We start from the raw sequence: 60948 nt of genomic DNA, 5'->3' as shown, positions 1-60948 counted from the left end.
TGATGGTAAAAAACATGAAGTTAATTTTTGAATGTCTTTAAGCAGTTTGAATAAATCTGTCAGGCAGAGGTAAATAAGGAGAACAAGGAGAATTAAATATATAATTGAATGCAATAGCGTAAATGGAAAGACTAGGAGATGCTTTTTATCCCAGAAAATATAATGAAACATCCAACTCCATTGTATACACCTTCAGATGCTGTCACTGTCATTTTTGCTTAGTTGTTTTTCTTCTTTACTTGAAAAACTTCCATTCAAGATGAAGATGGAAGAAGGGAGTTAGAGGGGTCCTATATCTAGAAATGACTGTTGTGTACAAACAAAAGGCATTAATAAAACTAACTTATAAAGGTGGTGGTACAGGGAGGCATTAGGGTGAGGAGACAGGCTTTCTCCAGTCCTTTGCCTCTCAGAGGCCACAGTGAATAGCTAACTGAACCTGGATTCAGGAAGACCTGAGTTCAAGTCCAGTCTCAGACGCCTACTATATAGCAGCACTGATTCAAGGGTATTCAAACCTCTGACACCATGTCAGAGAGCAAAAACTGGGAAGGGCTAAAACTTGGAATCTGCTGACAGAAAAGGCAAGAAAAAAAAAAACTATAATGGTAAGTGACCCTGAGCAAGTCATTAAGTCTGTTTGCCTCAGTTTCCTGATCTATAAAATGAGGGTAATAATAGCACCTACCTCCCAGGGTTGTTATGAGGATTAAATGAGATAATAATTGCAAAGCCCAGACTTAGCACAGCATAAGCACTATATAAATTTAGTTATTATCACAATTACAAATTGAATTTTCTTGGTATTGCCTAGAATGGAAATTCTTCAGCTGAGTGTCTCTGTCTTTTCTATACAGCATATGCTTTAATGAAAACTTCCAGAATTAGTCTAAAAATTCACCTAGAAATTCCTGCAATACAATATGCCTGAAGAGCACTTTAAAGAGATTCTGGGAACACCAAAGAGTCCAGAGCCCGTAAGGATGGAGAAGAGGAACAACAATGAGTACGTGGTCACTGCGATTCCCCTGGTCAGTGAGGTTCAGCTGACAGCAGCCACTGGGGGAGCTGAGCTCTCCTGTTACCGCTGTGTCATCCCCTTTGCAGTGGTCGTTCTGATCGCTGGAGTGGTGGTTACAGCCATAGCCTACAGTTTCAATTCTCATGGATCCATCATCTCCATTTTGGGGCTTATCCTACTGTCGTCTGGACTTCTTTTATTAGCTTCCAGCGCCTTGTGCTGGAAGGTAAGGCGGAGGAGCAAGAAATCGAAACGACGGGAGAGTCAGACAGTTCTGGTGGTAAATCAGAGGAGCCTGTTTGCTTAAAAAAAAAATGATAAAAACATAAATCTGAGGCCTAAAAACCTGGCCAGCATATATATATATATATATATATATATATATATATATACACTCATCTATATTTCATGCAACTGGAATTTTCTAAATGCCAATTTAGAAAATGCAATTGGCAAACTTGGGAAGGGTTTGCTAGAAGTCAGGGAGAAGATTGAGAGTGGAAGGAGCTCTTGTGACCTGCATCTTCTTTGATGACATACTTGATGGCAAAGACTGTTTCTAAGACTAAGTCAGCTTCTTCTCCACATTACGCTTGTAGGGAATTATGTGTGAGATGAAGACTATTAGTTAACGCTCGGTTAATATTTTCATTGCTGTGGTTTAGTCATTTTCAGTTGTGTCCAACTCCTGGTGACCCCATTTGGGAGTTTTTTGGCAAAGCTACTGGAGTGGTTTGCCATTTCCTTCTCCAGCTCATTTTGCAGATGAGGAAACTGAGGCAAACAGGGTTAAGTGACTTGCCCAGGGTCACACAGGGAGTAAGCACCAGATCTGAACTCAGGTCTCCCTGACTCTAGGCCTGGCTCTCTGTTCCATTTAGCTGCCCTGGCTAATACTGGAAGTCATCAAACAAAACAAAATGATGGGACAGACTTGCTGTATCTGAGAGTTGCCCACAAAAAAAAATCACTAATGTAACATTGTAGCATTTAAGCACAGTGAAGACTTCAAAGGTGTAGATCACTTTTGATTTTATTTCCTTGAAATTCTTTGATTCCCCATCCCTACTCCATAAGCTAATTCTCTGGCATCTATTTTTATTATTCTGTTCCAGTGACCTCATTGGTGGTACTTTTTTCTTGAAGATCAAACTCTTAACTTGTTAACTTTTACTGTTGGCTAGATATAAACATGTTTGTAATGATTTGTGTCAAAAGTAAACAAAGGATAAGCAGAGCTGGGAGGCAATGTTGTTGGGTTAAATTAATATTGAGATGATCCAATGTAGCACTTTCAATGATTTTTATATAAATTTTTTTAATGTAATGTTCATTTAAAATAATAAATACTCAGTGCTGCTAGAACTTCCTACAGGATTTTTTTTTTCATTGTGGACATTTTATTGGAGGCTCTTAATCACCCAGAATCCATTGACTCATTTGATATAAATGGTTTACTGCTGTCAGAGGGGAGTAGGGAACGTTGTTAATTCCTCTGAAGAAATGTTCCTTTCAGCAATGAAGTCTATTCTGAAACCTTCCCTTTGGTGGGAACTGAGAAGAGAAAGCAGAATGGCTTTTACTTTGGATGAAAGCATTTCTCTGTAATTATAACTTAGGAGCTTTGGGCTTGGATTTTAAAAGTTTTCCACTTTGGTTTGTATAAGATGCTTCACTTACCCTGGTTAGTTCTGATGAGCTTTAATGCAGTAACTAATGAGACCAAAGCTACTTGTTCCATCTTTGTATGGGTCATTGATCATCCTATCCCCCAGTCACAGCTTGCACCCTGAACTGCGGCTTGTTATTTTATGGAGGTATATTGTTGTTCATAGGGGAAACTAAGCCAGAGATTACATATGGCTATGTGCAAACCCTGTCCTGTCACTGAAATAACTCTGGACACGACTCACTGACAGTGAGACAGTCTTCAAGGCTTGGCTTGTTCTTCAAGATACCACGTTCAGGCAGAGGGGAGAGAGCATTGGAAGGGCTCCACTGCCTCCAAGGGCTTAAACTACTTTGGGTAGTTGCTAAGAACATGAGGAGGCTCTGTGACCTATGTACCCCCCATTCTTCGAAGGACTTGGATAGATGAAACAGTGTTGTAAACTCTTAGCAATCACTAGCCCCTTCTAGCTAAGGCATAAAATGGAAGGATTTGTTAATCATTTTATCACCTTTGCAGGAGATAAGAGAAAGTAGGATGGATTATACACAATCATCATCCTTTTAAGCTAGTTTGTTAGAAAGAAGTGAGGTGATTTCAGTTCATTCTGCAATTATAGGAACCCACTTTAATCCACTTCTTTGTGGAATACAGGTTCTAGCTGGGAACCAAACCTAGAGAACTACCCAGATAGTTCTGCCCTCCAAAATGGAAAAGTGAATGCATGAATTTTTTCCCCCAAACCACAAGAGGTCCCTGTACTGCAGCTTACATGCCATATGTTTCCAGGGAATTACTTAGACTCTGGGAAGAATTGGGAGTTAGGAAGATCCCCCCTGGAACTGAAGGACGGAAGAAACTTTGTCCAGTGAATTTACCCAGGATGCCACATTTTCCTCTCTTTTTTTACAGAGGAGATACCTCATATTCCTCACTTCATAGTGAATGTCTTTTGTTGGTGAGTCACTACAGTCACGTCTGACTCTCTATGAGCCCTTTTGGAGTTTTCTTGGCAAAGATTTTGGAATGGTTTTCCATTTCTTTCTCCAGCTCATTTTCCTGATAAGGCAAACAGGGGAAAGTGACTTGATCAGGGTCACTCATCCAGTATGTATCTAAGGCCAGATTTGAACTCAGGTTCTCCTGACTCCAGAATGAGAGCTCTATCCACTTCACCACCTAGTTGCCCCAGTGAATATCTTATGGTTCCTCCAGAATGAGGAAGCACCTCCTTCATAGAACTACCAACTCCAGGGAGTAGCATACTTTTTCAGGCACCTGCAGACTACTAATCCCTGGTTTCCTGGCCCCCAAGGAAGAGAACCAAGGTTATGTTGTTCAACTCAGAAGATAAACATTTGTTTTAAACTATAATCCCTTAGAGAGTAATGGCAATATAAACTCCTCTGCACAACCAAGCATATGGCTATAAATAAATAAGAGCTTACAAAATGAACTATGAATGAAAAGGATATTGGAGTTACCTAGATCTTATAGAATTCTTTGTTGCCACAATTACTTTCACATATATTTTCATTTGGTCCTTATAAGACAGGTTGTTCCAGTAATAATGAAACACCCTGGAGAGAGAAAAGATAGATAGGTGGAGAGATATATAAGTAGGTAGTAGATAGATGGGGGATGGGAAAGGAGGGAGGGAGGGAAAGAGAGGGAAAGAGAGGGAAAAGGAGAGAGAGAGAGAGAGAGAGAGAGAGAGAGAGAGAGAGAGAAAGGGAGAGCATTTATTGAAAGCTTATTAGGGCAAAGTAGTGGGGATACAAATACATGCAAAGTCCTTGCCCTGCCCTGCTTTAGGTCCCATGTTCATGCTTCCATAAGCTTGGAGGGTGGGGACCAGTATTCCAGGCAAAACATGGAAGCTGGGGCAGGAAGGGATTGCTAAGAAGGCACTATACTAATGCCCCATTTTATAAATAATGCAATAGATAATGAATGAGACCAAGTGACTTGTACAAAGTCGTATTGTTCATCCTTCATGTTTGGAAGAGAACCAGTGACATCATGGGCGATGTCTTGATTTTCATGTGAATTAGATTTAAGTGAAGCAGAGCTGTTCAATCATGCAGTTAATATGAAACTAGAACCTACATGTAAAGATATGTACATATGTGAGCAATACATCAAGGACCTATGATTTCACTAGTGTGAAGAGTCTTCTCATGATGCAGATTACAGCCCATTTAATAACTTAGAGCCAAAGGCTTAGGGAAATTAATTAAGTTGTCCAGGTCCAAAAAGCTCCTAAGTAACAGAGGCAGGATTTTATCCCAAGTTCAGGACCTCAAGTTCAGGAGCACTCTATCGGTATGCTATGAAGATCCTCCACACATACAAATAAATCCTCATGTACATGTTAGATAAAAATCTAAACTGTAGCTAATGCTGATAATTTTTAAAAAGCTATATTCACTGGTCAATGTCAAATGTTTGTTTAGGAATTCAACAGTTAAGGATTTGACTAACTGGTCTCAACCGCAACCATTTTAGTTAATCTTGACATCAATCAAAATGGCCAAGCTCAAAAATAAAAGGGGAGAGGGGAATACTTTTATCTAAGGAATAGTAGCACATAGCATTTTAAAATTTTAAAAGAGATTTAAAATTCATTATCTCACTTGTCTTTAAACCACTCAAGGTAATCAGAGTAGTTGCTATTAACTGAATATAGTATAAAAGTATTCTTTTGCAAAGTATAAAACGATATCAGGGTGTTAAGAAGGAAAGGGGTCCAGAATACAGGAGGGTCAAACAGTGACAACTGAGAAACCATGTTAGCAAACAGGTAACAAAAAATCGAAGAATAAGGCAGAAGCTGAAAGCAAAACAGAGTGGGTAGTTCATACCTACCATCTGCCTGGACAACAGAAGGCCAGGCCTAGTCAAAATGGCCAAGCAAGAATGGAGCTTGATGTTGATCCAACTTTATTTGGGGGCAGAGACTCTTCCAGAACTAGTCTCAATCTGCAATTGGGCCTGAACTCACAGGTAGGGGCAGATAGGTATACCTGGTTGGAGTAAGAGGGGCAGAAAGTCGGCCAATTGCTGTTGGGGGTTTAAAGGAAAACATGACTTTGGTGTTAGTTATTTGATACCCAAGAAGACTTTTCACATGCATTTTACAATCTCATTTCTTTTTTTTCTTAGAAGGAGGAAATCTTTTCTGCCAAAAATAAATAACTCCCATCCCCCCAGGGCTCAAACTGCGTTTGAAACTTGAGAGCTAGAAAATTGAATGTTCCAGGTCCTAAATGAGCTCAAACAGCTTCCCTTCCCCCAGGCCAGGAACCCTTCTGAGATGATTAATAATATTATGATTCACTTCACAGTGAATTGTAATGCACAACTGAGTTGGGTTTGAATGGCTGCCACCTTTGGCATGCAGGTATCTTTGGCAGCATTTACATTGGCAAGTAGAAAGTGATATCTTCAATCAGATTTATTGGAGGTGTTCACATTGTAGCAACACTTTGCCTCAAGTGAATTTGCATCTGAATATAAAAATGTCTTGTCTCTACATCTCTGAAAGTAAGGTTTTAAAGAAATGGTCAAAATTATTTACATATTATAAATTCTGGATTATAAAAATGGATTCACCATTGACACCCATTCTTAGCCAACATATGGACCTACAAGTGAAATATTCAATGTGGTTGGGAATATGGTCAAATCACTCTCATGCTATTCAAATATCTGACCAAAACTAGTTTAGCTAATATGCTGAATGGAGTATTTTACTTTTCCTACTACCCTCCTGTTTTGGTCTCCATTTTTGTTGTTACTGTTGTTCTAGACTTGTCATTTTAGTGGTATAGGAAATTTCCAGTGAAGATATACACTGTACCAAAACAGACCAGCAGGTGTTTCATAACTTATAGACTTAGAGAGTTGCTCTAGGGGCACCTGATTTGCCTTGAGTTCCACAGCCAGTATGTAGTAGAGACTATATTTGAACCCAGGTCTTCCTGACTCTGAGGTCCACTACTCTATGCTTCCCTAGTCCTTAGTATTTACTCTGAAGGATTTCAGGTGATTATATTAGTGTACTCCCTCCCCTCACACAGGTGGAAATCTTCTGAATAAATAGCAGACAGCACTTTGCAAGATCTGTGATCCAAAAAACCCATTATCACCTGCTAGTGAGGAGGTTCTCTGATGATAACTATGCAGTCCATCACTGGACTCATCCTCAAAGCTTTTCCAGCTTTGAAGAATTTGCTGGACATTGGGTTTTGGGGAGCATAGACTTGGAAAATCTATGAGGTCATTTCTCCCTCTATGATGAAGCATTGCAATCAAACTTCAGTGGAATCCCCTGCCACTAAGATCTGCCAATCTCAGTAGCTACTAGACTGGTTATGTCTGTAGTTGGTTCTGACTGAACCTTTCATCTTAAAGAAAATCTCAGAAATAAGCATGTGCTTTCTTTCTTCTTTGTTTCTTTCCCAACTTTTCTTCCCTCATTTCTTTCTTTACTCCCCTCCCCTTTCCTTTCCTCCTTTCTTTTTTCCTTCCCTCCCTCCTTTCCTTCTTCTGTCTTCCTTCTTTCCCTTTCTTTCCTTTCTGCCTCTTTTCTTTTTGTCCCTTCTTTCTTTCTTTCCCTTTCTCCCTCCCTCCTTTCTTTCCCTTTTTCCTTTCCTTCCCTTCTTTCCTCTTTTCTCTCCCTTCATTCCTTTCCTTCCCTCCTCCCTTCACTTACTCCTTTCCTTCCTTCATTCTTTCCCTTCCTTCATTCCTTCCCTCCCTCCTTCTTCCATTCCTCTCTTCCTTTCTGTTTGCACGTGTTTTTTCTCACACATCATATACATTTCCACATGTATACCTACCTCATCTGCCATTCCTTACAAAGATTCAAGAAAGAAAACAATCTTAGAGGACACTGGTCACTGGATAAAGGCAAATATAAGGAATTATCCTGAGATTAGATGAATCATATGTATTTCTGGACTTATTATATATGAAACAGCAAACCCATTCAGAACTGGGCAGTCCAATGTCAGGCTACTGTAGTGTACTTTAGTGTATTCAAGTTCCAGCCAGATCCCTTGGATCTGACATGGTCTGATTTACTTAAGGATTTGTATTTTGGCAACTGTTTGGAAGATAAACTGGAGAGGAGAAAGACTTAAGGTAGGAAGACATATTAAGAAGAGTATCACAATAAACCAGGAGATCCTTCTCTACCTCTCCTTTTCTAATGCTTCCTCACACCCCATCACCAGCCTGCAGGTGAATTTGGCAAATTCAACTTCCCTATCAGAGATTCCACAGGTTGTCACCAATCAAAGGGTAAGTAATTACAAAGAGATGTATTAAGATAGTCACTCAAAGACAGTGAGTGATTCAGTGAGAGCACTTATGACAGAGTAATACAAGCTGTGGTCTTAACGGTCACTGATCCTCAGAGCTCAACAGAGAGATCCTAAGTGGAACTTCACAAAAACTCAAGGAAGGGAAAAAAATGACATGTAGTAGCAAGGAGCTATGAGATACCCTGTGGCCACATCAGTTCTCTACACATGTGCTTCACTGCCACTGTACTTAGAGTTTAAACCCATTCTCCTTAAAGACCTCATATATGCAGAAGAGAGAGTGTGCCCCTAGTTTGGGCATCAGCCATTCTTATTATACCATGTTAGTAAATAATTTTGTGAAAGCTAATTAAGTCTAATCAATGGGAAACACATTATTATACGATTTTGTAAATACCTCTTGTAAAAGCTAATTAAGTCCAGCTGATAATTAATGGGAAACACATTATTATATGACTTTAGTAAATACTTTTTGTGAAAAATAATTAAATCTAGTTGCTAGTCAATGGGAAATAGAATGGTTCAACCACCTCTGGGGACCCAGCCTATCAGTGTATATGGGAGTTGGAGGAGTATCCCCAGAGAAGGCGCTGTACCAGGCACGGGGGATATAGCCTGTACAAAGAAAGAGACAAGAGATAGAGCATCTTGTGTAACAAATAGCAACAAATAGTGTTTGACTATATTCTAGAGGGCAGGGATGGGATTAATAAGCCCAGGAGTTTGCTTGTAAATATTTAACAAGTTTTCCAGAACACACTTTTAAGTTTAAACTGCATTAACAACCGTTTTCTTCATTTACTCTTTCTCAAGTTTACACTATTGACAAAACAACAAATTAAACCCCGATATGTAGTGCTTACTAAATTCCAATGTAAAATGCTCATGCTGAAGATTTAACAACGGACTTTCGAAAGCCAGTTCAAGCTGACATACCCCAGCGGTCTCCGACGTCGCTCCCACCCCACTCGGCGGGCCTAGGTCCTGGCCCCGCTGCTGCTGCCCTTACTGCCGCGCCCTGTGGCCCGGGCCCTGCGCTCTGCCGCCCTCCCGACTTTGCTCCCCGCCTTGGGAGGCCTCCTGGGAAGAGGAATCCCCAGGATGCCGGCGCCGCGCCTCCTGCACCCGCTCCAGAACGTGCCTGGTCTATGCTCGTGCACGTGCGGGAGGGGTCTCCACACCTGGGACACAAGGCCTTTGCTGAATTCCTGACCGATGAAGTTAAAGAGAAAAATCCAGAAACACAAATCCCTCCCTAAGATGTCCGGGGGTTGGGAACTAAGTGTGCAAGGGACAGAGGCCAAGTTAGTCAGGAGATTAGCGGGGGAGAGGATCACGGTCACGTTTAATATTAACAACAGTATCCCACCGACATATGATGATAAGCCATCAGAAGGACAGAAAGTCCAGGAACAGCAAGAGCCTGAGCTTACATCAACCCCAAATTTCGTGGCGGAGTCTGTGTTGGACAGCCACTATCCAGAGGACGAGGTTGGACCGGAGGATGAGGATGAGAAGGACATCTTCGCCATCCACGAAGTCAGCTTTCAGCCCACTGGCGAATCCGACTGGAAGGATACAGACTACACGCTCAACACGGATTCCCTGGACTAGGCCCGTACCACCTGTTGACAGACTTCCTGGCTGACCGGAGGGTGGACAACACCTTTGCAGACGAACTGATCGAGTTGAGCGTGGCCTTAGAGCACAAGAAGTACATCAACTTTCTGGAAGATCTGAAAAGGTTTGTCAAATGTCACTAGGGAGACCTGAGGCTGCAGTCCTGCTGGACACCTAGAGCCCTTCCTGCCAAAAGAACATCCCCTAGAAGCAGTCATGGAGAAAGTGCCACAAAATACTTCCAGGCATAAATTATGTTCCCTAACCCTTTTATTTCCTTTGTCTGCTAGCATTTTTGTACACTGCTACAGAGTGATGAGAAATAAATCCCTCAGACCCCTCCCAAAAAATAAATAAATAAAAAACTGCCATACCCCTGGCTAGAGCCGGGATGTGAGGATGTCAAATGTCAGACAACAGAGTCTGGTTTTGATCCTAGAGTTAACAGGGAGTCTACGAACTGAACAGAGAATTGACCTAGTCAGACCCCCCCCCCCCCCCCCCCCCCCCCCCCCCCCCCCGCTTAAGGATTTATGAAAGATTCTTTAGAAAGGAGAAATAAGGCTTATGGCAGGAAGACTTATCAGAAGACTCTCACAGTAGTCCAGGAGTCCTCTAGGGACTCATATTCTCCTTTCTTCTATGATGAAAAGCACTCCTGGGATGGAAGGCCCTTTTTTGGTAGAGAGCCATCTCTTCATGTGCAAATTCTGCCCAAATGGGACCCAAAACAAAACTTCTACGTGTCTCCTCATAATATTCCTCTATCCTTCAACAACAGAAACATTCTTTAGTGGCATCTTTTCTTTGCCCATTCAGGAGCATGACTTGCCTTTGAATCCCCTTATCCCAGTATCCCCAGCTTCATTAAACCTATCCCCCCTCAGCCTCCACTCTTTAGAGACCAAAGAAATAACTCTCCCATCTCTATTTACCTTTGGCTTTGGTCAAGATATATCACCAGTTTCCCTCACTGTATGATCTTACCACATCTTTTAGCACAATTCTCTACTGTGTCATCCCTTCCATAAAAGATACTGATCAATTTTTTTTATTTTAGAATTAATTATAAATAATTTATTTTTAAGGTATCACAGAATTTGGTCCATGGAATATTAATTCAACTCCTCTTATTTCCCTTCATTTGGTCCTTTAAGTTTTTGTTACATATGTAGCCTTTAAGTCTCCCTTAGTGATCATGTTTTACTATTCATCTTACTGCTCATTAAACATCTTTGCTTCTGCCCTGTCCCCTACCTCTCCCCACTAATCAATAGTCTATAAACAAGAGAATTTGTTTCATTACTTAGTCTTTTCTTCAAAATTGTGTTTATTCACATTTCTTGTATTCTAATATTTTAGAATATTTGTAAATCAAATATTCTATTTGACACTAGGTTTTTGTGTGGTGATGGTAGTGGTAGTGGTGTTGGTTATTTCTGAATAACTTTTTGAAGGCCTAACTTTTTTCAAGGATGAGTTAGCTTAATTTAGCAGGACATGTTATTTTGGATTGCAATTTGGGTTCTGTCACTTCCTTGAATGCTCTTTTCCATTAATTTTGTTTAATTTTCTCATAACCGTGGAGTAATTGAGTAATTCAAATTGCTGTTCCTTCCTTGTTGAAGGTCTTTCTCTTAGCTGCTAACAAATTTTGTGGTTTACTTGGAGTAAGGATTCTTAATCTAGAGTTTATAACTTTAGATAGATTAGATAGATAGATAGATAGATAGATAGATAGATAGATAGATAGATAGATAGATAGATGGATGGATGGATGGATGGATGGATGGATGATGGATTTCAATATTATTAGTTTCCTTCGTATTTATTCAATATTATTTGTTTCCTTCATAATCCTATGTATTTTATTTTATGCATTTAAAAAAATCATTCTTAAAAAGTCATAGGTTTTACCAGATTGCCAAAGGATTCTATGACTGAAAAAAAGATTAAGGACCCCTTATTTAGTGCTTAGAATACAAAAGGAGAAATAATATGTAATTAGTCTAGAAATACAGACTAGAGTTAGGTTGTAAAGGGCTTTAGATGCCAAGCAGAAAAGTCTGCATTTTTTTCTAGGCAGTAGGGAAACACTGAAATTTCATGAACAGAACAGGGCCATGGCCATATCTCTAGGCCATATCTTTAGGAACATCATTTTGGCAACCATGTAGCTGTAGGAAGACCAATTGGAAGGCTATAGCAATAGCCTAGGTGACAAGTGATAAAGACCCAGGCTAGGATGTTTGTGGTGTAAGTAGAGAGAAAAGGATGGATGAGAAAGATGTTTAGGAGATAGACTGATAAGACTTAACAATTGATCAGATACAAGTGTTGAGTGAGAGTGAAGAGTTGAGAATAGCTCTGAAGTGGCAAACCCAGGTGACTGGAAGAATAGTGGTCACCTTAACAAAAATAGGAAAGTCAAGACGGTGGTTGAGTTTAGGAAGAAAATTATCAGTTTTGTTTTATACTGAGTTTGAGATGTTTGCAGGATATCCAAGTAGAGAAGTCCAATATGAGATGAGGGCTTTATATATTAGATTTAAGAGTCATCTATATAGAGAGACAGAATGGAATAGTGGATTGATAGCTTGCCTCAGAGCCAGAAAGACACAAGTTCTAGGCCTGCCTCTGATGTATACTGGCTGTGTGACCCTGGGTAACTCTCTAAGGCTGTAAGTTACAAAGAGCATGCTAACCTGCATTGGTATAGGGAGTTTCTTAACCATGAAGTTATGCCTGTTACCCAATAGGTGTAGACTCTATCCTTTCATAGAAATTATGGTTGAATTCAGGAAAACTGATTAGATCAGCAATAGGGTGTAAGTGTAGAGAAAGAATGGGACAGAACTCAGGAAAGAGCCAGGAGATATTCCCACAAATATGTGATGGGATATGAGTGATTACCCAGTAAAGGGGGCTGGGAAAGAATTACCAGAGAGATAAAAGCAGATCCAAAAGGAAATAATGTCACAAAAATCTCCAAGGGAGGAGACAGTATTCCATAGGAAGAGAGGATCCAAAGTGTTGAGTGTTGCACAGAGTTCAAGAAGATTGGGACTTGAAAAAGGTTATTAGATCTAGCAATAATGAAATTATTATTCATCTTGGGGAAAGTAGCTTCAGTCGAATGGTAGAAGAAGAAACTAGATTACAAGGGATAGAGGAGTGACTGTGAAGTGATGAAGTAGAGGCAAAGAGACGGTAGACAGTTTACTCTAGGAGTATAACTGTGAAGGGGAGAAGAGGTCCATGACTGAAAGTTTTGAGATTATAGAGTCAGTGAAAAGATTTCTTTGGTTTGTTGATGGTATATTAAGGATTAGGCATATCCAAACAAGTCTGTAGACATTAGGGACGAAGCCGGTGCATAAGGACTAATTGGAGATCAAAGAAAGAGAGTAATGGAAGGAGTAAACTCCTGGAGAACATAGGAAGGGGTGAGATCAACAACCCAGATGGAAGGGTTAGTGATAACAAAATATGACTAGAACAGACATGATTGTACCTATCTTTCCACAATCACTACTGCCATTTTTTATCTTTGTCAATTTGCCATATGTGAAGAGAAACTTTAAGATTATTATAATTTGCATTTCTTTTATGACTAATGATCCAGACATTCCTATAGTTACTAACAATTTGCAATTCTTTTAAGAACTATTTGTTTATATTCTTGACTCTTTAAGAAATGTTTTTTGTATGTCTTTAGTCTTATATATGTCTATTAGCATAATCGGTTTAGAGTAGTACCAGTCAGCTTAGGTCCATCACTCTCCAGACACGTGGTATGCTTCATACAGTCTAGGACTATACTTACAAGTTGCAATACTGAGTAGCAGTGAATTCACAGAACTCCCTTGTGTTTGAGACTGGAGGTGAAGGGGGGGGATGTTGGGAGCGGGTAGGAATTGGGGGAGGATACAACAGTGTTTTTCGTTATATTAACCCTTAAGAGGTCACCCAGTTACTGATTCATAATAGATCCAATGTTATTACTCAGAAATTTTGAACCCCTTCCATTGGGAACCCTTTGCTGATTCCAAAGAAAATAGTATTACATCTTTCTTCCATCTCAGCCTGCTATTGTTAAAAAAGCACACACAGATAATTTTCCATTTTAAGTAAAAATGCAGAATGAATTTCTTCTTGTTTTTTTTTTTTGTTTGGGGGCGGGGATGGTATGCTCTGAGTATTTAATGTGGGCTTGGAAAATGGCAGTCAGCCAGTCATAAATCAGCTGTAATCCTATTGTTATTTGGACACAGAGGAGAGAGAGAGAGAGAGAAACAGAGGGAGAGAGAGAGAGAGAGACAGACAGAGAGAGAGAGAGAGAGACAGAGAGAGAGAGACAGAGAGAGAGAGAGAGAGAGACAGAGACAGAGACAGAGACAGAGAGAGAGACAGAGAAACACAGAGAGAGACAGAAAGAGAGAAGTGGAGAAAAGGAAAAGAAGGAAAGAAGGAAGGGAAAGAAATTTTCAAAAAGCCTACAAATTAGAGAAAGGCTGATAACTATTCATAATACCCTCAGTCCTCAGCTCAAGTTGCCTTCCTGAATAAGATGGCTTGCATGAGCAGAAGGGCATGTGGAGTCAAAGTTTTCTGCTCCTACCACTGCTGTTACCAGACGCTACAATAAAATTGCTTGCATCAGGGGAAAACGGACAGCACATTTTAGCACTTTCACAGCTCTAACTTAATCATGGCAGGAAGCTTTTTTGCTACTGAGAGGCTAAGCTGCATCACCAAAACATCTGACACCAGTATCTAGTGTCCATCACTTTGCTTAAGGTCATTAAAGAATATGAAGTGTCATCTTACAACATGAAACGGGGCCATGAGTGACAATTAGCAAGAAGTCCACAGCATGACAAATAATTGAACAGGTGGATTAAAGAAATGTCTTTTCTGTTTCAAATGAGAGGGATGATTGACAGACACAAAGGCTGATGAGCTGGGCTTTTTTTCTGAGACCAGAGCATTCTGGGTACCCACAAAATCGCTGGATTGGTTTTTATTTGAGTCAGGGAGGCACCTGGAGTGTGTTGAATGCCACTGACTTTAGCCAAGGGGAAGCACTTCAGAGTCAGTTCCTGACGAGGGATTTAAAGGAAAAGCTTTTGTTTACAGGCCTAGAGAGGCAAATTTCAGCTGGATATGAAAGGAAAACCTTCTAAGCAATTTGAATTAGCTAAAAGTGACATGGGTTGCCCTGGGAGATTGTCCCTCACTAGGAGGGCAAAAGATTATAAATATGGAATAGGAGTTGATTTCAAAAACCATCTAATCCAACCACCTCATTTCACCAAGGAGGAAACCAAGGCAAAGAAAGAAAGGTGAACTGATTTGCCAAAGGTCAAACAGGTAGTAAATAAGGAACATGTTGTCATGAGGCTACACGATAGTATAATAAGATAGCATAGTGACCTAGAAACAGGATAGACCTGAGTTCAAATATAGTCTCAGGCACTTATTAGCTGGATGACCCTAGACAAGACACTTAACCTCACTCTGCTCATCTGTAAAGTGGGGATAATAATAGCACCTACTTCTCAAGATTGTTGTGAGTATTAAATGACATAATACTTGCAATGCGCTTTGCAAACCTTAAAGTGCTATATAAAGGCTTTTCTTGTTGCCCAGTCATTTCAGACCCTTCATGACCCCATTTGGAGGCTTTTTGGCAAAGATACTGGAGTGCTTTGCCATTTTCTGCTCCAGCTCATGTTATAGATGAGAAAACTGAGGCAAACAGGTTTAGGTGACTTGCCCAGGGTCACACACTTAGTGAGTATGTAAGGATAGAATTGAGCTCAGCTCTTTCTTACTCCAGGCCTAGCATTCCCTTCACTGCATCACCTACTGGCCCATATAAATTATTACCATTACTATTGTGTGGGTATAGCTTGTATGAATGCACAGGATTTGAAATAGGACCTTTAACTATAAACTCGATGATTTTTCCATTGTACCAGGACTCTAAGCAAAGACTAGATGACCAATCACAGGCAGTGTAGTAGAATGGGTTCTCCTTTGGGTGCAGATAGAACTGAATGATCTCCAATGGTGTGATTCTCTGAGCGAGAATGACCATTTAACGTTAATTTGCATAGAGAAAGGAGGACAGTAGATCAGGATGCACCAAGCATATCTATTCTGACAGATCTCAAAGTGTTGGGCTTAGCTCCTCAAAGCCAAACCAAACATTGGCCCTTCCAATTTTATCCAAAACCAGTTGGGTAAGGGGAAATAAAAAGGATCCCAATTCATAGGATCTTAGATTTAAACTGGATGGGACTTCAGAAACCATCAAGTTCAGCTCTGTCATTTTACAAATGAGGAAACTGAGGCCCAGAGAAGTCATGTGACTTGTCCAGGTTCACACAGCTAGTAAGAATCGGAGGCAAGATATGAACTCTAGCATCACCCAGTATAATAATAACATAGCATAGTAATAACAAGGGAACTGCCAATTTGGGGAAAGCATCTCCAAAGCTTTCTGACTTCCCTTAATAAGTAATAATGGACCATACTCACTTCAAGTAAAAAGAGAAAGAGGTAAACTAGGCACTCTTAAGAAAGCCAACCATTCTATTTCAGTTTATAGCCTGGGTATTTCAAGCCCCCAGTGAAAATAACCCTCCCTTGGACTTCAAAGCACTATCGGAATATTTTTAAAAGGTTACAATTGGAGTCTGACCATTGTGGGCCCAACATTGCCAAAGATTCAGAGGTGCATCTCTGGGGAGCACTTAGAATTGTCCTAGTCCCTTTCTTAAAAAGTGAAAAAATAAAGGAACAAGACAGAGAGGCAAAGTGAATGAGAGTTCAAACCTAAGTCTTGGTTATCTGGAAATGGGGGAGGGGATGCATATTTGGGCCAATCCCAACCTTTTAATTTGACAAGAAATGGGTGTTCTATAAAGCTTTAGGAGTATGGCTTATGTTTGGTCTGCCTAATACAGTGTGAGTTGTGTAGGACAGTGAATAAGTGGGCTGTGATTTTAAATCCCACCCCTGCCCCTAGTACCTGTGTCATCTTGAGGAAGTCACTTAAATTAACTGGGTCTCATTTTCCTCATCTATAAATGAAAGGGTTCAGCTAGATATCTTCTGAGCTCTAAGGTGATGTTCCTCCAAGGACTAAATCAGAGATTCTTAACCTATGAATTTGTTTTTTAAATTTTGGTAATTATTTCGGTAAAATTGCTTTTTTGTTAATCATATGTATTTAAAATTGTTGTTCTGAAGAAAGGTCTGTAGGCTTCATCAGTCTGCCAAAGGGGTCCATGACAGACCAAAAAGAAAGGTAACTTCTTTAAATCTATGACCCTATGAAATAGAGATTTGACAGTATCAATATTTGACAAACATTCATTATAATGTGTAAGGCACTGTTCTTTGCTCAGAACAGGAAACCAGTCCCTGTTCTTAGAGAAAATAGATATTCACAGATAAGTAATACAAGATTATTTGAGGAGGGTGGGAGAACTAACAACAGGGGAATATGGAAGGCATTTCGGAGGAGGGGGCATTTGAGACAAGCTTTGAAAGAAGAGAAAAGATTTTGAAGAGGTGGTAGTTAACAAGTATATACCAAGGCATGGGGAACAGATTATATGAACGCGTAGAAAGAGGAGATGTATAAAAGAGGGATGGGGGTGATATTGCAGATAGAGTACTGAACTTTGAGTCAGGAAGACCAGGGTTCAAAGTTTGCTTCAAATATGGACTATGTGATCCTGGGCAAATCTCTTGACACCTTTTTGCCTCAGTGTTCCTCATCTATAAAATGAGTTGGTTGGACTTAATAGCCTCTAAGATCCCTTTCAGCTCTAAAATGTATAATCCTATGAAATGCTGATTTCAGGAAAAGCCAATAGTTCACGTTTGTTAGAGCATAGAACAAATAAATGAGAAATAATATGGAAGAAGGATAAAAAGGTAAACTGGAGTCAGATTTGGGTAGAGGTGGTTCTAAGTGCTAGGTTATCTAGATTATGTATTAATCCTGGAGGTAATAAGAAATGGTCAATTAATAGAATTCATGGAAAGGTTTTACCTCAGTTCATCAAAATACTTCAGGTAATATCAGCTTGAATCATAGCAATATGCTTGCATGGCCATAAACTATGCATTATGATTCTCAGGCTATACCATGGGCTCACCAGCCATTAGTTTCTTAAGCCTTTGTAAAATAACTACTCTATGGAGCATGCGTTTTGACTTCTGACTCCACATGGATGACACATGCTTCACACAGTACTGTTGGTTACCCATTTGGTAGACTTTAAGGAGAACTGTAGAAGGGGGGAAAACAGTTCCATCTCTACCTCTCTGTATTTTTTCTGTCTCTGTCTCTATCTGTGTCTCTATGTCTCTCTTTTCCCCTCTCCTCTCTTCTTTTCTGTCCTCCTTTCCTCTCCTGTTCTCTCTGTCTCTCCATCTCTCTGTGTCTTTGTCTCTGTGTGTGTCTCTCTCTCGCCTTTTCTTCCTCTTCTCTTCTCTTCTTTTTCCTCTCCTCTTCTATTTGTCTGTCTCTCTCTCATCTTTAAGACTCTGCCATGTTTCTATTGGACTTCCAGTGAGTGAAAGGAAGAAGGGTATCTCTACCCATTTCTTTCCCTGCCCAACAACAGTGGTAGAACGATTGTGATGTTATGTACTTGCCTAACACAACTGAAACAAGACCTAAAGATCTTTGTTGCCTCTTCTTTTGCATTTCTTTCCTAAATGCAGATAACTGAGCAGCATTTCTCAGAGAGAATATTTCCAAGCTTGGCAATACCCCATGAGTTTGAGACTTAAGATCATAAGATCATAGATTTAGAGCTAGAAAGCAAGGCCATTGAATCCAACCTCCTCATTTTATAGATGAGGAAACTGAGGCTGGGAGATTTTAAATGGTTTTTCCAGGGTTACATAGCTATGAAGTATATGAAACAAAATTTGAACACAAAAACTCTGACTGTTGTACCAGCTAGTTGTACTTAGATTTCTAAGTTAAGGCTGGTTGCTCTAAAGGAGTGTCTTCCTGCAAATGTACCTCTTAGGGAAGATAAAAGACCCTCAAGAGACACCACCAGGAGGATGTTGCAACTGAAAGGTCTAGGAAGACATAAGTCATGAACTGACTGACGAAGAAAGAATCAATCAGAGGTAAAAGTGACATTTGTTCATCTGTCCTATTAAATAATCTTTACCTCTTAGGAAAAATGTGCTAATGCATGCTTACAATTCTTTAGTATTTCAAGCATCTTTTCTAGTATGTGGTGTGATACAACTGTACCTATGATTTCACTGGGAAAAGCATCTCCTCCTCCCTTCAAGTGGAGATTGGCAGCTTTTCTAGTTTATAGTCTTGTTATAGAGATGTCAGGTATACTAAGCAGCTAGGCAGCTAGTCTAGGGTCAGGACTAGTACCATCAGAGGCAGGACTGAAGTCAAGGTTTCCAAGTAAACTCTCTAATTCTATACTCTGCTGCTTTTCTGTGTGGTAGAGAAAATAAATAGCTGTCCTATACCTGATATCTACTTCACACATTGTGTTTTCTTAGAAGGGAGTTCCTTAACACCTTTTAGGGGAGACCCTAGAGAGAAGCAATGCCTATACATTATTTACAAAATTTCTCTCCAAGCCTGGGATAGGGACAATGAGATAGAGATAGCAAGGAAAACTTGATCTCTTCCCTTTGGGGTCTGGCTTCCCCAGAAGGGAATTTAAAGTTAGAGTACCTTATGGGTGACTTTTCTCCCGCTCACCCCCACTGCAATGATTTTTGCAAAAACATTTTTTTGGTAGGATATGGTGACTAGAAAGAGACTGGGGGCAGAAAGACACTCAAGAACCTCAGGTGTAGACAGAGTAGTCTTGGCTTAAGGGAGTGAGTTGGTAGAGATCAAATAATGATATGAGTGACCATTTAGGGAGCTGGAAAGGTTGATAAGATTTGGGGAAGTGATGAGGATGACATTGAAATAGGGATGAGAACCTCCTAAAGCCATTATTATTCAGGATGAGCAACTAAAGACAACTTTGACCTTTGGATTTCTCCAGAGAGATTACTCACCTATCCACAGTACAATCTTTAGGACACCAAGGAAGCAAAAGGATCTTAATCCACCAGCTTCCCACCCTTCTGTCTCCTCTCCATGGCCCATTTTGAGCTACTGAAATCTCAGTATCCAACACTTTCTCCTCTGTGTATAGTAGCGAGCATTGGTGCCAGACAGTTAAATGAGGCCAAAGGAAGGAAAATGCAGGTTAATAATGAAAGAAACTGGGAGACAATTTGTTTTACAAAAAGGACTTTTATTTGATTTACCCAAACAAAAAAAGTAAAAAATAAAATTCATCATGGGATTATTTTCAGCAGTCAGCTTCTCCACTGCAAAGGACAATTTGATTATTGAAAATTCAATTCTACTCAATTGCTCAGGAATACCTACATTGGAAAGGGAAGGACAAAGCCTAAATGGAGTTTACGGAGGATTCTATTGAATCCTGTGTGGCACAGTTGAAAAAACAACACTGGATTCAAAGTGAGAGGACAGGAGTTCAAAACATCCCTCTTTCACTTATTACCCTCATAACCTTGGACAAGTTACTTAGCATCTTTGGGCCTCAGTCCTCATCTCTAAAATGAGGGATTGGATAGATGATCTCTAGGGTCACTTCTTCAGAGGTAAGATGTTTGGAATTCTCCAAATCTAACTATGCTAATGTGGACAAATAGCCTCTCCTTGTATCCATCACAGTAAACAAATCTGAATAGAGAGATCTATGGCCTCTGGAGAGAAGTAAGAAATTTTTCTAAGAGAAGGTGGCTGTGAAATATTTTGACTATTGCTAGATCAGAGGTCAAGTTGAGCTCAGAAGGAAATCATGCCTCTCCAATGGAAGCCTGTCTAGCAGTTTCGTGCTGTTTTAAGCCCATGCAGGTTAAGGATAGGGACTTCTTTACTGTGTCCTGAGAAGCTGCCCGATCCTCCTATATTTTATGTGTATTTATCCTGTGACTAGGCAAAACCTCTGCCTTTGACATTTCATGCTAGTCCTCAGTCCAGTTGAGAAAGTTATTCCTGCAGATGTGGAGAGACATGGGTGAATGAGGGGGATATGACAAAGAGGCAGCCCAGCCCAGAGGTAGGGGATGAACTGGATGACCTCTTTAGGTCCTGTCCTCTCCCTACAATTCTAGAATCCTTTCCTTCTGGAAGGGGTGGGGTGGGGTGGGAGCTGGGATCAATGTTATGGTCACAACTGGAAGTCTCTCCCTTCCCGAAAGTGTCAGTTGCATCACTCCCAAGAACTGTAATAATGAAGAAAACATTTCCAGGGATGGACAATTATCTAATCAGGGAATTAGCAATGGTAGATGATGCAAACATGAGGGGCCTTGTAAATAATCTCATTTTTTTAAATGCTCCAAATACAGGAAACAGTGCCTGCAACTACACCCTGAGCTGCTATTGTACAGAGAGCTTATTATGTCACAGGACAAGATTCTAAGATAATAATCAAATTAACAAACAGTTATTGAGCCTCCCTATTCAGGCTTCCCAAGCCAGGCACTGTGGGAGATACCAGGAAGTATTCTGCTTCTACCACTTGCTAGCTGAATGATCCTGGACAGATTATTTATTATCTCTGAGCCTCAGTCTCCTCAGCTACAAAATATGTCTAATACAACTTACATTATAGAACCACAGATTCAGAAGTAGAGGGAGTTGGAGGTCATATAGTCCAGGGGTGTCACTCAGATAATAAACAGATCCCTATGGAAATCATATTGACTTCGAAAGGCACAGATTAACATTATCTGTTTTGTATTTTATTTTTTTAAACACATCCTAATTATATTTTAATCTGGCGAGGCAGTACTCAGGAGTTTTGAATGGCCAACACACAGTATTTTCAATACCTCTGTTTCAGTATAGCCCTATCATTTTACAGATTAGTAAATTAGAACCCAGAGAGGTTAAAATACTCATCCTAGGTAACACGAGTAGTATGTAGCAGAGTTAAGATTTAACTTTTATATTCTTCAATCCCAAATACATTATTACTCTTTTCATGATATCACACAGTTTATTCATCTATTTGTAGGTAGATAGATGGGCAGTTAGGTGGTACAGTAGATAGAGTGCCAGGTCTGAGCCTGGAAGACTCATCTTCCTGAGTTCAAATGTGGTCTCAAATGCTTACTGGCTGTGTAACCCTGGACAAGTCACTTAATCCTGTTTGCCTCAAATTCCTCATCTGTAAAATGAACTGGAGAAAGAAAGGGCAAACCACTCTAGTATCTTTGCCAAGAAAACCCCAAATGGAAGAAAACTGAAAACAAATAAATTAATTGAAAAAAAAACTCCAAATGAAGTCATGAAGATTCATGCACAAATGAAAAATGATTGAACAACTATGAGGTAGACAGATGGGAATCAAATAAGGCTCACACAACCAGTATGCATCATAGGTAGAATTTGTATCCAGATCTTCCTAACTATAAGATGAATTCTCATTTACTCTACTACTTTGCTTAGAATTATAGACATGCTGTCTGCATGTGTAAATTATTTTAATATGGATATATATGTATATGTACATGTATGGGCATGTATATGTGTTTGTGTTTTGTGTGTGTGTGTGCACATGGGTGGGTCTTTATCCAGCACATCTAGCACATTTCTCCACTTCTTCTGACATGGAAAGGATACTCTTGGAGTACTCTGGCTATATACCTGTTATCCCTTTCTCCTTGATGAAAAGACCATCTTTATCCAGGGTACATTTCATTGATGGCATCTTTTACTCAATTCCTTGTTTGAGGTTCTTCATTTTTTCTATATAGCAGCCTGCTCCCAGCTACCCTGGGTTTCTTTGTTAAAACCTGATCACACTTCCCCTGTGCGTTCTAAGTGGCAGCCTTCTCATACCTACCCTGGATGTTTTAGATAGTATCCTGCTCATACCTACCCCAGGTATTCTAGACTGAAGCCTACTCACAGCTACCCTGAGTATTTTATATGGCAACCTGCTCATACCTACCCTGAATGCTCTAGGTGACAGCCTGCTCAAACCTAACCTGGCAGCTTGTTCACAACTATCCTGGATGTGGCAAGCTTATGGGAGGAGAAGAAAAGGAGTCAGATTGGATGAACAAGGATGGGTCATGAATTTCATCACTGAAGAGAAAGCCTAAGGTTATGCTGGAGTCAGGTCTAATGGGCTCCAGCTCAGAGATTTTAAATGATTTGCCCAGGATCACCCAGCTAGCAAGTGGCAGAATCAGGATACTTCCTGGTATCTCCCATTTTGCCCGATGTGGGAGACTTGAATAGAAAGGCTCCAATAAGTGTGAGCACTTACACCTCAGAAATTCTAAATGCTGCCTACAACTCAGGAACTGACTTTTTGATTGTCTTTCAGAGGTGTTGAACTTCCTGCCTAGCGGCAAATAGACTCAAAACTCTTAAGTACGGGCTAGGCCAAATTAAAATGTAATTGGGAAATGTTTAACAACATTTAAAAAATTGGTAATACAACATAGATATAGTTAATTTGTGTTTTGAAGTCAATATACTGCCAGCAAGGACATAGTCTATTTGAATTTGATACCACTGATATAGACAGATTAAATTTTAAAAATGTGTCATGCTTACATTTTTCTCTAATGGTTTTTAAACATCTATTAGCATACTCCCAGCAAAAAAGCCAAATCAATATGACCTATTTCCTTTGAAGTATATGTCTATTTTGAATAACATAAGTGAAATGAACTAGTGTTTGATCTTTAGTGTCTTTTGCGGTTCTAGATTTCTCAATGATCTTTACAGTCACCTTCTAAGTCCAAACTTTTATTGCTGAATAAACAGAATCAAGAGATACAGAGTGCAATAATTATTCCTAGCTTTCATGTCAATCAAAAATTACTTGAATTATCTGGATTCCTTTATCTTCAAGGTGTTTCAATTTTGTTCTAGGTGTTTAATACATATAGGATATTCTTAGCGGATGAACCAATGGCACCAAGTTTCAACAGTTCTCTTATGTTTCATTTCCACTTGACTTCCTGTGTCGTGGAAGAAGGAAAGCCCTTATTATCAGGGTTTATTTGGAGGGTTGCTGGACATTTTTGTGTATTTCTTTCTGACTAGAAATAAAGTGTGTGTGTGTGTGTGTGTGTGTGTGTGTGTGTGTGTCTTTTTGGTGCTCAGTGAATGGCAATTAGCAAGAGGGTATTTTGAGATTTTCTTGGATCTCTTGATTGTTAACATCTTCCCTCTCTGAATACACTGTATTTAATCACTTTGTATTCATTTGTGTTTATTCTCTTTATATTTATTCTCCATATACTTACACATGCCCCTTGTCTCATTTCTTAGAATGTAACCTCCCTGCAGGTAGGAGCTATTTCATTCATTGTATTTGCAGAGATAGCTGGTGTCTAAGTGGATCTAGTGCTGAACCTTGGATCAGAAAGACCTGGGTTCAAATAGGGACAATAATAAAGCTATCTCCCAGGGTCATGGTGAGGATCAAATGGCAAATGACATGTGCCTAGTACATAGTAGGAGTCATATAAATTCTTATTCCCTTTCCCTTGTTTGCCGGGCACCTAGCAACAGTGCCTGGCTCAGAGTACATGTTTAACATTAACTCCTTCTCTCTAAGATTATCTCTTATTTATCCTTGTATATCTTGTTTGAACAGTTGTTTTACATGTTTTCTCTTCTTTACCACCACCCTCCTCCACAATTAGATTACGAACTTATTCAGGATAGGGACTATTTTTGCCATTATTTTTTGTATCCTTAGTGCCTACCACGTGCAGATACATAGTACAAACTTGAAGACCATTTAATAAATATTCACTGAAAGCATCCTTGGCACAACTCCTACAGTAGAAAGAACAAAAGTGATGCTAAGAATGGTATTTTATTCCCACATGATTCTGGCCTTCCCTACTGAATCTCTGTTATAATAATGATAATGATAATTATAATTATTATTATTCGAGGGCAATTTTTCATATGGATATATAATGCTCTAGAATTCTCATTATATGTGGGTCTGTTTTATGTGCCTGTAGTACATGAATAAGTTTTGAATGTGGAAGTCAATTTTAAACTTCGTAGTTCTCAGTAGAAGTAGAAATGTCATGGTGCTTTGGAATAGCTTGTTCAATAATCACCAAATCTCATTAAGTACAAATCAAAAATGACATGCTCTTTAAAACCTTAGAAACTTGGCATACACTTTTTGCCCCTTAATATATCATCTTCACATATGTATGTATACATATACATATACATATACATATATATATGTATATATAAAATAGATATTTTTGGAGCAATACAAGACATAACTGCTTGCTTTGCATAAAGTACATCAACATGTAAGCGGTCATTTGGAGAGTTCCTTGGTGTTTTCATTTTTTGGTAGTAGATAGGTGACTACTTCTATTAATAAAGATGAGATCAGGCTTGGATCAAAGAAGCTGATGAAACGATTTGCTGGTAATTCAACTACTACTGTGAAGCCTTAGGGCTAGTAATTATAAATCTTATCCAGCCCTGTCATTTTCTAATTTACAGAGAGCGTAAAGTTTTAGTCACTTCCCAATGAAATGTTACTTGCACTAAGAACAGAAACTTTCCGTCTAGGTTTTGATTCAACTTGTATTTTTATTGTATAGGAGTTCTTGAAACCTATTAGAGGGGCAGGCTTTTTTCTTATTCTCCTGCTGTGATATTATCTATCTGACTTTTTTGTTTCTTAAGCCACTGTGTTAAGCTTTGTTGTTTTTTATTGGCATCAGATTGAATTGGTTGGGTTTCTATTATTGTTTTTGCTATTTTTGCTGCATTGGCTCCTTGTATCATCCTTCACCTTGTGACTTTAATTTTCAATGAACAGAATCTAAAATTTCTAATTTTTTAAGTTTTCTTATTCTATTTTGCATGTTTTCTTTAGTGAGGTAATAGAGCATTCAAGTTTTCTACTGCATATGCCAGCTAATTGTTGATATTATCTTCTCATATCTTTCTTTAGATCTTCAGTACCTACTGCTATGTTGGTGTTTGGCTCACGTGCTTACAGAAGCATTACCCAATAGCTCCACCTCACTTCTGTGGTCCTTACAGGAGCAATGGCTAACATATGCTGTTGTACACAGGTCCTTAAAAGTTGACATGTTTTTTTTTTGGTTTGGTTTTTTTTACACTTTTTGTTCAGTGAAGATGATGAGTGCATTTATTCATTATAGTTATACCAAATGGTAGGTTTTACAAATGACTGTGTTTTGGCATACTTACTGGGCTAGTTAGAGTCATACTATCTCTCTTTTTTGCTTTTTTTTTTAAATTTTTTTTTAAAATTTATTTATTTCACTTTTAACATTCATTTTAACAAAATTTTGGGTTCCAAATTTTCTCCCCTTTTGTCCCCTCCCCCCCAAAAAACCAGGCATTCTAATTGCCCCTATAACCAATCTGCTCTCTCTTCTATCATCCCTCTCTGCCCTTGTCTCCATCTTCTCTTTTGTCCTGTAGGGCCAGATAACTTTCTGTACCCCTTTACCTGTAATTCTTATTTCCTAGTGGCAAGAACATTACTCGACAGTTGTTCCTAACACTTTGAGTTCCAACTTCTTTACTTCCCTCCCTCCCCACCCCTTCCCTTTGGAAGGCAAGCAATTCAATATAGGCCAAATCTGTGTAGTTTTGCAAATGACTTCCATAATAGTTGTGTTGTATAAGACTAACTATATTTCCCTCCATCCTATCCTGTCCCCCATTACTTCTATTCTCTTTTGATCCTGTCCCTCCCTATGAGTGTCAACCTCAAATTGCTCCCTCCTCCCCATGTCCCCCCATCCATCATCCCCCCCACCCTGCTTATCCCCTTATCCCCCACTTTCCTGTATTGTAAGATAGGTGTTCATACCAGAATGAGTGTGCATTTTATTCCTTCCTTTAGTGGAATGTGATGAGAGTAAGCTTCATGTTTTTCTCTCACCTCCTCTCTTTATCCCTCCACTAATAAGTCTTTTGCTTGCCTCTTTTATGAGAGATAATTTGCCCCATTCCATTTCTCCCTTTCTCCTCCCAATATATTTCTCTCTCACTGCTTGATTTCATTTTTTAAAGATATGAGCCCATCCTCTTCAGTTCCCTCAGTGCACTCTGTCTCTATGTGTGTGTGCGTGTGTGCATGTGTGTGTGTGTAATCCCACCCAGTACCCAGATACTGAAAAGTTTCAAGAGTTACAAATATTGTCTTTCCATGTAGGAATGTAAACAGTTCAACTTTAGTAAGCCCCTTATGACTTCTCTTTGCTGTTCTCCTTTTCATGCTTCTCTTCATTCTTGTGTTTGAAAGTCAAATTTTCTTTTCAGCTCTGGTGTCTTCATCAAGAATGCTTGAAAGTCCTCTATTTCATTGAAAGAACAATTTTTCCCCTGAAGTATTATACTCAGTTTTGCTGGGTAGGTAATTCTTGGTTTTAGTCCTAGTTCCTTTGACTTCTGGAATATCCTATTCCATGCCCTTCGATCCCTTAATGTAGAAGCTGCTAGGTCTTGTGTTATCCTGATTGTATTTCCACAATACTTGAATTGTTTCTTTCTAGCTGCTTGCAATATTTTCTCCTTGACCTGAGAACTCTGGAATTTGGCCACAATGTTCCTAGGAGTTTCTCTTTTTGGATCTCTTTCAGGAGGTGATCGGTGGATTCCTTGAATATTTATTTTGCCCTCTGGTTCTAGAATCTCAGGGCAGTTTTCCTTGATAATTTCATGAAAGATGATGTCTAGGCTCTTTTTTTGATCATGGCTTTCAGGTAGTCCCATAATTTTTAAATTGTCTCTCCTGGATCTATTTTCCAGGTCAGTTGTTTTTCCAATGAGATATTTCACATTATCTTCCATTTTTTCATTCTTTTGGTTTTGTTTTGTGATTTCTTGGTTTCTCATAAAGTCATTAGCCTCCATCTGTTCCATTCTCATTTTTAAAGAACTATTTTCTTCAGTGAGTTTTTGAATCTCCTTTTCCATTTGGCTAATTCTGCTTTTGAAAGCATTCTTCTCCTCATTGGCTTTTCGAACCTCTTTTGCCAATTGAGTTAGCCTATTTTTCAAGGTGTTATTTTCTTCAGCATTTTTTTAGGTCTCCTTTAGCAGCGTGCTGACCTGCTGTTCATGCTTTGACTACATGTCTCTCATTTCTCTTCCCAGTTTTTCCTCCACCTCTCTAACTTGATTTTCAAAATCCTTTTTGAGCTCTTCCATGGCCTGAGCCCATTGAGTGGGCTGGGATATAGAAGCCTTGACTTCTGTGTCTTTGCCTGATGGCAAGCATTGTTCTTCCTCATCAGAAAGGAAGGGAAGAAATGCCTGTTCACCAAGAAAGTAACCTTCTATAGTCTTATTTCTTTTTCCTTTTCTGGGCATTTTCCCAGCGAGTGACTTGACCTCTGAATATTCTCCTCACACCCACCTCGCCTCCTGATCCTCCCAGCCAGTGCTTGGGGTCTGAGATTCAAATGCTGCTTCCAGCCTCAGGACTTTTGGCGGTGGCAGGGCTGCTATTCAGTGTGAGATTAAGTTCACGTGCTCAGGTCAGGGCAGGGCCGCGTCACAGGCTCCGTTCCCTTAGGGGATTTATTCAGAGACCTTCAACAATGGATCCAGGCTCCTGCCTGCTTTGGGAGCCCCTGTCTGCTCCCACCTCCGCTTCTGCCTCCCAAGGGGGCCTGAGTTATGGGGGCACCCCACTCCCCTCTTGACCCACCAAAGAGACCCTCTCACCGACCCTTGTCACCACCGCGTGGCTGCTGGAGACTCTGTCCCTGAAGCCTGCTTGGCTCTGCTCCTGCTCGGATCTGCTCCTCTCGGTGCCGTGGCCGCGGCAGGGCTGTACTTGGCTCCCAGTCCGCAGTGCAAAAGGACCTTTTGCGAGAGGTTTGCAGGTCCCTCTGGAACAGAAATCTCCTTCGCTCCAATGTTCTGTGGCCTCTGGTCCTGCAGAACTCGCAGTGAGTTGCTATTTGCAGATGTTCTATGGGTTGTGGGTTCGGAGCTATGTGTATGTGCGTCTTTCTACTCTGCCATCTTGGCTCTGTCCCCTTCTCTTTTTTGCTTTTTGAAGTCATTTTGAAGTTCACATTTTGGGCTTGTGATAGTTTGATATTACTCTTTGGAATAGGAGTGGCTTTTTTACCTCACTATCTTCCTCTGAATATGAAACCACATCTTCTTTTACACTTTAGTAGCTATCTATGGTCAGGTTCTTCTTCTTTTGTTTTCTCATTTTTTTTATTTTAACATAAATTAAAATAAACAAATAATTTTTAAGGTTAAATAGAAAATGTTTTGAGAGTTATGTTGTCAAACTAAAAGGGGGGAGCAGCTTTTTGACATTCCAATCTATTTATATTATGTATATTTATATAAATATAGTATTATATATACATGTATAGTATATTTATCTCCTCTTCAAAATCACTTGAGACATCAGTATAATTTTTGGCATCTGTTTCCTTATTAGGTATGATTTCTGGAGTTTGTACCAAGTGAAGATTTTCAGTAACTTTAGGGTCTTCAATTTTTCCCTCTTCAGATTTAAGTGAATCTTAAATTTTGTTTCTCATTCCCTCTAATCTGGGATTAGGAATTGTTATTTTTTTAAGATTGTGTTCATACTTCTATAATACCTTGTTGAGTTGGGGTCAAGGTTATCCTCAACAGTATGAAATCCTTGTTTCTAACTAGTAATATCCATTTCCAACTCTTTTATGATATAATCAGTCAATTTATATTTATTAAGTGTCAATAATTCTGCTACATAATAAAAACGTTCCTATCTTCAGGTCACTTCAACCTTGCTCATGATTTGCCTACTTCAGTGGTCAGTACCATCTGGACTGAGACATTCCTAGCAAGTCAAGTTTTAGTATTTCCAATTTGTTTTGGTATATTGTACCTCCTTAGGGTATAAGAACACAAAGAATCACACATCATGCTGCTATCCTCTGCATCAGGCTGATCATCATGTTGTTTTAGAACTAACCCATCAGCAAATGCTGATTTATCTATTTCCTTGACTATTAGAAGCAATTATATTACACTGACTGAAGGGTTAATCTAATAGATCATTTGCTAGAACTCAGTTTTCCAGTATTTCAGAACTTGTTACCTGACACCCACTCACTGACAGGCACTTACATGGAATATAGACTTTCACCAAATCCCACTGTACATCACTGTACACTGGCAAGCATAAACCTACTTTTCTGTTACCTGTCTATCATGGCATGAAGAATTCATTGGACTTGACTATTATTGGCTATGATATTCTTGGCTATTATATTGAAGTTGGAGTGAGCTATTATTTATTATACAATATTATTGCATTAGGATGAGAATTCCCAAGTGAGAAAATTCCCTCTACCAGTACACATGAACAATTCTTTAACTTATAGTCTTAGAGAGAGTGACCTGGAGAATGGGGAGGTTAAATGACTTCCCTACAGTCACAAAGCAAATACGTGCCAGATGTGGGACTTGAACCCTGGTTTCCCTGGTCCCAAGGCCAACTCTTTATCCACTATACCAAAGCTGTTTTGCATTATACATAATGTAATATAAATATAATTCATCATTATTTCATTTTCATCCTTTTTAAATGGGTTTCAGATTTTTAAAAATAATCCTACAATGAGTCTCTTGCCACCACTATGGTGCAAGTCTTCGTCACCTCATGCCTGGATTATTGCAATAAGTTGCTGATTGGTGTCTCTTCCACAAATCTCTTCCCTCTCCAGTCCATACCCCACTCAACTGTCACAGGATCACAAAAATCCTGAAATTTAAGAGTTGGGAGAGACCTCAGATGACATCTGGCCCAGGACACCATGGGGCCCCTGCCCCTTGCCTAAAGGCTGCTGTGTATTATAAGAATTACATAGATAGAAATGTCTTCAGACCTCAGCCAGGTGTTGGATATTCCCCAGTCTCTGTCCTTCAGTACACCTTGGGCTTGCAGGACCAAGTCTTAAGCTACCAGGGTATACCTGTGGGGGTCATCAGGATCACAATTAGGAAGACATTGTATGATTGCTTCAGCCACTTCTTTGTTTGCTAAAACATCCCAGAGTCTATCTAAAATCAACATGCCATCTGCTCCATGCTCACCCTGTGTGAAATGGTAGACTCTCACCTGAAGAGATAGGAATAGTTTTATATAGATGTTAGAGACATGCACCTTCAGGTCATGGTCTCCCAAGACCCTTGTTTACACCAATAGTTACCATCACTCATGCCTTCTTGCCTTTTCCATATATAAGGGAAAACGTCAGGTCATCATCCTTAATAGTTTTATATGTCCAACCTGTCATATTGTACTTCCTGTAGAGCATCTTCCTTCTAAGTTTTTTTCTCTGCATTTTCCTTAGAAACTCCAAATGTGTAAACTTTTCCCAGCAAGTGAGGCTGCATGAAAGCCATGTACTAGAACCACTGGCTTTCTATGTCCAGGGTGAAATTTAAAAATATGGGGAAGATTTCTCCATTTGTGACAATGATGGCTCTATTATTACCAGCATTTGCCACGCACAGCTTTCCCCACAGGTAGATGATGACAAGGATCATACAGTCTCCATATACATTATATGTGCTCCTCTCTCATTCTATCTGCGGGTTCATATCCGTGAATATACTTTCAATGACTCCATTATCAAAAAACATATCTGACCATGTCACGGTCCACTCAATAAACTTCACTTGCTCCCTATCACTTTTAGGATCAAGTATAAAATTGTCTGCTTACAATATGCCCCTTCCAGTCTTTTTACACCTCACATTCTTGACACATTCCTCAATCCAGTGACTCTGGCCTCGTTACTCAAGCAAGCCATTCCATTCCTTGACTCTAGGCACTTTCACCAGCTACCTCCCATGCCCTTCCTCCTCATTTTGCCTTTTGTCTTCCCTGAGTTCCTTCAAGACCCAGCTAAAATCCTCCCTTCGACAGGAAGACTTTCCAAATCCCTCTTAATTCTAGTGACTCCACTGTTGGTCATTTCCAATTTTTCCTGTATCTAACTTATCTGTACCTAGTTATTCATATGTTGTCTTTCCTATTAGACTGTGAACTTTTCAAGAACAGGGGCTGTCTTTTGTCTTCCTTCAAATCCCTAGCACTTTGGACAGTACCTGGCACATAGTAGGTGCTTAATAAATGTTTATTACCAGGTTGACTTTTATATATAATGCTGTATTAACTTGCTGAAGTAGATAAAATGACTGTTTTCTATATCTGAATATAAGTACTAAGACATAAGATAATGTCCTGTAACCCCACTAAAAGTGTACTTGGCACAATTCTAGTAACTGATAGGACAATAGTGATGCTATATACCTCATCCCATACCCATGTGATCTTTACCTCTTCTGCTGGGTAACCTTGAAAGCTTTTCATTCCATGTAGTTTGGAGATTATGAATATTTGCTATAGCAAGAACTATTAAAAACGTTTTCTTAAGGGGTTTTCTTTTTTAAGATAAATATTATATCCCTGTAATTGCCAGCAAGTTCAGCTTCTGATAGTGGTCTGATTCCAGTATGGTTTATCAGTTAGATTTTCCAGGAGTTTTTGAGGTCTATATATGCATTATGGGGACTTGTCATCTGTTAGTACACAAAAGACAATGATTTTCTGATGTATCATTTCAACCAGCAGTTGTGTCTTGCTGTGTATTTATTTTTTATAGCCTACAATGTTGTATCACCCAGTTTTACTGGGTCTTTGCATAATCTACATTGATTGCCAAGTCTAGGTTCCTTAAGCATGACCCTTTTATAACTTCTAGCTTTCCGTATATAGAGACATTACAAACAAATGTCAAAAGGAAGAAATCACTAAAACATCTTTTATAGACCATAATGCAATCAAAATAGTCCCTCCAAATAAATTTGTTTCAGGAACCACAAACAAAAGACACAGACACAAATGGAGATTTAACAATGAAATCCTAACTAACGAGTGGGTCAAAGAATAAACCATAGAACAATAATTACATGAAAGAAAATAATAATGATGAAATGATATATACATATATGTATATATATGTGTGTGTGTGTATGTATGTATGTATTTACACACATACATCAGTCTGGCTGATTCCCCCTTGAAAAAGGGATAAATGTGCCATTTGCCCTTCTAAAATACTGGCATCTGTTTCTCTTCCTGTTGGTGGCTTCTGGTGGAAAGGGCAGGGAAGAGAGAGATTTATACTGTCATTTGTCCAACTAGTCCACATTCCTCTTATTGAAAAATAGAATCAGCAGACAGGAGAAGCAGAGGCTTTTAAATTATTTAGAATTTGGCTCAGATGGAATAAATCACTTCCTTAAGTTTAAATGGGCTCTCTAGCTCCATCTGAATCACGTATTGTCATTGGTCAACTTCCTTCCCCTACCACACCTCACTTCATTCCATTACTAGGCCAGGGACCTTCATCATTTCCAGTTTTCAAAATTCTCCAATCATCCAAACACCCATCCTGAAGACACCTTAAGTCCCTAAAGATGTTCAAGGATGTCCAGGGACTTCCTATTATCTCCAGGATCAAATATAAAGTCCTATATTTAAAGTTCTTTGTAGTCTGACCCTTTTCTATGTTTTCAGTCTCAGCTTATTTTTTAATATTTTTATTTACATATATATTACGTACATATCTATTTATATATACATGCATACATATATATTATATATACATATATATTACATATATCCATTTTCATATAGATGGAATATATGTGGATATATATATATATATATATATATATATATATATATATATATATATATATATATATATATATATATATATATATATATATATATATATATATATATACACATCCATTCATGAACTCTTTGATCCATCCTCACAGTTCACTTTGCAAGTCTTTGAATTCTCATTGCCACATCTTTGTACTGGTTGTCCCTTAATGTCTGGAATTCTTTGCCCTCTCACGCCTATCTTACAGCTTCCCTGGTTTGCTTCAAGACTCATCTCAAAACCTACCTTCTGTAGGAAGCCTTCCCTAGTTCCACCAGCTGACAATACCTTTCCCTCAAAGATTCCATCCATTCTTCCTATATCTTGTTTGGTCTAAGTTATTTACACATTAACTCCTCCATTAGAATTGAGAGCAGGGATTGTCTTTATTTATTTATTTTTTTGGCCTTTCTTTGTATCCCCAGTGCTTAGCATAGTATCTGGAACACAATCATAAATGTTTGCTTACTGACTGCTCACTGCTGCTGTACCACCCTTCAGTTATCAACCTAGAGGCCTTGGAAGCAGCAGCTGGAAATGTCTTTGTCCCTGAACAGAGCAGTGAAAGTTCTTAAAGAGCTGAGATTCTGAGGGAAGCTGTTCCTGGCTAAAACAATCACAGGATTTTGAGCAGAGACAATTAAAAAAAAAAATCCCATGCCCCATTCAGCAGCCTCTCCTCTCCATTCAGTCCAGGGAGGGCCCTCCCACCTCACCCCAGCAGTTTATGAATCTAGTTAGCAGAATTCCTGGAAAACTGACCCAGGGCTCATCTTTCTTGTGAACTCCATCCACCTGTCAGGTTGAGGTTTGGTGGGAAGCCAGGAAAGACAGGAAATAATAGGCAGCAGGATACTGATGTGTGTGTCAATGGCCCCGACCCTCCCATTCCTGAGCACAAATGAGTTTCAAACCTGGGAGGCTTCACAATCCATGGCCCCAGAGCCCGCAGAACCGTTGTGGAGTGAGGGTGGGGGAAGATGACGAAGTTTTAAAATAACATTGAGGCTGCCCTGGGAGAGCTGTACCATCGCTGCAGGGAACAAGCCCAGCTGTTGCTGAAACCCATTGCTTTGTTCTTGCTGGCCTTGCTCTGAGCACACAAGGCTAGAAGGAGAACGTTTGGGCTGCCACCATCCCCCTACTCAATCTCTCCTCACCTTCCCCACCTCATTCATGGACTCACTACATTCTTTCTTCGGAAGATTCTCTTCCCACACAGGCTTTGGAAACTTCCTTGCTTTATTTCCCAAGATTTAACTCCCCTCCCCAACCTGCCTCCTCAACTGTTGTTATTATTATTTCTTAAACATTCTGTTTCCCATTAGCTTGTTTCAGGAGACAGGAAAAAGGTTTGGGTCTCCTGGCCTGCTGCTAGCCAGAGAACTAAACCAGACAGACAGACAGACAGACCTCCAGGCACTTTAGAAAACACTGACTTTAGGAGGAAGGAAACGTTGGGTGCCAGGGGGAGCCTGACACCTCTACATTGGCAAGAAATCTCCCCATTGTAGCACAGACAGGGGGATGTTTGAAGTCATTCCTCCTTTGGGTGGCCTGACTTCATTTTACAAACTCAATTGTTGTGGTTTTTTTCTTTAATTGTTCAATGGAAATGTGAAAAACGCTAATTATACATCTGGCTGTAATGGCGTTCTTGCTGATTTAGAACTTCAGTACATGAAAGCAGTAGGACAATGGACTATGCTTATGAATGGATGGATGGATGGACAGATGGATGGATGGATGAATGAGTGAATGAAAAAGCATTTATTCAGGCACTATGTGTCAGGCACTCTGCTAAGCACTAGGAAAAGAAAAAGAAAAATCAAGACAGTCTCTAGTATCAAGCAGTTCACACTTGAGTTAGGGAAGGCAACACATGAAAAGAAGTTAAGCTAAAAGGCAAATGGAAAGGCCTGAATGTCTTAAAGTGCATCAGTAATGAGGATGGCAGGACTCAGGGTACATAGGTAGATGAGGTGACTATTCTAAGGGACTGCAGGGTAAAGACAGAGAGGATGGTAAGGCCAGGAGGATCATCACCTTTTTTTTTTTTTTTTTTTTGAGGCATTTGAGGTTAAGTGATTTGCCCAGGGTCACACAGCTAGTGAGTATCTGATGTCAGATTTGAACCCAGATCCTCCTGACTCTAGGGCTCATGATCTATCCACTTAAAATTCACTACTTGAAACTCAAAGTACATCACCAGCAGTTTCTAATTTTATCCCCTAAGAAAGTTTCACTAAGGTAAGCTGTTCATCTCCTTGGGTATTGAATAATAGGAAAGAGAGGTAAGGAGTGAGTTAGATACAACCTCATCCTAAATGGGAGGGTGGTTAGATGTGTTTATCACTAGGGAATTTTTCAAGCTAATTCTACCCAGGTCATCTTAAGGATCTACCCAAGTTTCCTTTGCTTGTTTATCTAAAGACATTTTCTATGTTGAGGGCCAGCATAGCATGGTGTCCCCACAGCAGGAGAGGAGTGATGAAGACCTAGATTCAAGTCCCCCTGTGACATAAACCAGTTATACGAGCCTGGACAAGTCCTTTTATTTCTCCATGCTGCCAGGCAACTCTTTAAGACTTTGTAAGGTCCAGATAAAAATGACAACGTGAATTGTTAAAGTTTCCTCAGAGAGCTGCCTATGATAATGAAATCCCAGATCACATGAAAATATATATTAAATATATCTATATAGAATGCCCCAAAAGTCTTAGTGAGTTTTTAATCTTTAATAACTTCAAAAGTATAAATGATACAAAATTTAAAAAATTATAAAAATATTTGAAAGGCTAATTGTTTGAATTTTTATAATACTCAATGTCTCTTATTAAAATTCAATATAACCACCATCTTCTGCTATATATACGCCACTCTAGTACATTTTCAAACTATAAAAACTTTTATCAGCTGCAGCTAAGTGGCACAATGGATGGAGTTGCCTACCTGAAGTCAAGAAGACTCATTTTCCTGAGTTCAAATCTGACTTCTGATGTTTACAAGCTGCATAACCCTTCACAAGTCAGCTAATCCTGTTTACCCCAGTTTCCTCACATGCAAAATGAGCTGGAGAAGGAAGTGGCAAACCATTCCACTATCTCTGCCAAGAAAACCCCAAAATGGGGTCACAGAAAGTCAGACATGATTGAAATGACTCAACAGCACATAGTTTTTTTCCTATCACCAAATAAAAGAGAATATAATGAAGTATTCCTCCTCAAATGCCTTGTCAATTCAGGATTGGAAAATGGTCATTGGTTTTCCTCTATCTGATTCATATTCCTCTTGTTAAGATCTCACCCTCCTATCCCAAAACTCTTCTGGCCTTCCCACATATTTGTAGGCTTAAAGTTTTTGGATATCCCCTGGACCTTGGCCCCCAAGATGGGAATGCTTCATTCTTTCTATTCCTCCTTTCCTGTTAATAAGATCATACAAAACTTGACCCTGTTCTTGGAGTTCAACCACTTGCTCAGCCCCTAAATCTTAGCTAATTTGTTCAAAGTTTTTTGTAATGAAATATTTTCTGTATATATTGTCTTCTCTTAAGCATATATTGTCTCTATTTTTCTTTAGTTAATATTAAGACTTTTATACTTTTGGAGTCTAAATGACAGAACCAATGATTGGAGGAGGTACCTATAAATATCTTCTCCTCCTCCAGGGAAGATACATTGAGCATAAAGCTATCAGGGAGAAAGCTCTAGCAGAATTCATGTTAAAAGACTGACTGACATCTGAAATCAGAGCCAGATTGGTTGTTGTTCTTCATTCTTGAAGAGGACCAAAATGACAACACTATGTTGGAGTCAAGGTACAGTGTACCTAACTGTGGCTGATCAAACCAATACAAGCTCAGAAGGCTCTACCACAGGTTGGGCACAAATAGTCCATATGAACATTTGGGATGGAGATGTCTCTAAATTTGTACATCTCATGTTTCTTTTGAGCTACTACAATTCTGCTTTGCTCACAGAGCACAGCACCTTCTTTGATACGAGTATGCCAGGTGGGGTGGTCTTTTGTCAGTGTCTCCCATAACACACAATCAGTTTCAAAGTTCTTAAGAGAGACCTTGAGAATGCCCTTGTATTGCTTCTTCTGACCACCATGTAAGCTCCTTCCTTGTGTGAGTTCTCCATAAAATAGTCTTTTAGGCAAATGTACATTTGGCATTCAAAAAAGATGATCAGCCCATCCAAGTTGTGCTTTCCGCAGTAGAGTTTGAATGCTTGGCAGTTCAACTCAAAAGAGGAGCTCAGTGTCTGGTACTTTATCTTTCCAGTTGATCTTCAGAATCTTTCTAACACAGTTCAAATGGAAGTGATTCAGTTTCCTGGCATGGTACTGGTTTCACAGGCATGCAACAATGACGTCAGCACAATGGCTCAGTAGACAGTTTGGTCATCAAACCAGTACCTCTTCTCTCCCACACTTTCCTTCAGAGCCTCCCAAACCCTGAGCTAGTTCTGGCAATGCACATGTCAATCTCATTATCAGTGTGTACATTCCTGGAAAGTATACTGCTAAGGTAAATGAACTTATCCACAGTATTCAAAACTTCTCTATTTGCTGTAACTTTTGGCTCCATATATGGATGATGTATTGGTGCCTGTTGGAGCACCTGTGTTTTCTTGATGTTAATTGTTAGGCCAAAATTAGCATAAGCAGCAGAGAATCAATCCATACTTTGCTGGATAGGAGACATAGGTATGTAATAGTAGTTTTAATATATGTATCATATGTATATATAAAATACTTCAGAAGTGTTAAATGGACCACAACAAATTTGGAAAGTATCCTAATAAAAACCTACACAATATTTACAAAACACAAGTCATTATTGCTAGAATCCTTTCTCACTCTGAATTAATGATCCTTAGTGAAACATCGCAATTGATCATGTGTTTACCATCACACAACTGACTAAAGATGTAGAGACTACCATATCCCACTGTGTTTCTTACTTATTGATTTTTTAAAATATATTTGAATTGGTAGAATGAAACACACTTGTAAAGACTCTGTCCCAACAAGATGTCTTGCATCCATTCTATTCAAGATTCCTCTAGTCATAAATATAAGGCAATTCATAAAACAGGGAGTTTTCTACCTTTTTCCTGGAGGAAAGAAGGATTCCCTTTGGATGAATAACTGTAAGACATCACAGTTTATTGCCCCCAGTCTTCACCCAGAACCTAGAGAAACACTAGGTAGGGGATAGATGACAAAGCTTTAAAATAATATTTATTCAGCTGCCCTTATGTTGATGTCTCACCACTTCAGAGAACAGGGTCCAACTCTTTCTGAAACACATCCATTTGACCTTACTGACCTTGCTCTGAGCACACAAGACTAGGATACTGTTGGAAGGAGAAGAAGCTGTTCTCAAGATGCTGTTGTTTGAAGATAACATTGTACTAATTGCTCCAAACTTCAGCACATTAGAGAGCTTCCAGAAGTATATCCATAATCACTCAAAGGAGTTTAGCCTAACTATCTAGATATGATAAACCAAGTGGATGATGGAAGTCCACTGCCCAGTTTGTGATATGCAGTTGGAAAGTTCCCTATAGAGCTTGTTTATCAGTAAACAGATCTGGAATAGTATGAAGGGCCAATGTGGTAGGGTCTAGAGTTATATGGGAAGGGAGGAAACAAACTAGATTAAGAAAAAAATTAATAACAGAAACCTAATCTTTCTCCCTCCCACCTCTATTCCACTGAAAAAGAAAAAAATTCCCTGAAAATTTCCTCTAATAATCCCTAAATATCTCCCAGAAAGAGTCATTCAAAAATCAATGATCAACCAGTATTGCTTCTCACCTCAAATTTTCCTTGAATACTTTGTCTATACATTTCCTTTGTACTAATCACTACTTACTTTGTATTTGGAGCCATAAGGTGGGGCATGTAAAATGTGGCTTTGCCCCAAGGGTGCTGAAGATCAGCCCACAAAAAAAGTTTTAAGTAATTTTAAAAGATTTTGAAATTTTAGAACTTGTCACATTTTTATGTTGCCAGCATATGCACTCCTTCAGCAACAACCAAAAAATGACCTTAGCACTTAATTACCAAAAATGATTAATTAAAAAGAAACTACCAGATGACCAACATTGCTAATAATAGACATCTGTGAACCACTATACATTCTCCTTTCACTTAGTTACTTCTGACTTAATTACTTCTTGTATTATTTTCGTAATATGAATTGCAAGTTGTTTGGGGGTGAATTTAACATTGCTTTCCCCATGTTCCAAAATTGCTACTGATACCTTTGTTTGCATTCTACTTACATGACTACATGTAGTATTCTCCTCCCTATTTCCAGTAGAATGTTAAGCTCCTTGAAGTCAATGTCTTGGTCATTTTTCATTTCTGTATCCTATAGTGCTCAGCAATGTCTTATATATAATAGAAATTACTAAATGCTTATTCTTCTATCCTATTGAAATTCTTTATCTAGTATATGATTTCCTGCCTCTTTGAATTTCTCACTTATTCCAGATAGCTGATACTCATCATATTCCAAGAATATACAGGAGAAGAGGTTTACAAACTTCCAAAGTTCTGTTTCCATTCTGCATCCTCAATATCTTGGCTTGCAACGCCAGCCTCCCTATTCACCAGAACCTGAAAGAAAGTCAAAGTGGAGGATAGCGGAGAAGGAAGCTGTAAGACAAGGAGCATGAAAGCAGGGTAAGGCAGGCCCTGAGAGAGTTGCATAATGATGACTAGAACCCTAGGGAATAGAAATAGAAAGCAAGGTGCAGGAGTGTAGAAGGTCATGTCACATGATAGTCACGGGGTCTATGGGAAAGCTATTTCTTTCCTCCTCATATAGAGACGACAGGACAAAATCTTTGGTCACCACATTATCACCCATTTCTTGTGGAAATTTACAGTGTTAGAAAGTCTACAAAGCACATTACCTGCTGATTCTCATAATAATATTATGAGATAAGTACCACAAGTAATATTGTTCACATTTTACAAATGGTCAAACTGAGAAGTTAAGTACAGCTCATGTTTACACAACCGGAAAGTTCTGGAGGCAAGAGTCAAACCCAAACCTCCCTTGACTCCAAGTCCAGTAAACTCTGCTGAAGAATTCAGACACAAATTTGGCAAAAAAAAGACAATTCAGGATCCTCCACCTGATATTCCATCTTTTTTGATGACTTGAAGGAAATCTGTGACCTGTCATCCAGTTGCTATAGTCATTTATCTAGAAATAGATATTTTTCTTAAGAAATTCCACTGCTTGAGTCACTTATTTTCCATCAAAGAGACTCATCTGGTAAAGTCTGAGCTGCCATCTGCAACTTGATTGTGAAATAATAAAGTTTCAAACCAAGCTGAAAATATGCAAAGCACAGGTGATGCTTTAGCTGTGAGAAAGAGGAAGTCACAATGCTTGAAATATGTATGAACTCTACAGTTTTCTTTTTATGGCTTCCACTGGATTTTGTCTCATGCCACTTAAGCTTCTTGATCTTCTCATTTCCGTGAAGAAATGAGACACCTGGAGCATTGTTCTTACAAGAGTTTTATAACATACAAAACCTTCATTCATCTAAGATTATTATCTCAGAGAGATTCTGGGAATTGTAATGAGGCATGGTCATACATTACAAACATTTAGAATGTTGAGTACAAGAGAAATGTATGGCCCTTGTTCTAGCTTTCTCTTTTCCAACCAATCTTTCCCTGAAGGTAGGGACTATCTTACCTGTTGCTTGTATTTCTGTCCTCAGTACTTTAGCACATAGCACATGTTGGGCACATAGGAAATACTTAGTAAGTTCATTCATTCTCTTTTTCATTCCTATCTTTCTTTTTTCTTTCCTTCTCTCCATTCCTCCCTTCTCCCTTTCCTTCATCTTTCTTTTCCTCCTTCCTTTCATCTCTCCCTCCACCTTTCCCTCCCTTCTCCCCTTCCCCCTACTTCATTCTTTCCTTTCTCCCTTCCTTCTTTCCTTCATTTCTTCCTTCCTTCCTTCCTTCCTTCCTTCCTTCCTTCCTTCCTTCCTTCCTTCCATTCTTTCCTCCACCTTTCCCTTCTTTCTTCTTTTTTCCCTCCTTCCCTCTTTTCTTCCTTCATTGTGGAAGCAGGACTGGAACCTAGCTAAGAATTCTTCCCCACCCTCCACCCCAAACATCCTAGACTGATGACAAAGAACTAGTCACTAAATCTCTGAACATCAGCTTTCCCATCTGTAAATTCTCCAAATTGCTTGATATCCATTGCAGCCTCCACTCTAGGTCTAACTCTCATCACCTCTCATCTAAATTATTTTAACAGCCTTCTCACTGGTAGTGCTATTTTCAGTTTCTCTCCTCTCTAAAACATCATCCACATGCAACTACCAAAATAGTATTTCCAAAACTTGGGTTTGACCATGTTACCATTCTAAATGGGAACTGGTCAATGACATCCTAATCCCTATGAGCACATGCATAATACCCTACATAATGCAATTATACTTGGATTACAGGCATGTGCAGGTATCCTGTGACTATTTCTGGTCTTCTTTTTGTTGTTGAAACATATCACTCATGTTCAACTCTTTGTGATCCCATTGGGAGTTTTCTTGGCAAAGATACTAGAGTGGTTTGCCACTTCCTCCTACAGCTCATTTTATAGATGAAGAAATTGAGGCAAATATGCCACCATACAGCTAATAAGTGTCTGAGGTCAGATTTGAATTCTTGAGGATGAGTCTTCTGATTCCAGGTCCAGTGCACTGTCCACTGCACTACCTAGCTGCCCTTCTGGTCTTCTTATTATGTGTCTTTTTGAATGGCTGCTGAGCTGGAATTGGATGTGCAATAGGTTTCTAGGGGAAACTTGGTCTCTATCCTGGTAATGGAGACTTCTCCGTATGTCTCTAGATGGGGAGAGAGAGAGAGCTAATGTCAGTGGCTTGGCCCATAGTAAGCACTTAATAAATGTTTTCTGTTCATTTATTCAGTGAATCAATGAGTGAGCAACTAAAACAGCATCAAGAAAGTGACCCCGGCCCCATGTTAGTCAGTCAATCAAATGCTTATTCTATACTAGACAATTTGTTAAGTGCTAGAGTGAAAAGAAAAGCAAAAACAGTCTCTGTCCTTGAGGAGCTCCCATTTGAATTTGGAAGAACACTTGAAAAAAAACTGTATGAAAGATACAGTGCAAATAGAAAGTACTCTCAGAGGGAGGGTACTATATACTATAGGTAGACCAGGAAAATGCCCCTGCAGAAGGTGAAATTTAAAAGGAGTCTTGATGGAAGCTAGGGAAGCCAGGAAGCAAATAAGGAAAGCTTTCCAGTTATGGAGGATAGAGAGAAAAGGCACTGAGTTGGTAATGAAGTAGCATATTTACCATCAAAAATACACCAGAATAATTGAATTGCTGGATTTGAGGTGAGGGGAGTCATTTGTAAGAAGACTGAAATAGTAGGAAGAGGGCATATTGTAAAGAACTTTAAAAGAAATCAATTTTTGTATTTTATAGAACATTTGTTATATATTCTATTAATACACTAATTATGGAAATAATTAAAGATTTAATTTAAATGAATTGTTAATTACTAAAATTAGTGGTAATATATCATTATAAAATATGCTATATTGTATAATATTTATGTATTTACATTTATAATAATTATTATATATTTTATCATATTCAGAGGTCATAGGGAGCCACTGGCATTTATTAGGGGAAGGGAGGAACATGGTCAATCCTGTGCTTTAGACCACTTTGTTAGTTGAGTAGGAGATGGGGTGGGGCAGGAAGGAAAGGGAGGCAGACTTGAGGCAGAGGAGACCACCCAGAAGTCTATGGCAATTGTCCAGGAGAGAGGTGATGAGGGTCTGCTCAAGGATGGCAGGTATCTGACCAGACAACAAAATGGACACATATGAGAAATGGGCTGTGGTTAAAGTTTCTTTAGCAGATAAAGTACTGGATTTAGAGTTAGGAAGACTTAGGTTGGGTGGCCCTTGAAAGAAGAAGCAGTAGGGTCTGCTAGACTTGGAGGCAGAGGAACTGGGTTCAAATTCTTTCTCTGTCACTGACAACCTGTGCAGCAGTGCAAAAGTTGCTTAGTTTCTGTTTCTCATTTTCACATCTGTAAAATAAGAGAACTGGAGCAGAAGACCTCTGAAGAAGCAGAAGATCTTTCTCAGCAACCACAATTGCATGAGCCTATGATCGCCTTTCTAATCAAGAGATAAATGAACAACCATGAGTCAAATACCTATTGTGTGTTAGGAACTGTGCTAGGACGTGATGTTTAAGAAATGTGATAGAGAAAATGGAACATGTGAAGCTTAACCAGGAATCTCTTGCAAGTCATAAAGTTTCCAAGTGCATTTGAAGTTATAAGGTTATAACTGGTAAAGCACAGCTTGCTCTCACAGGGCTTCTAATCTTTTGGGGAAAAGAAGAGCTAACAGTATCCTAGGTCATTTAAAAGACATTATTTTTGACTGAAGAATGAAAAAATGTATCTTGTTTTAATTATGCATCGTGGTATTTTGTATACTATGTAGAATTTTATTTTCTTTAATTTGGTGATAAGAAATTCCAGTCTGGAATCCCTCTCCATAGATGCTGATAGGCAATATATCTATAACTTGAGGCTTTAGAAAAGTTCCTGGGGTATTAAATAATTAAGTGACACTCATTCTATCACAAAACCAGACTGAGTCAGAGATGGGACTTGATCTCAGGTTTTCCTAATTCTGAAGACTCTAGCCACTCTGCCCCAGTGCTTCTGCCTTGAAATAGGGGCTTAATAAATGCTTGTTTAATTGAATCCAATTAGAAGTTTTTGGAATCAGTTCTGCTATAGCATTTGTTTTGAAAATTTGGATTTGTCCCAATGCAACTGCTACACGAGGGAGCAATTTGAACATACCTTGAATTTCAAATTTGTTTACACGTGATTTCACCAGAGAGAAACAGCAAGAACACAAAAAACCGTGCTGCTTCACATTAATTCGTGAACTGTAACCCTATTGATGCCCACTTCCACAAGCAAACTTCAAGCCTTTTTTCAAAATAAGGTATATTTATTGTAGGACCTGTTGGCAGAGGAAAACTGGCCGGTACCCATGCATTCCATCCCTCTCCACCTTTTCCTAGGACTGCAGTCCCAGTCCCCCAAATCCCAGAGTTGAGGCTGCTCTCTCTCCATAGCTGTAAACTTTGCCATCTTGCAGGCCAAGACACAGCCTGAGCCCTATGAATACCATTATTTATATTGCAGCATATTTATGTATTTCTTAACAATTTAACATGTATGAAACTTTAACATCATTTGTATTAAATTCCTATCTTTTTCATATGTCACTGACACATTTTTAGTATTGTTTCTCCCAGTCTCATTTTCCCCATAAGCTTTATGTTTTTTTTTTCTGTTCCTTAGGTTTGCCATTTCTTTTTTTTTTTAGCTTTTATTTTCTCATTTTTTATTAAATTTATTCATTTATTTTTAGTTTTCAACATTCATTTCCATAAGATTTTGAGTTCCAAATTTTCTGTCCATCTCTCCCCTCCCCACCCCAAAACACCATGCATTCTTATTGCCCCTCCCCCCAATCCGCCCTCCCTTCTATCACACCCCTCCTTTCCCTTATCCCCATCTTCTCTCTTCTCTTATAGGGCAAGATAGATTTCTATACCCCATTACCTGCATTTCTTATTTCCCAGTTGCATGTAAAAACAATTCTCAACATTCATTCCTTAAACTTTGAGTTCCAACTTCTTTTCTTTCCTCCCTCCCCACCCATCTCCACTGAGAAGGCAAGCAATTCAATATATGCTATATATGTGTAGTTTTACTAAAGACTTCCATAATACTCATTTTGTAAAAGACTAACTATATTTCCCTCCATTCTATCCTGCCCCCAATTTATTCTATTCTCTCTTTAGACTTCGTCCTTTCCCTAAAGTGTTTACTTCTAATTATTCCCTCCTCTCATTTGCCCACCCTTCTATCATCTCCCCACCGCATTTATCCCTTTCTCCCCTAATTTCCTATAGTGTAAGATAGATTTTCATATCAAATTGAGTGTGCATATTATTCCCTCCTTAAGGCAGATGGGTTGAGAGTAAGTTTCACTTTCTCCCTCTCACCTCCTCTCCTTTTCCCCTCCATTGAAAAAGCTTTTTCTTGCCTCTTTTATGAGAGATAATTTGCCCTATTCCATTTCTCCCTTTCTCCTTGCAATATACTCCTCTCCCATCCCTTAATTTTATTTTTTTAGATATCATCCCTTCCTATTCAACTGACCCTGTGCCCTCTGTGTGTGTGTGTGCGTGCATGTATAATCCTTCCACCTACCCAAATACTGAAAAAAGTTTCAAGAGTTACAAATATTGTTTTTCCATGTAGGAATGTAAACACTTCAGCTTTAGAAAGTCCTTTATGAGTTCTTTCCTGTTTACCTTTACATGCTTCTCTTGATTCTTGTATTTGAAAGTCATATTTTGTATTCAGCTCTGGTCTTCTCATCAAGAATGCTTGAAAGTTCTCTATTTCACTCAATGCTCATTTTTCCCCTGAAGTATGATACGCAGTTTTGCTGGGTAATTCTTAGTTTTAATCCTAGTTCACTTGACTTCTGGAATATCCTATTCCAAGCCCTTCAGTCCCTTAATGTAGAAGTTGCTAGATCTTGTGCTATCCTGATTATATTTCCACAATACTCAAATTATTTCTTTCTGGCTGCTTGCAATATTTTCTCCTTGACCTAGGAACTCTAGAATTTGGCTACAATATTCCTAGGAGTTTTTTTTTTTAATCTCTTTCAGGAGGTGATCTGTGAATTCTTTCAATATTTATTTTACCATCTGGTTCTAGAATATCAGGGCAGTTTTCCTTAATAATTTCATGAAAGATGATGTCTAGGCTTTTTCTTCTTGATCATCGTTTTCAGGTAGCCCCAGAATTTTTAAATTATCTCTCCTGGATCTGTTTTCCAGGTCACTTGTTTTTCCAATGAGATATTTCACATTCTCTTCCATTTTTTCATTCTTTTGGCTTTGTTTCGTAATGTCTTGGTTTCTCATAAAGTCATTAGCTTCCATCTACTCCATTCTAATTTTTAAAGAACTATTTTCTTCAGTGAGCTTTTGAACCTCCTTTTTCCACTTGGTTAATTCTGCCTTTTAAAGCATTCTTCTCCTCATTGGTTTTCTGGGCCTCTTTTGCCATTTGGGTTAGTCTATTTTTATAGGTATTTTCTTCAGCAATTTTTGGGCCTCTTTAGCAAGTTGTTGACTCACTTTTCATGACTTTCTTGTGTCTCTCTCATTTCTCTTCCCAATTTTTCCTCCACCTCTCTTACTTGATTTTCAAAATATTTTTTGAGCTCTTCCAAGGCCTGAGACCATTGCATATTTATTTAGGAGGTTTTGGATGCAGAAGCCTTTACTTTTAGATCTTCCTCTGATGGTATGCATTGTTCTTCCTCATCTGAAAGGATGGAAGAAAATACCTGTTCACCAAAAAAGTAACCTTCTATAGTCTTATTTTTTCCCCTTTTTGGGGCATTTTCCTAGCTAGTTGCTTGAGGTTAAGTCCTTTGTCAAGATGAGAGTATACTCTGAGGCCATGTAAGTTCTCAGTTCCTTCACAGTTGCACAATCAAGGGAGAGGAGTTTACACCTCTCCTGGCCTGTCCTCTGCTCTAGGACCTACTGCAAGCTTTCTTACCTAGGGTCTGCAAGTAGAATTCCCTCTCCAGAACCTCCACCAGCTCCACCAGGCCAGTGTTCCTCTTCAGCCCAGAGCCGCCACTCAGGGCTGAGATCCAGATCAGCAGCTCAGACCTCTTGGGGGCTTTAGGCTTAGGGCTCTAAAAATGAATGCTGCCACTGCCTGGGGTCACCTGGGGTTGCCTGGGACTGAGGCTAGAGCAGGAGGACCCTGTGAAAGACCCAAGTAAAAGAGCTTTCTTACTGACCTTTGAAACTGTCTCTGGCATTTGTGGGTTGAGGGATCTGGGAACCACATCTGCTGTCAGGGATTCTGTGCCCCAACCTGCTCTGGTCCTTTCCCTGCCACAGGCTGCACTCCACTCTGAGTCTGGTGTGTAGACCTTTCCTGTCGGCCTTTCAGGCTGCCTTGGATTGTAAATCTCTTTCACTCTGTTGTTTTGTGGCTTCTGCTACTCCAGAATTTATTTAGAGTCTTTTTTTTACAAGTATTTTATGAGCTGTGGGGGGAGAGCTCTTACATCTTTTCCTTCTACTCCGCTATCTTGACTCTGCCCCCCTTATGGTTTTTATTGCACAATTTTGCATAGCACTGTGAATTTTAGGAATGAATATGTCGAGCATGTCAGGTTACAGAAGAACTGACCTATCTCATTCTGGAGGCAGTTGCAATTATTGGGAGTAAACTGGGAATTTAGGTAGTGAAAGTAAGTTAGGGATTAGTAGGTTAATAGTGTGGACAAATAGAAAGAATTTTGGTTCCAAAGAATTTGTGGAAAAAAGAAAAGAAATGTCTTTGGTGTTGCTTGACAACCTCTCTGTTTTCTGAATACCCTTATTGCTTGCAAATTAGCAGCCTGGAGAAGGATCTGTGAGTTCTCACACTCAGCTCTCCTTTTTGTTCTTATATTTAGACTAGTGGGCCAGTCTTTCTGTCTCCATTGCTCTCCAGATTTGTGTTTTTTCCTTACAAAAGTCATGTATATCCAAAGGAAATAATGTTGACCAATGTGAAATCATTTTGCCCTGGATACAGGACTTCACAATCCAATTCTTAGAGTAAACAAATAGCAGCTTTAGAGTCTTGCAAATACAGGAGTGAGAGAAAGAAAGATGAATGGGGACCTTTCCTTTGGAGAAAAGAGGATGAGTGTAAGACTTCTTTGTAGACATAGTCCTTTCAACCAAGTTAGCTCAGAGACCAGAGGGGTCACAAAACACAATGTGGCATCTTGACTCTTCCCTTCCCCAAATCATTAAATCTCTGTCATTAAATCAGACTGAGTTGAAAGGAAATTTCATCCTAATTGCTATGGCAATCATCGACACTGGAAACTGGGATAGTCTAGAAAAATGAAGAAAAGGAAAACCTCACTCTTTCACCATCTCCTGAAATAAGAAATTAGGCACTTGGCTATTTCAGACTATGAATTATACAATTAGCTCCATGTTCATCAAATAGATTCAAGGATTTGTGTTGTGTTTTTTTTAGTTTAGTTTTTTGTTTGTTTCAAATGTGGAACTGAAAGAAAAGTTTATACCAAAAGGTAGAGAAGGTTTGTTTCTCTGCAACCACAAATACATTTTTTTTTCTCTTCCAGGGGAAACTGGACAAAAGACTGATTGGAAATACTCAGGAAAGATGAATGTGTTCTTCATTGATGTTGTAAATGACATGGTGGGACTTTTTTGCTTATTTTGTTATTTTTTTTCTTTATTCTATAAAAGGCGAGCAGAGCCAAGATGGCAGAGTAGAAAAATGCATATACCCTAGCACTTCCCCCACAGTCCACAAAATACCTGTAAAAAATGACTCTTAACAAATTCTAGAGCCGCAGAAGCCACAGAACAACAGAGTGAAAGAGGAGTCCAGCCAAAGGTAACCTGGAAGGCAAACAGGAAAGGTCTATCTCATGGAATGCTGAGCAGAACAGAGTCCAGCCTTGGCCACTTAGCACTGGGAGGAACAGGACCTGAACAGACCTCTGGGGCAGAATTCCCAGCAGGGAGGGTCCCAGATCCCTCAACCCACAAGTGATAAAGAAAGCTCCAAAGGTCAGTGTGGGAGGGCTTTCCGAGCTGGGCAAAAAAAGAGTGGGATCCCCCCAGCTCTGGCCCCAGGTGGTGGTAGAGACAGTGGTGGCAGCAGTGGGCAGCGGGTGGCTACGCAGGCCACAGGAACAGCCTGGGTCCACTGTCCAGGAAGCTCAGCTTAAAGCTTTTGGGGGAATTGAGCAGCTCATCTGAACCTCAGCCATCAGTGGTGGCCTGCTCCCACCCAAAACCACTGGAGGAATTGAGCAGCTGATCTAAATCTCAGCCTTGAGCACAGTACTGGGGGGAGGAGGAGCACTACGACTCTCCTCTTGACAAAAGATTCAGAAGTCAAGTAACTGGCTGGGGAAATGCCCAAAAAGGGAGAAAAAATAAGAAAATAGAAGGTTACTTTTTTGGTGAAGAGGTGTCTCCTTCCATCCTTTCAGATGAGGAAGAACAAGGCATACTATCAGAGGAAGTCAAGGCTTCTGCCTCCAATACCTCCAAAATGAATATGAAATGGGCCCAGGCCATAGAAGAGCTTGAAAAGCTAGTCAGCAGCTTGATAAAAGAGAACCAAAAAAATGCTGAGAAAAATAACACCTTTAAAAATAGGCTAACTCAATTGGAAAAAGAGGTCCAAAAAGCCAATGAGGAGAAGAAGGCTTTCAAAAGCAGAATTAGCCAAATGGAAAAGGAGGTTCCAAAGCTCAGTGAACAAAATGGTTCTTTAAAAGAGAGAGTGGAGCTCCGGGAAGCTAATGACTATGAGATGAACCAAGAAGTTAGAAAACAAAACCAAAAGATTGAAAAAATAGAAGATAATGTGTAACATCTCATTGAAAAAAACAACTGACCTGGAAAATAGATCCAGGAGAGACAATTTTAAAATTATGGGACTACCTGAAAATCATGTTCAAAAAAAGAGCCTGGACATTATCTTCCATGAAACTATCAAGGAAAACTGCCCTGATATTCTAGAACCAGAGGGCAAAATAAATATTGAAAGAATCAACCAATCACCTCTTGAAAGAGATTCAGAAAGAGAAACTCTTAGGAATATTGTGGCCAATCTTCAGAGTTCCCAGGTCAAAGAGAAAATATTGCAAGCAGCTAGAAAGAAACAATTTGAGTATTGTGGAAATATAATCAGGATAACACAGGATCTGGCAATTTCTACATTAAGGGATTGAAGGGCTTGGAACAGGATATTCCAGAAGTCAAAGGAACTGGGATTAAAACCAAGAATCAGCTACCTAGCAAAACTGAGTGTAATACTTCAAGGGAATAAATAGTTATTCAATGATATAGAGGACTTTCATGTATTCATGATGAAAAGAACAGAACTGAATAAAAATTTGACTTTCAAACACAAAAATCAAGAGAAGCATGAAAAAGTAAACAGGAAAGAGACATCATAAAGGACTTTCTAAAGCTGAACTGTTTACATTCCTACATGGAAAGATAATATTTGTAACTCTTGAGACTTTTCTCAGTATTTGGGTAGGTGGAGGGATTATACACACACACACACACACACACACACACACACACACACATAGACAGAGAATAGAGGTTGAATTGAATCAGAAGAGATGATATCCATAAAAAATTAAATTAAATTAAAGAATGAGAGAGGAAAATACTGGGAGGAAAAAAGGAGAAATGGAATGGGGCAGGCTATCACTCAAAAAAGAGATAATAAAAATCTTGTTCAATGCAGGAGAAAAGGGAGGAGGTGAGAGGGGAAAAGTGAAGCTTACTCTCTTCACATATTGCTTAAGGAGAGAATAACATGCTCACTAAATTTGGTATGAAAAAATCTATCTTACACTATAGGAAAGTAGGGGAGAAGGGAACACATGGAATGAGGAGGATGATAGAAATGAAGGGAAATGGGAAAAGGGAGTAACTAGAAGTAAACTACTAGAAGTAAACACTTTTGATAAGAGACAAGGTCAAACGAGACAACAGAAAAAAAACGGAGCACAGGGTAGGATGGAGGGCAATATAGTTAGTCTTACACAATATGACTATTATGGAAGTCTTTTGCAAAACGACACATATGTAGCCTGTATTGAATTGCTTGCCTTCTCAGTGGGGATGGGGAGGGAGGAAGGGAGAGGGAGAAGTTGGAATTCAAAGTAGTAGAAATGAATATTGAGAATTATTATTGCATAACTGGGAAATAAGAAATACAGGTAGTGGGATATAGAAATTTATCTTGCCCTAAAAGAAAAGAGAAAAGATGAGGATAAGGGAAGAGTTGGGTGTGATAGAAGGGAGGATACATTGAGGGAAGTGGTAATCAGAATACAAGGTATTTTGGGATGGGGGGAGGGGAGAGATGGGGAGAAAAATTGGAACTAAAAATTTTGTGGAAATGAATGTTGAAATCTGAAAATAAATAAGTAAATATTTTTTAAAAGTTTATTTTATTTTAAAAGCAGATGGGCAGGTTTTCATATAAAAGAGATTTTTATAAAGTACAGACTATTGATTTCATCATTGTGCAGAATTTTTGGTGTTTCTATCAATGCTTTCTGGACAACTTAGCATCTTGAAGTTGCTTGGGGAATGGAATAGTTGAGTACCCATGGACACTCAGCCACAATAGATCAGAGGCAACATTTGAACCAAAGTCTTCCTCAAACCAAGGTTTATCCCCTATTGACTACAAAATAATACACCTCTGTAACAGACAAAAAGTCAATCAAATAAAAATTAACCAATCAAATAAAAACTAACCAAAGGGTAACATGACTTTCTGGTTGTACCTGTGTCAATGTATGCATTGTCCAGTTCACTGATCAGAACAATAATAGGACCCTAGGAATGAGAGTAAGAAGTGACTTTGAAGTTTATTTAATCCAACCCCCTTAGTTTAATGGACGCCCAGAAATGGGGAGTATTTCTATGTAGTGAATTCTCAATCCCTTACATCCATGCCAGTCAATAAACATTTATTGAGGACCTATTTTGTGCCGAGCACAGTGCTAAGCCAAGAGATATTAAAAGAGGGAAAAGGTGGTCCCTGCCCTTAAGGACCTTACAAGCTAATGGTGGAGATATGTACAAACCAACTACATGTAGGATGAATAGGAAATAAATTAGCAAGCTACAAATGTAGTAAGCTGCAAAAAAAAATGTATAAATAATCTTTCTCTTTCTATGTGTATATGTACATGTGTATATGTGTGTATATGTGATAAATAGGAAGCAAATAAGAGACAGGAGGCACTAAAAGGGACTGGAGACATATTCCTGCAGAAGATGGAGTATTAGTTGGGATTTAAAGAAGCCAAGGGTGGCTAGGTGGCACAGTGCATAGAGTACTGGACTGGAATCAGGAAGACTCATCTTCCTGAGTTCAAATTTGCCCTCAGACATTTAGCAGCTGTGAGACTTTCAGCAAGTCACTTAATCCTGTGTGCCTCAACTCGTCATCTATAAAATGAGCTGGAGAAGGAAAAAGCAAACCACTCCAGTATCTTTACCAAGAAAGAGTAAAAAACAACCACAACTGAACATCAATAACAAAAGAAGGTAGAGAAGGCAGGAGGTAGAGATAGAAGGTAGAACACTCCAGAAATGGGGGACAGCCAGAGAAATTCCAGGAGCAGAGAAATGGAGTGACTTGTTAGTGTCACAGCCTGGAAACCAGGGTCACTGGATCAAAGATTCTGTAGCAGATTGTAAGATGTGAGAAGACTGGAAAGGGAGAGGGATTTTTTTGGGGGGGGAGGGGGGAATGATAGGTTATCAAGGGCTTTGAATGCCAAATAGAAGATTCTTGTATTTGATCCTGGAATCAATAGGACGCCATTGTGGTTTATTAGTGGCATGGGATTTGGGGGATAACATGGTTGGACCTGTGCTTTGGGAAAATCACTTTAGTACTGAATGGAAGACTGATTAGAGTACAAGCAGATTTGAGGTAGATAGTTCCACCAACACACTGTTGCAGTAACCCAGATGTCAGGTGATAAGGGCCTACCCTAAAATGGTTGTCGTGTCAAAGAGAGAAGGGGACTTACTGGAGAGACATTACAAAGGTGAAGTCGACAGGCCCTTGGCAACAGATTGGATATGGGGGAAGGGGGTGGGCAGAGAAAGTGAGAAGTCCAAGATGACTCCTAGGTTGCAAACCTAAGGGACAAAGAGGTTGGTGGTATCCTCTCCTATAATTGTTGTTGTTTAGTTGTTTCAGTCATGTCCAACTCTTTGTGACTCCATTTGGAATTTTCCTTGCAAAGATATTGGAGTGGTTTGCCATTTCCTTCTCCAGCTCATTTTATAGATGAGGAAAATGAGGCAAATAGGGTTGGTGATGTGCCCAGGGTTACATAGCTGATAAATGTCTGAGGCTAGATTTGAACTCAGGTCTTTCTGAATTGAGGCCTAGAGTTCTATCCACTGTGCCACCTAGCTGCTCAGTAACTGGGAAGATAATAAGTGGGAAGGGTTTGGGGGAGAAAGAGTGAGCTCTGTCTCAGACACACTGGGTTTAAGTTGTCTACTGCCCATCCAGTTTGAGATGTCTGAAAGGCAATTGGAAATTCAGAATCAGAGTTCAAAAGAGAAGTTACAGCAGGATAGGTAGATTTGAGAATTGTCATCATGATAAGTATTGTGCATAAATTCCTTTAACTTCTCCAAGAATAGGAATACAGTATCATATAATGGAAAGAGCTTTAACTAGGAGTCAAAAGACCTAGAATTGAACCCCAATTCTACTACATACTACCTCTTACTTGCTGAAGTCAGTTGGCTTTCCTAAACCTGTTTCCTCTGTTTCCTTATCTCTCAATTCAGGGCATTGATAGGGATGATGTGCTGACCACTAGATTCATAATCCTATGACTATTTCCTTAATACTAAGATCACAGAATTACATAATCTGAAAGTTGTATGAGACTTAAGAGGTCATACATTTCAACCCACACAGGAATTCCCTCTTCAGTATCAATGTTAAGTTGTCATCCGTCCTCTGTTGGAAGATCTCCAGTAATGTGTAGACCACTATCTCCCAAAGAAGTTTGGGATGGTTTAGTGGAAGAATCCACATAATCCCTACTTCACTGTTGGATTTATGTAACCTTGAGAAAAGAGAGATACTCTAGTGGATATACTGTGCTATAGCTAGATAGATCTATTTATCACTCAGCTGGAAGTGCATTGAGCCCCAGTGTGGGACTTACTTATAACATATGCCATTAGTAGTAAGATCCAATCCATCAGTAGCCCCTGTCTCTCCAAACTAGGAAAGATAAGAAGGCTTCATCTTTTTTTTTTAATGAAAGATTTGAAAAGAAAATAATACTGCTCCTGTGTGCATCAAGAATCGTAAGATAGTAAAACTGGATTATCCAAGCCCCAGGATTCTTAACATTTTTTGTTAATAATTTGGTGAAACCTATGGGTCATTTTCACAATAATGTTTTTAAATAATTGAAGGAAATACTAAATTTTCCATTAGAGGTTAGTGAAAATAATGAAGAAATTTTTTTCCCTATCTAAGTTTATAGATTTCCTTAAATCTTCCAGGTTAAGAACTCTCAAAGTAGACCATCACCTCTCACCTGGACTGTTGAAATACCCTCCCTGAATTTAATCTGTCCCCTCTCTAACCGATCCTTCCATACAGCCTCAGAATTGATATTCCTAAAGTGCAGATATGATTATATCAGCCCTCTGCTCAAAAAGGTTGTGGTTCCCCTTTGCCTTTAGAAAAATGTACAAAAACCTCTGTTTGGCATTTCAAGTCCAAGTTACCCTTCCAGACTAATTACACATTAACCTCCCCTGCCTCCTCTTCCTTCTTCACATACTCTATGCTCCAGACAAGCTGACATAAATCAGTAACCCAAATACATCATATTATTTCCTATCTCCATGACTCTGCACAGACTCTCTCCAATGTCTGGAATGTCCTCCCTCTTCAATTCCATTTCTTAGAACCCCTGACTCCTTTCAACCTTCCCTGATTCTCACAGTTTTTAATTCCCATCCCACACTCAATCACTGTGTATGTATTTCATACATATTCTCTATTTACTTGTCTGCAAACGTGTTGTATCCCCAAATTATAACATAAACTCCAGAGGGTGGGTACCGTTAAGAAGTTTTTTTTTTACTTTTCATCTCAAGTGCCAAGAACACAAATAGCATTTAATAAATACTTGTTAACTGGCTTATATGTTAAGCTCCTTATGGATGAGACAACTGAGGTCTAAAAAGGGAAAATGACTTGTCAAGTCAAGGTAGCAATTGGCAGAGCACAAGTTAGAACCTAGATCTGATGCCCCTTGACTCCTATGGACTTCTAATTCAACATGCATCCCAATACCATATATGGCCATTCTGTGCTCCAACAACTGATAAATTCCAGGCCATAAATTTTGGTTTCTAGAAGGAATATGTAGACTACTTATTGAGATATGGAAAATGCTGGGTATCAGGAAAAGTGAAGAATTATTAGTATCCTTGTTCCTCCAAAGGGAAAATCCTAGCAAGGATGTTTTTACCAGTCTTTAAAGATGGGAAGGAAACTAGTGTTCTTTTGCTTTTTTAGTTCTAGGAGGCTGTATTCATGAGAGCTCATGAAGGATATCTCTCAAATCACCTTCTTTCACTGATTTAATAAAATCTTATTAGCTATTGTTTTAGTATACTTGTTTTTGTTTTTCCTCCAAAGCAGACATCCATTTCTGCAATCATTTCAAGTCCGGAGCAAAGAACCGTTAGAATGTATTTGCATGTATGAGTATCCAGCATGGAAGCATGTGCCTAGTTTCATGTGTCTTTTAATTTTTGAATCATATCATCTCATGATAATTAGGTAGAAAGAGTCTGTAACAGATAGGTATTGGCCATGCCAAGGACCTGAGGATTCAATTCGCAGGGTTACAATAGCATGGGATCATATATTTGGATTTGGAAGAGACCTTAGTGGTCCTTTAGTCCCCCTTTCATTTTACAGGAGCTAAGGCTCAGGGAGAGTAAAGTGAATCCCTCAGTATTTCATCCAGGGTAAGTAGCTTTGCCAGCATTTGAACCCAGGTATGCTGAGTCCAAATCCAAATACTTTCCACTACATTATACTGCCTCAAAAGAGACTCCTTCATTTTGCTCCAAGGGAAGTGTTGACAGAATCATCTTTGCTCTTTAGCATACATGCTAAGATGGTTGATCAAGTTTCAATAAATACAGCACTGACTTCCAAACCCTTTCCCAGGAGACCTCATCTGGGATGAATCTGAATTGTATTCCTAACCTCAACAATTCACACTTGAAATCCCAATACATTTCTGTAGGCCTCTGATTGCATTTTCTATTATAAAATAGCTCAAGATCATCCTAGAAAATCCAGGTATCTTCAGAGTAATTTTTAGAGAATGCAACTCTTAAAATATTCTTGGCTTTGTAATTATAGGGATAGTGTTAATTTCTTTGTTAGAGAGAGAGAGAAGTAAAAAAAAATACATAATCCTGTAAGTACAAAGCTAAAGAAAAAGTGTTATTTTTTTCTATCTCCTTCTATTTGAAGAATCATCATTACTATATTAGACAATTAACTCCTCTACGGTAGCGTCTGTCTTTTGCCTTTCTTTATATCCCAAGAGTTTAGCATAGTGCCTGACACATAGAAGGCACTTAATAAATGTTTGCTGACAAACTAACTGAATGGTTTCAGCAGTAGACTATGGGTGCATCCAGCCAGATAATGTCAATTTTACCTCTCTGTCATTTTATTTCCATGCTCCCTGTCACACTTTCATTTAGGTCATTAAAGTTCATTTAACCTCTCGATGAACTATTGTAGTGGCTCCTCAACTGTTCTCTCTGCCTCATCTCTAATTGATCTTACACAAGTCTGTCAACGTAATCTTCTTATGGCGCAGGTTTGATCCAGAACTTTCAATGTCTCCCTCTTGCTTATTGACTAAAATTCAGGTTGCCTGCCTGGATATTTGAAAAAGCATTTGGAGCTTTAACTCCCACTCATTCCCAATTCATACCCTCTACTTGACTCAGGATAGATTATTCATCATTTTGCTTGACTGTGCATATTTATTACAAGAATTTTCTTTTTCTTTTTTTCCCCAATAGGAAGGAAGTTGAAATGAAGAAAAAAACCACTGATTTTTATTGATTAATAAGTTTAAAAACAGAATATCCTGGAGTCAAAAGATTCATCTTTGTGAGTTCAAATCTAGCCTCAGACATTTACTAGCTGTGTGATCCTGGGCAACTAATTTAACCCTGTTTGCCTCAGTTTCCTCATCTGTAAAATTAGCTGGAGAAGGAATTGGCAAACCATTGCCGTATCTTTGCCAAGAATACCCCAAATGGGGACACAGAGATTAAATATGACTGAAAAATGACTGAGCAACAAAACCAGAATAGCTTATTCATTTTTTCTAGAATTTATCCTAAACGTGCTTCACCCTTTATTTCTGTACATATAGTTCCTTCCTCCTGAAAGGCACTTCTCCACTGCGTCCACTAAGCATCTTTCAATGATGTTCCCATTGGTCAAGACATTTTTGAACCTTCTCTTTTGGAATATTCTTCAGAGCCTAGAACACTTTTTTCTGGTATACTCAGTGGTGGCAAGTCTTGCTCCTTTTAGCATGAATTGTTTGGGGAATTAACAAAATATACTAAGAGTCAACTCTGGTGAATGGGATGTGTGGACCAGCTGGAAATACTAGTCTGGCAGGTTCTAAATAACTATAAGTAATAATATAAAGTAAGAAAACTGACTTTTCTAGATGGGTTCATGAAATAACTCTGAAGGGAGTTTCCAAAGAGGAATTCTCATCTTTGTTTGAGTAATAGAATTCATCGCTGGAATCCTTTCATAGTTTCCCAAGAAGTCTATTTTATTTATTTTTAGTTTTCAACATTCACTCCTATAAGATTTTGAGTTGTAAATTTTTTCTCCTTCCTACTACTGCCTCCCCAAGACATCAAGCAATCTGATATAGGCCATACATATGCAATCATATTAAACATATTTTCATATTAGTCATGTTGTGAAAGAAGAGTCAGCACAAAAGGGAAAAACCACGAGAAAGAAAAAACAAAAAGAGAGAAAATACTGTGCTTCAATCTTAGCATTTTCCATCATGAGCCTTTTGTAATTGTCTCATTGTATTGCTGAGAAGAGATAAGTCTATCAAAGTTGAACGTTTCACAAAGTTGCTGTTACTATGTACAGTGTTCTCCTGGTTGTGCTCACTTCACTCAACATTAGTTCATCTAAGTCTTGTCAGGTTTTATAGCACAATAATATTCCATTACATTCATATACAACTTGTTCAGTCATTCCCCAATTAATGGGCATCCCCCCAATTTTCAATTCTTTGCCACCACAAAAAGAGCTGCTATAAATATTTTTGTGCATGTGGGTCTTCTTTCATTTTTCATGGTCTCTTTGTGATATAGACCCTGTAGTGACATTGTTGGGTCAAAGCATTGGTGTTCCAATTTTCCCACATCTTCTCCAACATTTATCATTTTCCTTTTCTGTTATATTGGCTATTCTGATAGGTGTGAGGTGGTACCTCATAGTTGTTTTAATTTGCATTTCATTTCTCTAAAGAAGATTACTTGCAATGACAATCAGTTACTTGATATGTGATCTTTGTAAAATGGGTTCAAAGAGGAAGAAATTTTAAAGTGTCGTAATTCTAAAGTTATACCTCTTCTACAGTCTTCAACAACAATGTATTTTAACAAGTGCTTTTTAAATGCCTACCATATGAAAGATGCACTCAGTGCTGGAGAATACCAAGCCACAATTATAATTATTCCTTCCCTCAAGAACCTTAAATTCTATTGAGGATTACAAAATGTACCCAAATAAATGGACAAGGGAAATTTGGGAGGGAGAGAGTACTAACAACTAAGGAAAATCAAAGGACACTTCATGAAGAAAGTGACTCTTGAACATAAACTTGAAGGGATACAAAGATTTCAAAATCAATGGAAAACAAAATTTAAAAACTGTTGAAACAATGATTTCTTGCTTTTGTAGTCAGAAAACCAACAGAAATTGTTGGTGCTGATTTATCCCAGACTTTTCCCATGTGCTTTATTGATCTTTAATTGCTCTGTGATTATGATACCTCCTAAGCAGATGATACCTAAAATATCCATGCATTGAATCCTAAGTAATTTGATCTAAATGAAAAATGTGATCATTTAAGTTTTTCTTCCACCACTTACACTGATTTCAATAGATCAACAGATATTTCTCAAGTGCCTACTGTCTGCCAAACATTGTGCTAGATGCTAGAGATACAAATGAAATAAATGAAACAATCCTTATATCCAGGGCACTTAAAACAAATGGGAAAACAACAAATACACATGTGAGTATATACAGAATAAATAAAAGGAGAGTGAATATAAAAATGCAAAGTAGAAGGTAATTTGCAAAGGAGGGTACAAACAATTGTGGGATTTGGAAAGCCTCTATGTAGAAAGCTATGCTTGATCTACATTTTGAAGAAAAAGAGGGATTCTGGGAGGGAGAGGTGAAAAGCAAGTTCATTCCAGGCACAGGGAATGGTCTGTGCAAATGGATGGACATGGAATATGGAGCATGTTTTGTAAGAAAGAGAGAGAAAGCCAATTTGGCTGGATCACAGAGTACAGGATAGGGAGTAATGTTCAAGTAGGCTGGAAAGATAGATTGGAACAAGGTTATAAAGAGTTTTGAAAGCTAAACAGAGAAGTTGATATTTGACCCTAGAAAGAACAGGGAGGCACTGGATTTGTTTGAGTAGGGAAGTCACATGATCTTTACTTAAGGAGATATTTAGGGTTAGGCAGCAATTTCGAGGATATATCTCTCACTTTCCATATCGAAGATATTGCCAAGGTCAGTCAATTTCATCACTGCACCATTTCTCATATATGTTCCATTTTCTCCTCTGAGACTCATCTGGGTACGGGTTCTCATCACCTGACAACCGGATTATTACTATAGCCTGCTGGCCAGTCTGTACCTCAAGTCTCTCTCCATTCCAATCCATCCTCCATTCAGTCATGAAAGTAGTTTTCCTAAAGTGTAGGTCCAACTATGTCATACTCCTCCCCTCCTCAATAAACTCCAGTAGCTCCCTATTCCCTCCAGTATCAAATATAAGATGCTTTGTTTGGCATTCAAATCCCTTCAAAACATAGCACCTTCCTACCTTTGCAGTCATCTTACACCTTATTCCTCAACAGGTAGTCTTCCATCCAATGACAGTGGCTTTCCAACAGTTCTACAAACAAGATACTCCATTACTTGGCTCAAGGAATTTTTTCTGACCATCTCCTATGCCTGGAATGCTCTTCCTCCTCAATTTCATTTATGAATTTCCCTGATTTCTTTAAAGTTCCAACTAAAATCCCATGTTTTACTGAAAGCTTTGCCCAATCCCTCTTATTTCTAGTGCCTTCTCTTCTGTTATTTCCTATTTATCCTGTTTATAGCTTACTTTGTATATATTTGTTTGCTTTTTGTCTCTCTCATTTAATTGTTAAGTACCTTGTTGTTCAAGAAGGATTAGTACCTCTGGTGTGAGGGTTAGCTGAGCCTTTTTCAGGGCTTCTCATCCACCTTTGGTATCCACTTGTCACCCTGGTGACCTTGCACAGAACTCCCTCACTCAAAACAAAGTCAAGTGCAAGT

The 60948-nt window shown here is 39.0% G+C and overlaps 1 protein-coding gene, 1 long non-coding RNA gene and 2 pseudogenes across 2 annotated transcripts; 3 read left to right on the top strand and 1 right to left on the bottom strand.

Moving 5' to 3' along the window:
* The first annotated feature begins 923 nt into the window (after positions 1-923).
* Positions 924-2390, top strand: TMEM100 (transmembrane protein 100). Its single transcript, XM_072646755.1, has one exon. The coding sequence runs from the start codon at positions 924-926 to the stop codon at positions 1326-1328; it is 405 nt and encodes a 134-aa protein (XP_072502856.1). The 3' UTR covers positions 1329-2390.
* A 98-nt stretch (positions 2391-2488) lies between these two features.
* Positions 2489-10035, top strand: LOC140528690 (complement component 1 Q subcomponent-binding protein, mitochondrial pseudogene; annotated as a pseudogene).
* Positions 10036-10179: 144 nt separating this feature from the next.
* On the top strand, positions 10180-52019 carry LOC140528694 (uncharacterized). The gene is made up of 2 exons (XR_011975270.1): positions 10180-18808; positions 48821-52019. It is a non-coding gene; the product is annotated as an uncharacterized lncRNA (long non-coding RNA).
* Positions 30589-31473, bottom strand: LOC140530451 (protein phosphatase 1H pseudogene; annotated as a pseudogene).
* Positions 52020-60948: the final 8929 nt, after the last annotated feature.

Source organism: Notamacropus eugenii, chromosome 2, assembly GCF_028372415.1.
Source record: "Notamacropus eugenii isolate mMacEug1 chromosome 2, mMacEug1.pri_v2, whole genome shotgun sequence".
Classification (NCBI taxonomy): domain Eukaryota; kingdom Metazoa; phylum Chordata; class Mammalia; order Diprotodontia; family Macropodidae; genus Notamacropus; species Notamacropus eugenii.
This window is presented reverse-complemented; position numbering and strand designations above follow the sequence as displayed.

Excerpts from the sequence above, each read along its gene's own strand:
- TMEM100 (XM_072646755.1), top strand. The coding sequence starts at position 924 with ATGCCTGAAGAGCACTTTAAAGAGATTCTGGGAACACCAAAGAGTCCA.